The sequence below is a fragment of the Dasypus novemcinctus genome, chromosome 12 (genome assembly GCF_030445035.2).
Source record: "Dasypus novemcinctus isolate mDasNov1 chromosome 12, mDasNov1.1.hap2, whole genome shotgun sequence".
Taxonomy (NCBI): domain Eukaryota; kingdom Metazoa; phylum Chordata; class Mammalia; order Cingulata; family Dasypodidae; genus Dasypus; species Dasypus novemcinctus.
This window is the reverse complement of record NC_080684.1, coordinates 68,182,818-68,254,906: the sequence shown is the minus strand read 5'-3', so window position 1 is coordinate 68,254,906 and position 72,089 is coordinate 68,182,818. Positions and strand designations below refer to the sequence as shown.

Sequence of the window (72,089 nt, the reverse complement as noted above, 5' to 3'; positions counted from 1 at the left end):
GCAGATTCTTATCAATGTAATTGGCCAATAATATACCAACTAAGTAGCCTTGTGTTCATCACAGAGTTTAAACTAGTTCTTTTCCTATGGAATCTTGGGATACTTCAGCTCTTTTACAATTATTAATATAACTTCTTATTAAAAGGTACTTGGTATTATAACAGAATCACTGTGTTTCCTAGGAAGAGTGTCTTCAAAAACACATTCTATTTCTAGTTTCCTAGTCCCAAATTTTTTGTCTTTTTAGTTCCTTGTTCTAGTTAGGGGCAACACCTACTTCTCAATTTTTCAGGCATTGACTAATAGTAAGGCCTTACTGTTTTTCAGAAACAATATATAACAAACCACAAAATCTTTTGGAATTGTCCTTTTCAGCTTTTCTCACAGATGTCCTTTCCTTTCTCAATATTGTGCTTTCCCAGACCTGTCTCAGCACCTCTTCTTAAACCACGGGAAAGACCATTATGGTACTTACAAAAGCTTAGCGCTCAATAAGTGTTTAGTCTGGGGAATGAAAGAATGAATGAGTGGTTACTCCCTCCCCAAAATTCTTACGAGTTCCCATTTTTTTATGGCATTAAGTCCCAAATACTCACATTTTGATCAAACAGATTTCTAGGATGTGGTTAAATTACCGATGCAAACTCATCTCACACTATATGTAACCACCTCGCTCATTTCCCTCTCATAAGAAAAATGCACTCTCAGTAGTCTATACAATTGTAATATCATTAATTGGAGGAATCTGTATTGTTAAAATGCTAATTCGGCCCAAAATGTGCTATAGGTTAGTGCAATTCCAATCAAAATCCCTGCAGGCTTTTTTGCGGGGGATAGAAACTTGCTAAGCCTATTGTAAAATTTACATGGAATTGCAATAAGCCTAGAATAGTTGAAACAAACTTGAATATGATACTATATAAGGACTGACAAATAGATGAATGGAACAGAATTGAGGGGCCAGAAGTAGATGCACATTTACACAGTCACTTGAAAACAAAAAAGAATTTCAACCTTTACCTCACTTATAAACAAAAATTCATTCAAGATCACTCCTAGTCCACACTGGAAAAGCTAAAACTATAAATCTCCTAAAAAAAACTAGGAGAACTTCTTTGTGATGTGGGGGAGGAGTTCGTGGCAGCTAGAAGTGGTAGCTTCTTGGCATTCCCTGTAACCTTGGAAATTTCCATCTTCTATACTGCGTGAGTTTTTAGTAAATATGTTTTTCTGATTCTCTAAACAAAGCATTCAAAATTTTCATTCTCCCAGTTCCTTTCACATTTTATAAGTCCTAGTTCTTTTGATAAAATCTTATTTCTGTAACATTTGTGATGGTTCAGCTTTGCTTTCCAAATCAAGACCAATAAAAATGTTTAAAACAGAACTGTTTTAAACTTTTAAAATGGGAGCACTGAATAAATTCCAGAAGCTGCTTAGGTTTAAAGGATTTAGTGGGAAGCAGACTTGGCCCAGTGGTTAGGGTGTCCATCTACCACATGGGAGGTCCACGGTTCAAACCCCAGGCCTCCTTGACCTGTGTGCAGCTGGCCCATGCGCAGTGCTGATGTGCGCAAGGAGTGCCGTGCCACGCAGGGAGGGGTGTCCCCCGCATAGGGGAGCCCCACGTGCAAGGAGTGCGCCCAGTAAGGAGAGCCACTCAGCGCAAAAGAAAGTGCAACCTGCCCAAGAATGGCGCTGCACACATGGAGAGCTGACACAACAAGATAACGCAACAAAAAGAAACACAGATTCCCGTGCCACTGACAACAACAGAAGCAGACAAAGAACACACAGCAAACTGACACAAAAGCGCAGACAATGGGGGGTTGAGGGGGGAAGGGGAGAGAAATAAATAAGTAAATAAATCTTAAAAAAAAACATAGAAGGATTTAGTGACCACCTCCTTCCCAAGTGGTAAACGATACTCTTATAGTCTATCCAAAATTAAGAAAAAGACTTAAGACCATGGCAAAACTCAGTCTAAGAAGTGTTACAGAAGTATGAGTGGGGAAACAGGACTCAAGCAACAGGGACTAAAAATGTGTAATATTTGTATTTCAAATCTAGATATATGGTCTAGATTTCAATTGTTTTTTGATATACTCATTGTATTAGTCAGGGTTCTCTAGGGCAACAGAACCAATAGAAGATATCTAAATAGTATGAGATATTATAAAATTCTCTCATGCAACCATGGGGAGGCACAAGTCCAAATTCTGCAGGCAGGCTGCAAACCAGGGGTTCCAATGAAGGACCTTGATGAGTTCCCAGGGGATATTGGCTGTCTGAAGTAGATCTGGAAATTCTCTCTGAATGCTGAAATTGCTTCCCATTTTAAGGCATTCAACTGATTGAATAAGATGTCACTCTTACTGAAGGCAATCTCCTTGGTTGATTGTTGATGTAATCAGCCATCTATGCAATAAACTTATTGATGATTAAAGTCCATAAATGTCCTTGTATTACAATTAGCCCAGTGCTTGCTTAACGAAACAATTGGGCACAATTATCTGGCCTAGTTGACACATTAGCCTAACCATCGCATTCCACCCCTTGTCAAATTGGCAGCCATATACATCAACTTAAACCATATTTACTCTTTAAATAAAAACAATAACAGATACACACACACACATATATATTTCTGCATAGTAATATTCAACTATCATGTATACAACCAGAAACACACTAATTCTCACCAGAATAGGGTGCAAGTCCTTGGGTAATATTTACTCTTAAACTTGACATCCTTAAATATTATGACAGGAAACTAATACAACTTATGTCATTTGATAAGGGGAAAAGTTAGGGAAGAAAACAAAGATATTCATTATATGTATATATATAATCATATTCATAACAAAACAAGGAAGGCATATTCGTAACCATTACAGTTCTCATTTCTGTAACTGGTCATGTGGTCAAAGTTCATATTTATCACTACCTTCTTCTGCTACCCATTCCATGTTCCTGTTACCCAAGCAAGTGCCTCAGTTGGCTGTGGTTCTTTCCTGGTGGGGTGACCAAAACTTTCATTCTTAAAGATTCTGGGTCATTGTTAGTCCAGTTTAGACTGAGTTGTTGCAATTATCCATTGACTTTAATCAGAGGGTATGGCAGTACTAAGAGACACCCTAGAGGAGCTCCTATATTCCATGCAAACCTTTCTTTACCTCCATTATGTAAGTGCAGTCCTAACATCCCTTGATAGTCAGGATTAATCACCTCAGCCAGTATAGTAATTCCCTTTTTTCCTGTTGCTTCACAGGTAAGAGGATCCCAAAGTGGCCAGGTGGCAGTCTTAACTTCCAGTTCAATGGAATCATTATTGTGTTCCCTGGTGGCAGCACTCCTCACTGGAAATAAGACCTATAGACCAGAAGAATTTAGGGTTGCAGGGACAGGAAACAAAAAAATTTGCCAGTGGATCACTAGAGGTAATATTGAATGGTGTCACTCCCATTTTCACCCCTTAATTCCTGGACCATTGAATCCTGGATATGGAAGAAACAGTGCCATAGAATGGATGCTGATTTAGAGCATACATATTCTCCTGGAGAATATTGCTCCAGCCCTGCAAGGTATTGCCACCTAGTTTGCACCATAATTGAGCATTCAGAAGGTCATTCCAACATTCCATCAATCCAGCTGCTTCAGGATGATGGGGAACATGGTAAGGCCAGTAAATTCCATGGGCATGGGCCCATTCCTTCACATCTTTGGCTGTGAAGTGGATTCCTTGATTAGTAGATAAGCCATGACAGTAGATAAGACATTTGGTAAGCCCACAGATGGTAGTTTTGAAAGAAGCATTGCATGCAAGGAAGGCAAACTCATATCCAGAATATATGTCTACTCCAGCTAAGACAAATCGCTGCCCCTGCCATGATGGAAATGATCCAATGTAATCAACCTGCCACCAGGTAGCAGGCTGGTCACCTTGAGGAATGGTGTCATATCAGAGGCTGAATGTGGGTCTCTGTTGCTGGTAGATTGGGCACTCAGCAATGGTTGTAGCCAAGTCAGTCTTGGTGAGAGGAAGTCCATGTTGCTGAGCCCATAACTTGCATCCCCACCTCCATGGCCACTTTGTTCATGAGCCCATTGTGCAATGACAGAGTGGCTGGGGAAACAGGCTGAGCATTAACCACAGAGTGGGCCATTTTATGCACTTATTATTTAAAATCTTCCTCTGCTGAAGTCATCCTCTGGTGAGCATTCATTCACATGAGAAACAAATATCTTCATGTTTTTTGCCCACTCAGAAAGGTCTATTCACATATATCTTCCACAGACCTTGGTGACAAAAAGTCACCAATTTTCCAATCTTGTTCTTTTCAAATTCCTGACCATCTAACCAAACAATTGGCAACAGCCCGTTAGTCAGTGTACAAATGCCCCTCTGGTTATGTCTCCTTCCAAGCAAAATGAACAACCAGGTGCACTGTTTGAAGTTCTGCCCACTGGGAGGATTTGTCCTCACCATTGTCCTTCAGGGACATCTCAAAAAGGGACTGCAGTGCTATAGCTGTCCACTTTTGGGTGGTTCCTGCATGTTGTGTAGAACTATCTGTAAACTAGGCCCAGGTTTTCTCTTCCTCAATCAACTGATTGTAAGGAACTCCCCAAGAGGCCACAGCTATGGGCTGGGAAAGAGAAGGAAACATAGCAGAAGTGGTGACTATGGGTATCTGTGCCTTCAGGACCCACTTGAGCCCTATCTTGTATATAGCATTTCCCCTTTATTATGGAGTGCTGCTGTGCTCACTCAACTTTGTAGTTTGGTGGGTCAGACAATAAAAGCTCATGATAGGGAATTCAGGTCTCATGGTCACTTGGTGGTCCATGGTTAAGCTTTCAGTCTCTACTAAGGCTGGTAGCAGTAGCAGGCCAAAAGCAATTTCTTAAAAGGAGTAGTTATCTGCAAAGGATGTCGGGGCTTTGCTCCAAAATCATTAGGGTCTGTGTTGTGATTCTTTTATAGGAACCTGCCAAAGTCTCCATATAGCCTCTCTATTTGCCACTGACACGTCCAGCACCATTGGATCTGCTGGATCATATGTCCCAAGTGGTAGTGCAGTTTGCAGAGCAGCCTGGACCTCTCACAGAGTCTCATCCTGTTCTAGCCCCCCAGTCAAAACTAGGAGCTTTTCTGGTCACTTGGTAAATGGGCCAATGTAGTACACCCAAATGAGGAATGTATTGTCTCCAAAATCCAAACAGACCAACCAAGTGTTGCATTTCTTTTTTAAAGTGAAGATCTTCATTTTAGAAGGAATATCTTTACATGCCTCACACAACTGGATACCGAGAAATTTGGCCAAGGTGGAAAGCTCCTGTATTTTTGTTGGATTTACCTCCCATCCTCTCTCACACTAGTGCCTTACCAATAAATCCAGAATCATTGTTACTTCTTGCTCATTAGTTTCTATCAACATGATATCATCAGTATAACGAACCAGTGTAATGTCTTGTCAGAAGGAGAAATGATCAAGGTCCTTGTGGACAATATTATGACAGGGTTGGAGAGTTGATATGTCCCTGAGGCAGGATAGTGAAGGTATATTGCCTGCCTTGCCAGCTGAAACTGTTTCTGGTGGTCCTTACTAATGGCAATTGGTAAAAAAGCATTTGTCAGATCAATAGCTCCATACCAGGTACCAGGGGATGAGTTGATTTGCTCAGTCAATGATACCAGATTTGGGACAGCACATGCAACTGGAGTCACTACCTGGTTAAGTTTACAATAATTCACTATCATTCTCCAAGATACATCTGTTTTCTGCACAGGCCAAATAGGAGAGTTGAATAGGGATGTGGTGGGAATCACCACTCATGCATCCTTCAAAACTTTAATGGTGGCACTGATCTCTGCAATCCCTTCAGGAATCTGATATTGCTTTTTTTTTCTTTTTTCTCATTTCTTATTGTCTTTTTAAGATATAGAGATCACAAAAAATATTACATTAAAAAATACAAGAGATTCCCATATACCCCACACCCCACTTCCCCCAGTCCTCCCACATCAACAACCTCTTTCATCATTGTGGCATATTCATTGCATTTGGCAAATACATTTTGGAGCACTGCTGCACTGCATGGATTATAGTTTACATTGTAGTTTACACTCTTCCCCAGTCTATTCAGTGGCTTATGGCCAGGATATATAATATCCAGCATCTGTCCCTGCAATATCATTAGGATAGCTCCAAGTCCTGAAAATGCCCCCACATCACATCAATTCCTTCTTCTCCCTGCCCTCAGTAAGTACTGTGGCCACTGTCACCACATCAATGATACAATTTTTTCCATTGCTAGAGTCACAATAGTTCTATAGTAGAATATCAGTAAGTCCACTCTAATCCATATTTTTATTCCTCCATCCTATGGACCCTAGGATGGTAATGTCCACTCCTCCTCTAAATTGAGAGAGGGCTTAGATCCCACATGGCTCATGGATGCAGTTCTCCAGCTTGCAGTTGTAGGCATGCTTGGTTCCTTGGTGTGGTGGCTGATCATCTTCACTTCCCTGTTAGCTGACCTGGGTAAGTCCAATGAACCAGAGAGTAGGTGTTGCAACTCTGCTGAGGCTCAGGGACCAGTATATTGATTTTGATTTACTATTTTGCTACATAGGGGCACTTATTTTGGCTTCCACTTGGCCTTTCCTACCATAATAGCCCTCACTCCACAAGTCATGGATCCTATGTGAGGATTCTGTCAGTTACTGAGTATGTTTATTCTAATTATGCATTCTGAAACTGTGGAAATTACCACAGAATAGGTCTAGGGACCCACTGGAATTACCATGAGATGGACCTCAGCTAAAACTCCTTCAGTCACCTTACCTACTACTCTGATTGATGGTGCACAGTTATGTTTTGTATCTACTGGAATTAATGTCACTTTGGAGCCAGTTTCTAATAATCCCCCAAATGTCTGATCATTTCCTTTTCCCCAATGCACAGTTACTCTTGTAAAAAGACCATGGATCTTCTTGGGGAAAGCTAGGAGGAAGACTAGCAGTATAAATTTTTGGCAGTGTAACAGAATTGTTCCCCAAGAGGAACTGACCTCCTCATTCAAGGGGCTCTGGATCTATAAACTGTCCAAATCTGGGAATTAATTAAGGGGCTGTGGTTCTTTGTGTTTGTAATTCGAGTTAGGTTTTTATTCACTCAACCTAGAACTCTTCTGCTTATACAGATCAAGTAGGTATTTAGTAAACTCTTCATGTATTTCACTTCTAGGTAACTCATGATGTATTAGCCAATGCCAAAGCTCTGTGTGACTCAGACTCTTTTGACTGCTGCTTTGAGTTTGCCTTTCATTGCAATAACCATGCCCACCTTGTCTTTGGTGATTAACTGTTGATACTTGGATTTACCACCTGGAGATCCAATCATCCCCATAATATTTAAGGATTCTATATCTATGAGAGCAATTTCCACAGTAGTATCTGGACTACAGAGAAGAGCAACCACAGAGCTCTTCAGGATAGATGGAGTTAGTCTAACAAATTTATTCCTCACAGTCCTGGCTAAATTGAATTAGTTTTCAAAAGCCTCCCAACTAAGAAAAGCCCAGGACTAGATGGCTTCACAGGTGAATTCTACCAAACATTCAGGAAAGAACTAACACCAATCCTGCTTAAACTCTTCCAAAAAAAAAAAAAAAAAAAAAATAGAAGTGGAGTGAACATTGCCTAACTCATTCTATGATGACAACATCACCCTAATCCCAAAGCCAAACAAAGAGGCCATGAGAAAGGAAAACTATAGACCAATCAATACACTTTATTATTATTATTTTTTGGCTGTTCTATTTCTATTTTTTGTCTTTATTTTTTCAATGTTACATTAAAAAAATATGAAGTCCCCATATACCCCCCACCCTCCTCACCCCACTCCTCCCATAACAACAACCTTCCCCATCATCATGGGACATTCATTGCACTTGGTGAATACATCTCTGAGCACTGCTGCACCACATGGTCAGTGGTCCACATTACAGTTTACACTCCCCTAATCCACCCAGTGGGCCATGGCAGGACATATGATGTCCAGTAACTGTCCCTGCAGTACCACCAGGACAACTCCAAGTCCTGAAAATGCCCCCACATCACATCTCTTCTTCCACTCCCTACTCTCAGCAGCTACCATGGCCACTTTCTCCACATTCTCCCATGTTCCACCCAGTGAGCCATGGGAGAACATACAGTGTCTGGTAACTGTCCCTGCAGCATCATCCAGGACAACTCCAAGTTCTGAAAACGCCTCCACATCTCATCTCTTCCTCCCATTCCCTACCCCCAGCAGCCACCATGGCCACTTTCTCCACACCAATGCCACATTTTCTTCGATTACTAATCACAATAGTTCATGAATGGAATGTCAGTAAGTCCACTCTAATCCATACTCTATTCCTCCATCCTGTGGACCCTGGAATGGTTATGTTCACTCCACATCAAGAGGGGGCTTAGATTCCACATGGATGATGATGCAATTCTCTTACTTGCAGTTGTAGGCACTCTTGGCTCCCTGGTGTGGTGGTTGACCTTCTTCACCTGCCTGTTAGCTGGCCAGGGGAAGTCCAATAAACCAGAGGGTAGGAGTTGAGGTTCAGGGCCTGGCTATCACATGGACAGTCCAGAGATTCAGGTCCCCTTAGTATACACTAAACCCCAGCACCAAACACAGGTCCAGTAAAAGTGACAGGAGAGTGACGGCAAGCATGCAAAAGTTTGGCTCTCAGAACTGGCCGCCTCCGAGGTCTGAGGCACGAAATACGCCTCCTTTGGTTGGCCCCTCCGGACAAGGTATGCACCTACGCCTCCCCGCAGGGGAAACTCACGCAAGCCCCCTCACACCACCTCCGTCTGGGTCGATCTCAGGGCCTCCTACCTTGTAAAGACACGCCTGCTCTCTTCCACCTATCAGCGAGCTATCCCGCTCAGCCCTCTCAAATTTAAGCTCTCCCTAGTAACTACTGACCAGCCTAGTAGACGAGTTCTGCTTCTATGCCCTTATAAGGTAACAACAGCTAATCTAGCCTATCAGAACCCAATCACCCTCCACCAATCCCCTCTCTTCATACTCTATAAAACTGCTTGTACTTCCTCAATAAAGTAGACCTGCGCCATCTGCCTCGTCTCCGCAGTTGTCCTTCGAGTCACTGTGCGTCCTCTCACGCCTGCGCCTCCCCACCCCGAGCCCCCTGTCTAGAGAAGCGGGGGCTCCTCACCTCAGGAGAGGCTTGTGAACAAACATCACATCTGAGTCCAACTCCATCACACTCAGGAACACAAACTCCAAAGTAGGGCCAACTGACATGGCACTGAACTCCATCTGCCATGACCATAGAACCTGTGGGTCTCTGTAGCCCTCAGAAGAACCAATACCAGGGGTTGTATCTACTTTGGCTGTCTCTGGGACTCTGCTGAGGTGTGTATAAGGGCAACCCCTCTGATGACCTCCTGGCTCTTTCTTGGAGAGTCATAGCCATATAAACTCATTTGTCCTTTCCATTTCCCCCTTTTATTCAGGGTCAAAAAGCATTTTTAACTCCTGATATTACCTGTAGGCTGAGATATTCTGCTGGTCTGAGTTGACCCTTTTGTTCAAGGTTGTTTTCTAATTAAATCATCAGATGGTACTTGGTAGCCCATCCCCAGGAGTCATGCCCCATGCTGGGGGGAAGGTAATGTATTTACATGATGAGTTTGGCTTCGAGACTGGCCACATTTGAGCAACATGGAGGCACTCAGGAGGTAATTCCTAGGCACCCTGTAGCTCTAGGCCTAGTTCTTATGTCAGGTGCACAGTATGCTTTCACTTTAACAGCAGATACCCTGCATGGTTGAGATTTTAGTTTCCTTTGTAACTGCTACTCATACAATAAGACTCTGAGTCTGTTTTTCAGAGATCTTAAGTCTGTGGCTGCATGAAACAAGGTTTTCTTTCAGAGCAATATAGAAACTTTCACATCTTTCACGTGTCATTTTAGTTGTAAATTTTAAGACTTTTGCTCATCCCTTTCTTTTGTAAGTGTATCCAGAGTATTTAGGAAGAGCCAGTCAACATCATTGTAGCTTTTGATGCCACAAAACTCTGTTAAAGTGTTGACAACACACTCAGCCAAATTCTTACCTCTTATAATTATGGAATTAGGGGAATCCACTGGTGAAATTTTGCATATCTCCTTTGCCAAATCAAGCCATGAACTGTCAGTGGTCTCTTGATTATTGGAAAGGAGTCATTAGTACTCTTGAGTCCAATTAGAGTAGTGGGTCAATTGTAAAACTCCCAGATCCACTTCAGAAATCCCATTTTTAAGATCCTGTTTCTCAAGAACCACCTCTGGTACCAAGCTATATTAGTCAGCATTCTCTAAGGAAACAGAACCTACAGGAGATATCCATAAGTAGTTTGAGATTTTATAAAATTCTCTCATATGATCATGGGGATGCACAAGTCCACAGGCAGGCTGCAAACCAGGGGCTCCAATGAATGTCCTTGGTGAGCTTCAGGAAGATGTTGGCTGTCTGAAGTGGAGATGGAAATTCTCTCTGAATGTTGATCACTTCTCCTTTTAAGGCATTCAGCTAATTGGATAAGACATCATTTATTGCTGGTGGCAATCTCCTTGGTTAATTGTAGATATAATCAGCCATCTATGCAATCAACTTATTGATGATTAAAGTCCATAAGAGTCCTTGTATTGCAATTTGCCCAGTATTTGCTTGACCAAACACTGGGCACAATTACCTGCTAAGTTGAACACATTGGCTTACCCATGAATGAAGTAACCCCTTTCTCACCACAACAAGCGTCTCCTCTTTTACTCTCATATCTCTTTTAGTGAATAATTTTGCTTATTTTGGAGTTCCTCATACAACAGAGATGGTATAGATATTTTATTAATTTCCAATGATGTCAACTTGGTGTTTGAACTATTCTCTGTAAGTTATTGCTATAATGTAATTTCACCTACTTACCCTTCCTATTAGGGATAATTAGGGGCATCAAGGAATCTCTCCTAGTTGTTTAATTCTCTGAGTGTCATAGTTTGATAAGTGTTTTCCAATGAAGGAGAAGGGAGCACCATATGATAACATATGAGGTATGTGAAGGACTAAACATAGGTGTTTATTTGATAGCAATCAAACTACCCATGTGTATTAGTCACCCAAAGGGGTGCTGACTCAACATACCAGAAATTGGTTGGTTTATATGAAGAGTATTTATTTGGGGTAGGAGCCTACAGTTACTAGGCCATAAAGTATAAGTTACTTCCCTCACCAAAGTCTATTTTCACATGTTGGAACAAGATGGCTGCTGATGGCTGTGAGGGTTCAGGCTTCCTGGATTCCTCCCTTCCAGGGTCTTTCTTCTCTCTGGGTTCAAGGATTCTTTCATCCTGGGGCTGGCTTCTCTTTCTTCTGTGAGCTTACTTCCCAGGGCTCCAGCTTAAGTCTTCAGCATCAAACTCCAACATCAAAACTCCAACATCAGAAATCCTCAACTCTGTTCTTTGTATGACATTTATCTATGAGTCCCCATCCACCAAGGGTGGGAACTCAATGCCCTAATCATAACTCATTCATGCCAAGGTACAGATCAGATTAGAAACATAATCCAATATCTATTTTTGGAATTCATACCATATCAAAATGCTACACCATGTAAAATACTCTTATGAGCTTTTGACTTGGTATTAGCATATGTTGCTTAAGAGGCAATGAGGAATCAGAAAAAATTCACTGTGAAGTTGGGGAAACCTAGGTACAAAATTCTCTGTCTTTGTAAATCCCTATGTCCCAAACTTGAAGTGAGGAGAACAGTGGCCCATAAATCCTGACATATTATTGATTACTTCTAAAGACAAACATATAACTCAATAATCAGAGGGTATCATCTCTTATGCCTCAGCACTATAGGAAATCCCCAAATCCCTGATAAAAAATCAGAAATTTGTTGAGGGTACAAAGAATGCATGGGGATTATAAGGAAGTTCCAAGAATGCCTGAATGTTATAATTTTATTTTAATTTTACCTGCTGAATTGTATGTGAGCTCAGAGTAAGAGCTTAGAAATCAAGTTAATTTATAAAAAACAGAGATGTGGCCACAACCAAATGTATTCTGATAAACAATTGGGTCATTTACCTGGTTAGGTTGTAAGCACATTCCAATTTTGGATTTTCCAGGAATGACATGAAGAGGAAATATTTACAACTGGTATAAAAATATTCATGCTGAATCCATACATGAGAGAAGGACTAGGACTTCAAATTTTTCAGGCCTAAACTATCTTCTGAATAAGTAAACTAGTGACCTGCAAGTCCACCCATAAAATTCTACTTGAGGAGAGGGGAAAACAATAGAGATTAACAAATGATACTGGGGTTCCAGAATTTTCTGCTATTTAAGAATGATATTTTTCCTTCATTTTTAGGCCCTTGCAAGTCACAACCATACTATCAGCTGAGAAGCCAGACCTAGAGACTTCTAACTATTGCCATTAGGGTCTTTCATAAGACCCTTACAATTTTTCTGAATGATCTGAAGCTTCCAGTTCCTAGAACTGTATGAAACTATGTGAATTATGTAAGGTATTTTCATACCATGAGGGGCATTTACAGCATTTACATTTACAGCTACCTAAAATTTTTTCCCTATTTTCCCTTATCTGCTGATAGTGTCTTCTTTCATTAAGAGAGCTTTCTTCCATTCCTTGTAAATCATTATGGAACTCTGAATTTCACTTTAGTTGATTCAGAGGTGAACACATGATCCAGCATAGCCATACAGAATTTTCCCTGGGAGGTAAAGAAATTTAAAAAAAAACTCTACATTTAAATTTTTGAAATCTAGTGCTAATAGTTATCTGACTAACCTGTCAATAAAAAAATCAGCAGTAAAAATAAAGTTAAAAATATGTTTATAAACTATGCAAGGAAAACTGAAATTATTTAAAAGAACCACTTCGTTATTTAAAGTGATATATAACCAAAATCTGCAATTTTCAGCTAAAGCAGTACTTGTGTGAATAATAGCCATAGAGGCAATTTAAAAATGAAAATATAATATTAAGTGCTTAAGTCCAAAAACTTGAAGATGACATATTAACTTATAAAAAATAGAATATATAACTAAGATGAGGAAAGAAATTCACAAAAAAAGCAAAATATACCTGAAAACAATAGCAAATGTTGGTTCTTTGAAAAGACAAGTGTTTCTAAAGACTGATTAGAATAAAACAGGAGAGTAGATTGAAATATCAACGTTTTGAATGAAAAAGTGCATGAATCTACAAGTATAATACAGGATTTGAAACTCTACAGAGAATAACACAATCAAATTCATAGCAAAACATTAAAAATAAAATGAAATAAATAAATTACCAAAATTTACTCAAGAAACAGTTAATGTAAATTGAACAATGAAAGTTTGAATCAATAATAAAGTATTTATATCTACCTCTCCTGACTTTGCATGATTTTCAAAGCAAGTAATATACAATCTCTATTTTATGAAAAGGTATTTGAGAATCTAGACTAGAGCGTCTAGAGCTTTCCATCTCCTTTTAGGAGACTAGAATAACCTTGATATTAAACATGTAAACCTTGCATGCATAAACAAATCAAAGATCATTTTCATCTTTATCTATAAAGAAGAAAAAACTCTAAATTCTAAATCTGAAGAAGTTGGATCCATCAATTTATATGAAGGATAATAGTATATCATGATTGTAGCAGTTTGATATGGTTATGAATTCCAAAAATAAATACTGGATTATGTTTGTAATCTGATCTGTACTAGGACATGATTAAGTTATGATTAGGGCTTTGATTGGGCCTCGTCATTAGGGCTTTGAGTCCCCAACCCTTGGTGGGTGGGGATTCACAGATAAAAGGCATGATAAAGGACAGAGTTGAGGATTTCTGATGTTGGAGTTTTGATGTTGGAGTTTGATCCTGAAGTCTTAAGCTGGAGCCCCAGAAAGTCAGCTCGTAGAGGAAAGAGAAGCAAGCCCTGAGAAGAGAGGACCTGAGCTAGAAGAACACAGAGGAATAGAGCCAGCTCCTTAGACATGGCAGAAACCCCAGGGAGAGAGACAAAGCCGTTCACCTGATAGTCTACAGCTGACCTGGTAGAGAGAGGCAAAGTCTAGAGAGCCTCATAGTGTACAGATGACTTTTTAGAGAAAATAGAGGAGCTAAGCACAGAGGAACCCAGGAAGCTTGAACCCTGGCAGACTTTGGCAGCCATCTTCCTCCAACACATGAAAATAGACGTTGGTGAGGAAAGTAACTTATGTTTTATGGCCTGGTGTCTCTAAGCTCCTACCCTAAATAAATACCCTTTACAAAAACCAACCATTTTCTGGTATTTTGCATCAACACCCCTTTGGATAACCAATACAATGAACAAGTATAATAGTATACCAAGATCAGGAAGGAAGCATAGTTCAACAATAAAAAACCCTATGAATATAACTTTTATATAACAAGTTAAATGTTAAAAACCTTAAGCTCTTCTCCATGACAAAGACAAGCATTTGCTAAATGTGGGACTCCATTGTTTTCCTGACGGTCTTTGGTCTTTGGTCTTTCATTGACTGACCCGCCTTCCTGGAACAAACCCCCAACCCCCAGCATCCACAAGACTGACTCCCTGTCTCTCAAGACTTTGCTTCAATACAATCTCAATGAGACCTATTCTGGCCACCTGTTTTTGTTTCCCAGGCTCCTACGACAAATACCACACAATGTGTTAGCTTAAACAAGGGGAATTTATTGTCTCATTGTTTTGGGGACTGGAAGGTTTGCTTCTATTTGGGTCAGTAACCTTCTGGCTGGCTGATAATTCTTGGCTTTCCCATTACATGGCAATGTCCTTTCCTTTCTCTTTCAGATTCTGTTGACTTCTGGCTTTCTCTTTTTTAAAGTGCGTTCTCTTTTATAAGGTCTCCAGTAAGAGGATTAAGATCATTTTGATTCACTTGGCCACACCATAACCAAAAACAACAACTTCCGAGGGTCCAATTTACAATGGTTTCACATCCACAGAATGGGATTAAAATTAAGAACATTTTTTTCCCCCTAGGAACACAATTCAATTTACCACACCAACTCTATTTAATTTTGGACTTTCTCTGACCCTCCCAATTCCCTTTAGCCTACTCTATTTTATCTTTCTTCTATAGCACTTATCATTTTCTGATATACTATTAATTTATTTATTGTGTTTTTTGTGAATTGTCTGCCTCCCCTTGTTCCATCCCACTAAAATATAAACTGTAAAATATATATATAAAATATAAATTGTTTGAGGATCCTCTTTCTTCCTTTTGGAATTCAGTTTGGTAGGAAATGAGGACACACATCATTTTCTTTAACTGCTAATGAGTTACCCAAGCATTGTTTAGGAAAAAATTCTTCCTTTTTTGCTGATTTGGGATGTCTCCTTTGTTTTGTTAAATTTACTACCAATGTTTTGGAAGGTTATACTATTGGGTCTCCAGAGTCCTTGAACATGTGAATGTTATTACAGTGTAGAAAATTATAATAGAAATTTTTGAGCACTCTTTGAGCCCTGAGTAATAATTACAATTTAGATATATAAAGTGATAATTGATAGAATATGATAAAAAGTAGATTAAAACAAGTAAAAATGTATTCATTCATATATTTATTTTTTTCAAATTAGTGCTAACAAATGATATCAACTCCTCTAAGCTATTGAGGGTATTTTGTAAATTTTTATAAAATGATCTCAAAATGTGGTCCCTGTATCACAAGCATTAGTATCACTAAGGAATTTATTAGAAATGCAAATTGTTAAGCTTCAGTAAGAAAAGCAATAATTTGTCACATTAAAAATAAAAAATAAAAACAAAATTGCATTGGCATATCTGTGGTATTTTATACATACATATGGAGTGAGAGAGAATGAATGCATTTTGGACAGTAAACAATGTTTATTCTAGGCTGTAGGATTGGCAGGGAGGCAAGGGAAACAGGGGACTTTAATTTTTTTAAATGTAGAAGTTCATTGTTTAGGAAATTTATTCAGTAAGCAGGTACCACTTTTGCAGTAAAATAATGATTTTAGAAGTAAATTTAAAAGTCGCGGAGCCTATAGAATTTTAATAAATCCATAATGAGATTTCCCAATGAAGCAAAGAAAAAACAGTTCACATATTGTATGCAAAACAAATACTATAAAATATTTTTGTTTTAGGACCTCTAAGAAGCTGTAAAATATGATTGATGATTAGCACAGTTCATGAAACATATTAAGGCTTTTACAGATATTATCATGTAAAACAAATTTAAAGAGTAACTTAAAAATTTAGTGATCCAACAATGTGATTATAGCAAATACCATTAATCGTATACTTTGGATGAAGTGTATGGTTATTAATAGGTATCATTAAAATTGATTTGTTAAAAAAAATTGAGTGATCATGATCAGAACATCGGGCAAGGAAGTGCATTTCCTATGTCAACAAAGTGATGGCTTTAGTTGTTATAATTTACCTGCAAGAGCCATTTAGACTATCTATACAATACAGAGACACTAGCAAAATTAATCTTTGTCTATTCTCTTTTGAATGCTTTGCCATTTTAGCCAATTGGTTAAAAATCTGATTTGATTGCTTTGACATTTCTCAGTTTAGTTTACCTATCCTTCTACCTCTCAGCCCTTCACAGTCATGGAAATATATCATGAGTAGAACATCTAGATATTTTAGGATTGCACAAATTCTGAGACTACAGAAACAAAATTTGTTTGAGAGGATAGTACAATAAAATGTTTTTCAAAATGAAAAAAAAATCCACACAATATACTACACAAACAACAATATAGGAAAATGTATTTATATAATCTCATGATGTGAATATGTGAATTGATTTCAATATTTCCCATTAGTATTGCAGTTTTCAAATCTTTTTCTTTTGGTAAACCTATGAATTCATTTTCTGAACTTTGTTGCTTTATCTTTTTGAGTTTTTACAGGATATTTCTATTCTGAGGGATTTGGTTTAAGAAAAACTAGGCTAGAAAGCCACGGTGAGTTACAGTCTACATTTACTAATATTATTAAGTCCAGCATGTTCAAAACGACTAGTCTCTCACTTGTAGGCTGAAATCTTCCAAGTTCTGCTATTCCTTTTCTTCATGCTGCCTTTTCCTCTCACACAAACACCATATTGTCATTTCTTTCAAGTATGATAGGAAAAGTATTCAATAATTGTTCGTTAAAAGATATTAGAAATTGAACTTTAAATCTTTGAAGGGTCTATCTTGTTAACATTTAAAAATGGGGACTTTACACTTCTGTAACTGGAGTTTCCAGTCTCTCTTTTTGGGGTCTTCCCAGCCTCTTTCCACTTCTCTTCAAAGGCGCCTATCTCTCTGTCAATTCTACCTTTTCCTCCTGTAAAACCTGCAAATTCATTAAAGGCTCACAAGATAGGACCAAGAAACAAAAATTCTGAAGCTATCCACACCAATACTTAAATTTCTACTCTGCCTTGGAATTAGCTGTGCGAAGTTTTGCATTTTTTTCCCCTGAGTACCACCTGTTTTCTAATCTTGAAACTAGGAAAAAATCCTTCCTTAATTAGTTGAGAAGATAAAATAAGATAAAATCCAGGTTCTTCATTTCCCACAGATAAATCTAACCCCGAAATGGAGCACCTAGGTCTAGTTATTTTCTTAAGTTCTTCCAAGATGTTTCTGGTAATATTTCTATTGCATCTCTGTTTCAAGATATATAAAATTATATTTATCAACATAAATATTTGCCTGTCACCAATACGTGAAGGAAAAAAACAATTACACAAGATGTTCTAGAACAGCTTTTTGTTATTTGTTTTTTTCCCGTGGGGCATCTTTCAAAGCACACTTATTTACCCATGGCAGAGGAGGGGCATCCAAGGAATCAAATCTAATTTTATTTATTCATTTTTTAAGGTGGTATTGGAGGAGAAGCTGAAGGAAAAAACAAACAAAATGTCTCTTGGCTACTTTAAAAGCTAAGGATTAGTAGTAATGTTCTGACCTGAAATTTAGGTCTTGTGATTTCTTCCCAGGAGATTTTTCAGTGCATGAAAACCTGCCTCCAATAGCCTTATTATTTAATTCAATCTTATTGGATATAAACCGTCAAAATCTGACATTGGGAAGGCCTAAAATTGCACAAAAGTATTTTTGTAAAGTAGGAATATTAATCAGCTTGAAGTGAAAAATGTGCTTCTCCAGGTCACTGAACTGCTTTGTTATATTTGTATTAGGTTCATTTTGCATTTCTTTCAAATTTTTAAACTTTTGAGCACCACAGATTTATTCCTTAGAACATTTGCCCTGTTTAGAGGAAGATTCAGCCATTTTCAAAAGGAGAGTAGCTTTGTGCTCAGTGACGTATATTTTAGGAATTCTCCACGTGGTTTAATTATGAGCCCCTCTTACTTATTACACATCAGCCTTTCATCTTGTAAAGAGACCGCTGGGGAGTCAGATTCTGAGGGACCAACATAGAGTGAGGACCGGCTCCCTAAAACAGAGCAAAACCTGTCCTGAATCACTGAGTGCCACTAGGCCATCCCTTGGTGGAGAATCAAAGGTTTACAGGGCCTTTCTTTTGCAAGCCGTGGGGAGGAAGCTGAGAAAAAGGGTTCTTTGGGTCACCCTCTTTTTCCTAGTCCCGTTACAGACTCTCTGGCAACATTCAAGAGGGTGCGTGGGCGGATCATTTCTATTGTTAGCCTCTCCGAGACAAAGGCGGGGGGCTGGCGATAGGTGCCCGTCCTTTTGGCTGAGTAGGCTGAGCGAAAACGGTAGTGGCGGGGAGAATTTTTTTTTTTTTTGCAACTGGCTTCCCCGGTTTCATCCAGCGCCCCGTGGGCCCATCCCCGGCTCTGAGAGGACGCTGCGGAGCAGCAGTAGCGGCCTATGCGTCAAGGCGCGGTGGGGCAGAGGTGCGGCATCCTGCCCCGCCGCTCCGCACCCCCGCCCGCAGCCTTCCCCCGCCTCTTGGTAGTCGGCCCTCCCCCCGCAGCCTGTCGGCGGCCGCAGCACAAGCGGGCCGGGCACGTGGGCGCCTCCGTCACACACACACACACGAGCACGCTCGCACCGGCGTGCTTGCACCCCGTGCTCCTTCCCTAGCAGACGCACAGAAGCTCTGGAGTCTCCTCGCCTGCCTGCAGGGCAGCGACCCTCTAAACCCAGCCCCAGGGCCCGCCGTTCAGAAGCCGCTGCTTCTCTCTGCGGCCTGCGTCAGTCACCACCTGGACCCAACCCTTTCGCGACTGCTGCTACTGCCTGGACGCGGAAGCAGCCAAGAAACACCCAGACAAGACACTCTAACGGTAAAGACACACTCCTAAAGCTAAGGGCATCGGGAGCGGGGTGGGGCTCGCCACCAGCCACTCGGGACCCTGGGGGTCCGGGAAGACAGTGGAATTTACGGAATGGTCCCGGGAAGGGCTCCGGCTGTGTCCCGGAGATTGGAATGGGGGAAGAGTGCGGCTCAAAAACCTAGGAGGGCGAGGCTGGCTGCCCTCCAGGCTCTGCGTCCTCCACCTGTGCAGAATCGGGGGGTGATAAGTGGCGTGTGGAGGCTAGCACATGGGGCGAAACGTGCTGCCATCCTTCCTCACAGCGTGGAAATTGCCTACGGCATCCCCGGGAGACTTACTCGTTTCTTAATCAAGTTGGGTTGGATGAAGGGCGGGGTCGGACGGGGGAATCCGGGGGTAAAGCTGGGAGGGTCCGGCGGAGAGAGGAGCTTCCGAAAGTTCGCAGTGAATTGGAAGCCTTGCAGGTGGGCGGTGGCGCAGGGAGAGGAGCAAGCCTCTTTCCTTATTCGTTTCACGGGCTTTTGCAACTCCTGAAGGGGACTACCGAAGACATAGTGTTTTCATGTCACCTGGTTCTCATCTACGACGCTGAGATGGTCCCAAAGTGGGCCTATCACAGCGGACAAGGCATGTGACTACTAAAGAAGCACAGCTTGCGCATCCTGGAATTTGAGTGTGTGGAGGTGATGGTGGTGGAGCTGGGAGTTTTAAGGAGAGGATGGGAGTGAATTGAGTACACCGGTCGTTTCTACGTTTCATTCATATGGATTGTTCGTGGCCCAGGGAGAGAATGCTTTTGAGTACAGGGAGAGCCTTCCAGTGTTTTCTTGCGCGCCAGCCTTGTAAAATGAATGAATCGACGCCCGAGCCGTCCAGGCGGCAGGAGACCCACCAGCTCGCAGGCTGCAGGGGCGGGCATTCTTTTCTGTGGGTCGGAGCAGCAGGCTTAACTGGCGTTGTAGGAGAGCGACGCTCCGGTTCGCGCTAGCAGGTGTCTCGCGTCCCCTTCTCTCCTTCTGGATGGAAAAAGCCTGGAGTGAGACGGGGCGGGGTCCGGACCAGGACGCGATGACGCAGCAGTGTTTGGGTGCTTATGCAAATGAGACTGCGACCATTTCTTCTGGTTGGGGCTGATTCCCTTCCAGATCTTAAAGGTAGACCTGTCTTGGACTGAACCATTTGTGCGGTTCGTTGCCCAGAAGCACTGGAGGAGTAAGGAGTTCGGTTTTTATTTTTTGGTGAATTCAGGCTAGTATGAGGTTGCCTTTGAGGGCTTCATCGCCCATTATTTAAAGCGATTTTCTGACAGTGCCTGACTGCTTTTCCTGGAAACAACGTTTGCTTTAAGGAGTAGCATTCTCTAAGCACGCACTCTTATCAAGATCCGCACCCCTCCAGCCCTAGCTTCTGCTCCTTGCGCTGAGAGAGAGCCACTTACATCTTTGACGCCTAGTAGTGGGTTTGAATTGTAATAAATACTTGGCAATACTTGAGGATGGACTGACATTTCTTTCCTGAGTGTACCACTGCCTTTTCTATCTGTATAATCAATGATCCAGTGTACATGTTGGAGTGAAATATATTATCTAAATAAATTTAGAACAGAATGCATTGGCCATTTCCTCCAAGTGAAACATTCAGTATGTTCTTATTTTTTTTTCCAGTAAGCTGTGTTTACAGGAAGACAGTAATAGTGTTTTTGAAAGGAGATGATCTTACTGTTCATAAGCTTTTCTTTTTCTGATTGCACCTATAGAACTTGATTCTTCTAGTATATGCAACTTGTACTTCCAATATATGTAACTCAAGATGAAGTATTTGAAGGTAATTTATAAAGACATTTATATATGTTTCTAGGAAATAAGTGCTCTATCACCCAATTAAAATCGTAAATAAAATATAGTCGAGAATTTTTGAGTTGGGTAACTTAGCTATTTGAAATATCAGTAATCAGATGAGAAGCCTTACTTTTTGGTTAGTGACACGTTTAAAATTAACCAAATTAATTACTGAAAGCTAAACTCCATATTTTTAATCATTAATTTATATAGAGATCACAGTTCAAATTTTCCGGGGTGCGTGGTAAAAAAATATGCTTGAACTGTCATAAAATAAATCTGTTTGAATAGGTAAGAAATTTGCATTCCTTTAAACAGTGAAGTTATGATGCAGATAGTGAGATTGTACCTGAACGAGACTTTGGTGATTGTTAAAAGCTCCAAAAATTTTCTTTTACCTCTTAATTTTTTTTCATTGTCTTTTGGACAGTATGTTAATTCTTTATTAATACCTACATACACATGCTTTGATCTATTAATATAGGCCTATGCATGTATAAAATGGTTTTATACATGGTTTAAAAGGTTTCTGAGCAATGACATTATTAACAGAAATTCACTGGCATGGCCTGCTGTGTGAAAAACATTCAAGCTTACATGGCAGGAATCTTTAGATTTGTTTCCACTTTGCCTTATAACTTAAAACAAGGCCTAATCAATTTTGATCAACCAAAATATATCTGCTCAAATATTAACTTTGATCAATAATTACCTTCCCTTTCTATTTTTAGTGAATAAGAAGAGGTAAGGATAGACTGAAATACAAGGTAGTTTTAGATATACAGTATCACTTGATACAGGATAGAGCCATTTCAATCTTGAAGGTCACTTTATTTCCTTGTGACTAATGTGCTAAAGTATCCTTTTGCTAGAAGATTGATTGTTATCTTTGAGTAGATTGCTTACCCTGGGAACTTTTTCACCTATTGGATTGGTAAAGTTTTAAAAGATTATTCATTGTACTGAAGTGGGCAGGGGGAAACAAGTATTCTCATACATTGCTGATGGTAGCACAAATTAGGACAACTCCTGTGAAAGGCCATTTGGCAATATTTATCAAAATTATAAAATCACATTCCTTTTGATCAAGCAGTTCCACTTCTAGGATTTTGTTCTACAGATATGCAGGTACCCGATGTACAAAGTTATTTGTTGGAACATCGTACTGGCAAATTATCACAAGTGACTTAAATATATGACGCACCCATACATGGAATACCATACAGTTATTTTTAAAAACGAGGAAGCTGTTTTATCAAGATCAAAGTTTTTTTTTAGATTAAGTGAAAAACAAAGAAACAGAACTATATGTATAGTAAAATTTGTGACACATGCTTGGGGTGTGGAGAAAAAATCATACTAGCTTGAATGCATACAAAATATCCAAAAGGACTTTTCTTCTCCTAGGGAGGCAGAGGTGAAACTGGATATAATGGGGGGAAAGAAGTGAAAGATATATTATTGTATTTACTCAAAATATAAACTAAAAATATCATAAAGCAAAAACAACAACAACTAAAATCCCCTGGGAGAGCAGTATTCAGGCATCAGGTGCTGTCAGAGTTGAAGGTAAAAAATTACAGTGAATGTAACTAACAGGGCTGGTTTATAAATGTGATTGTGGCTGAAAGGGGTAGTCTAGGGATATAAATGTCAACTGAAGAAAGCTAGAGAATAAACTAGGGACTGAATAACAGCAAACCCAGTGGTGGATGAAGATTGTGGTTCATAGTACAAAATACAATAAAGTTTTTCTATGAACTAGAATACATAAATGTCACTAATACAAGGTGGTAAGTATATGGTGATGCATGGGAGAGATACAATTAACGTAACTAACGAACTATAGTTAACAGCGATATTGTAATATTCTTGCATCAGTATCAAAGAAGGTAAAAGGGTCAGTAATAGTGTATGGGATATTTTCTTTTGGACTAAGGAAAATGTTAAAAAAATTTATGTCAATTGTGGTGACTGCACCATTCTGTGATGAAAGTGAGAGCCACTGAATGTACACTTTGAATAGGTTGTACAAGTCATCAGACTATATAACACAGTGAACCATATGGTGGATGTTGGACTGTGGGTAACAGTACAAATATAAGAGCATTTTCTCTTGAACAAATGTACAATACTAATAAATGGTGTTAATAATAGGGGGTATATGGAAAAATATATCCATTGTATGTTATGGACTATAGTAATATGATGGTCTTTCATACGCTAACAAATGTTCCACAGCAATGCAAGGTATTGGTGGAGGGGTGATGTATAGGAATTCTGCATGTGACACATGATTGTTTTGTAAGCTCAGGACTTCAACAAAAAACAATATATATAAGTCAAATGTAAATTTTAAAAGACCTAAATAAATAAAAAGATATTTCATGGGAAAAAAATGGCAATGTGTATTTCATCTCACTGATTTTTGTTGGTGTTTTATTTTCAAGAAAATATCCTCCTTCAACATTCTTAGTAATGAAAATGATATTTGAATAGTAGATGATAATTAGTGGACACAGTAAAATGTAAAATGTGTAGATTTATTTTTAGTGAATGAAATGAAGCTTTTAAAAGTTTTATTTTGGGATAATTGTAGATTAATGTGCACTTTTAAGAAATAATAGAGATCCTGTGTGCTCTTTACCCAGTTTTTTGAAAATGGGAAATCTTGTACTGCAATATCATAATCAGAATATTGGCATTGGTGGAATCAATTATGGCACAGTTCCATCATTGCCAGGATCACTGTGTTGGCCTTTAATAATTGCAAGCACTTAACTTCTATCTGCATCTCCTCCTTAACTCCTGGCAACCACTAAGCTGTTTTCTACGATTGCTAGTTTGTCATTTCCAGAATGTTATATAAATGGAATGATACAGTGTGCAACCTTTTGGGATTGGCTGTTTTTACTCAGCATAATTCTCTGTAATTTATCCAAGTTGTGTGTAGCGGTAATTTATTCCTTTTTATTGCTGAGTAGTACTCTGTGTTATGGTTGTAACATTTGTTTATTTAAACATTCACCCATTGAATGACATCTGGATTGCTTCAGTTAAGGGTTATTATGAAAAAGAATAAAGTTGCAATGAAAATTGGTATGTGGGGTTACTTTCTTTCTTTTTTTTTTCTTGCTGACTTAAGTTTTCATTTCTCTGAGTGAAATGCCCAGATGTATAATTTCTTGATTTTATGGCTGTCTCATGTTTGGAACTACCCAACTTTTTCCAGAGTGGCTATACCATTTTGCATACTCAAAAATAATGTTTGACTGAACCGCTTTCTCTGCAATCTTGCCAGCATTTGATGGTGTTACTATTTTTTTTTCAATTCTGATAGATGTGTATGACATCTCATTGTGGTTTTAATTTATATTTCCCTAATGGCTAATGATGTGCAACCTCTTTTCATGTGCCTGTTTGTATCTGTATATACTTTTCAGTGAAATGTCCCTTTATGTCCTTTGTCTATTCTCTATTTTTTGCTTTGTTTTTCACTATTGAGTATTAAGAGTTATTTATATATCTTAGACACTAGTCCTTTGTTGGCTATGTGTCTTGGAAATATTTTTTCTTAGTCTTTAGCTTGTCTTTTCCTCCTCTTAACAGGTTTATTCATGGAGAAAACTTTTTAAAAAATTGAGGCTGCCCAATTTATCAAATTTCCCTTTTATGAAACTGCTTTTGTTGTCTCCTGTTTGACAACTCCTAGCCTAGTCCTGGATATAGATTTACTCTGATAGTTTTTTCCAAAGAGTTTTATAGATTTATGTTTCACATTTTAAGTTCATGGTACGTTTTGAGTTAATGTTAATGAGTGAAGCTTAGGTTGAAGTTTATTTTTATTTTTTGCCTGTGAATGTCTCGTTGCTCCATAACCATTTGTTGAAAGGGCTATCCTTTCTTCATTGAATTACTTTTGTACCTTTGTCAAAAATAAATTAGGCGTGTTTGTGTGGTTCTATTTCTGGGTGCTTTTCTCTGTCCCATTGATCTATGTGTCTGTCCTTCCACTACCACCACACGGTCTTCATTACTGAAGTTATATAATGTCTTCAAATTGGTTAGAATGATTCCTCTTATTATTCTTTTTCAAAATTGTCTTAGCTATTCTAGTTTTCACTTACTCATATAAATTTTAGAATAATCTTGTCTATATCTACAAATTTTTAAAAATATAGAAATGGCATTAAAGCCATATATCAATTTGGGGAGAATTAACGTATTTACTATGTTGAATCTTCCAATCCATGACCAAGATATGTTTGTCCATATATTTAGATCTTTGATTTCTTTCACCAGCATTTTGTAGTTTTCAGCATGTAAGTATTTCTCATCTAAAAGACCCCCTCTTGAAAGTGCTACTGACCTGGGGCACACTGGGGCTAGTCCACCTTGGCCCCTTTAGTTCCTGTGTCTAGGCCACCAAGGTAGAGGATGAAGGTTAGGGGAGAGCAATGGTACCATGGGAAGAGTGGCTGGCTTCCTCCAATGGCACAACCTCTGTCGAGGGACACACTGCATTATATCTTTGAATGTGGCTCAAAGGAGAAATTGGTATGTTATTTGGTAAAGAAAGTAGTGCCATATAGATGTAATGATCTGGAACACTCCAAATCTTCAATTCATTTGTATTCTCTTGACAAGGGTTGGCAAACTTTCTCTGTGAAAAACAGAGAGTATGTATATTAGGCTTTGCAGTTCATGTGAAATGTGCCAAATACTCAACTTTGCTGTTGGAGCATAAAAGCAACCATAGTTAGTATGTAAATACATGGGGTAACTATGTTCTAATGAAACTTTATTTACAAAATCAGGCAGTTTGTTTTGTTTGTTTTGAATGTCTATGGGGTAATCGTGGACAGGAGGCTCTCATTAATGGCTAGGACAGCAAATGCAACTCTTAGGTGCAGATGAAGTGCAGTGGATGATAGGTTGGCTCTCAGGTGGCTTTTGGTCATAGGAGTGGGTGATGCTAACTTGGCAGAGGCAAGACAGTTCCTTGATATTGATTCTACTGCTTTCCATGTGACCTGTCAATGAGTGATACTTCATTACTCTCTACCTCACTTCCTTCCTGAATCCTGTATCATTTCTCCCTCTATTCTCAGTTATAGCAATAGTAATTTACTTTTAGAATAGTCAACCTCTCTTTTATTCTCTTTCAAATCTATATTTATAGCCTACATTTATGAATCAATTTCCTTGGATTAGCTTTTGGAGTTCATAAAAATTTTTATCCTTCCCTTTCAAATTGTCTCAACACTTAATTTTTTTCACATATTCATTCAGAGCCTTAATATATATATTTACTTTGGCTAAGTACAACCTCTGCACAAGAAATAAATGCCTCTGACTCAGCAGCTGAAGGGCCTCTGGGTAAAACACAACAAACATGTATTAAGGCAAAATACTTGTAGTTATCATGCAGAACTATTCTGTCACATTTCTTCCAGTTCATTCTTCTAAAGACAAGTTTAAACAGCGAGAATATGAGGGTAGGACAAATACAGTCATTCTCCAGGTAAAGCTTATGGTAGAGTGAAGAAGAGATACTTTTTTTCCAGACTTTGATGTTATTGTGGAGATTTCAGTGTTAACTGCCATCCTTCCCTGCCCCCTCCTTTCAGCCACCTCAGGAAAGAGCACTGAGAAGGAAAGAGTAAGAAAAAATATAAGGATAGAGAGCCTAAATTTTTATTATCCTTTTAATATCATTATATTCCACCTGGATTTTTTCTTAGAGTAAAAGGGGCTTTAAATGCATACAAATACATATTAAGTGTTTCATTTTTATATGTCTACTTTGGTTTTATAGAGTACTTAGTGTTATTGTATTATACTTTATGTATATGAATTTATGGATATTTAGGTATTTATAAAATTATAAATTTTGTGTTTAAATAATGCATTTAAGTTTTGCTTGCATTAGACTCTGAAATTTTTAATACAAAATATGACCTTCAGATAGTATGATCAGAATTTTTGTTATAAACTTTCTGAAAAGGTATCCTATGGGAATTGGCAATATTATTAACTGGATGTGTAAAAAAACATGCAGTAGGGTTCAAAGGTGTTATTTTTCATTTTTATTTTTTTGTTTGTGTTTTTCCTTTTCTGCAAAGAGTATTGTCTCAAAGAAATACAACAGTTATTGAGATAATTGGGGAAGGTTCATTGAGTAACACTGTCTTTGAAATTTTCTTTATAAGATTGGTAGTTTTATTGTAATAGTATCTCTAAACTTGGATACATCTCTTACCTTTCTAGTAGTATGGAAAAAAACGAAAACAATTGGAAAGGTAAATCAATTGTTTATTGAGAAAAGTGAAGAGAGCTATAACTACCAGAAAATACAAAATAAGCAATAGAACTAGGACATGAACCAAAGTTTGCTACACTCTAAAATCAATGTTCTTATGCATGTGTTAGTCAAGCTTATCCATGTATAAGTCAACAGCTTCTCTTTAGATAATATAAAAATATCGACCTTTAATCTGGATAATTCATGTCTTACAAATAACACTTCCTTATATGCCAGGTTGTTTTCTTCCAGCAGAAATGATTTGGAAAATTTTTTCCACTTTCAAATGTTTGCGTTCATTCATTCATTTACTTAGCTATTAACTGAGTAATATTTACTGAGCTCTAGATGGAAATGTTACAAACTAGATGGACAAAATCCCTAACCTCATGTAACTATTTCTATATCAGAACCTTGTTATGCCCTTTAAAATAGTCACTGTGAGAAGAATTTTCAGGTATTCTAGAGATGTATCTATCACTCAAAATATTTAGTGAATGTTTCTTTTTCAGAATTGCCTGCACAGTCTCTTTTAATCTTCAGCAAATCCTAAATGATTAAGTGTTTGCTCTATAAGTTTTAATTTTTTAAAAAACTAAACATCAACCTCAACTTAAAGGCAATGAATAAGTTAAATAATTCTTCCCTTTAATTATGTTACACAACATCTTGTCCTGCTCATTAAGATTATAAATTGAAGTGGAAAGGGCTATTTTCTCTGACTTGCTATAAAAATCTAATGGCAGTTCCATCAAGGAATTCCATTTTTTTCTGGCAATGGCAGAATGCTTAGAATATACTTTCCAAAGCTTCCTAATCCAGCTTTAAGGAGAGGCACTCATATATTTAGTCACCTTTTAAAATAGACAATCTTTTTGGTCTATAAGCTTGCCTTGTACAGTTGGTCTGTGTTTGAATCAAAAGATTGATACGGGAGATAACAAAAAATAAAAAAAGAGAAAAATGCCAAAGTAATGACAGTCATTTTCTTGAATTGAGTTGAGAGAATGTTCACACAGGTACCATGTGTGCTTCTGTTTATGTTATTACTTATGTTTGAAGTGGTCTCTCTTCATTTCTGTTCAACTACTGTTACTTTTACTCAGGATTCCTAATCCTTATTATAATTATTTTGAGTTATTTAAATTATGCTATGTTGTATGGTTGTGTGAGGTGTGCCTTTCTCTCTAGTAGATAGAAGCTCCTTAAAGGCAGATACTGTGTTTTGTTAATGTTTGTATCCCTTTTTTTGTCTTTAATTATTTTTTTAATATTACATTAAAAAAATATTAGGTCCCCATATACCCCTCACCCTCTTCACCCCACTCCTCCCCCCATAACAACAATCTCCTCCATCATCATGAGACCTTCATTGGATTTGGTGAAATTGTTTGTATCCCTTAAGATTCCATCACGGTTAATATCAAATGAGTAAATGGATGAATATGTGAACAAAAGATGGTCTGTGTAAGACAAGATTACTGGATCTGTATGCATTTGTGTATATAATTCCAGAAGGAACAAAATAATGTATACGAAAAGACCTACTTAGTCAAAGAAGAAAAAGAAAGGATTAATAAAAAGAGTTTCAAAAATTTAACTACTAATTAGCAGAGTGTATGTTATGCATTGATGTTTATGTGAGATCAAAGCACATTTTGCAAGAAGAATGTTATCTAAAAGAAAATGTGTGAGAAGATCATATGTGCTTTACACTTCTTGCACTTTGCAACCTAGTAAGCTCTGAAAAGCAATAATCATGTGTATTATACCTTATAGAGGGAAATTCCTTCATAAAAATGAGTGAGAAAAGTTAATTCAGTATTTTTAATATATTTCATTAGTAGACATTTATTATATGTCAACTTATACTTTTACAGGTACCTACAGAATATTGGACTTACAGATCTAGAATCTTTAAGACATCATCACCTTGAATTAAGGCTTTATTTGATATCCTCCTTGACATTTACTTCATATCAAGTTACATTTTTAAATAAAGAAGTTAACCTGTTTGCCTCGAGAGAATTAAAAAAAATAAAACCACCCAGACTTTCCAATGCCTAAGAATAGCAAGGTCGTCAAAAGAGAGTTAGATGATGAGGTTACTGAATCAGTCAAAGACCTTCTTGCGAATGAAGATTCAGCTGATGATGCTTTCAAGAAGAGTGAACTAATTGTTGATATTCACGAAGAGAAAGATATAGATGTTGAAGAGGGATCGGAAGTCAAAGATGAAAGACCAGCTTGGAACAGTAAATTACAATACATCCTGGCCCAAGTTGGATTTTCTGTAGGTCTAGGGAATGTGTGGCGATTCCCATACCTATGTCAGAAGAATGGGGGTGGTAAGTTTTGATTTTTTTAAGAGACTCTTTACTTAAAATACTAAATAACAATGGAATACCTCAAATAGCTGCTTTCATTGCTAGTCTTATTAGTTTAGAAACCATGAATCCCATTGTTGGCTAGGTAGACCCTTTTGTGGGTAATGAGTCCAACTTTGTTTTCAGATTAGGTATTCTTAGGAGTATCTGACTTGCTACAGATACTCAAGGGTTGCTTAAGAGTCATAAATTCCCATATTCTTCCTGTGGACACTATTAACATCTCTAAATTACTGACATGCACTTTTCTAAGAAGTGTGTTGTCCATTGTGACTGCACTTACACTCTTTGAAGACTAAAGTTTCTGGTATAAGACAAAATTGGGGAAGGAAGACAGAAAATTTTCTCCCAGTTGCTTATCTGTGAATTTTAAATTGCCTTAGTCTTCAAAAATGCAAAGATGACAAATAATTTGGAATGGTCATGATCTTCAAATGCTGATCAGAACTTTGTAGATCTCATTAGAAGAAATATAAACAAATAATATAATATCATACATTCTTCATCCTTATATATCTGCCAAATTCGGTTCCCTATTCTGTAATATCTAGGACAGTGTGCAATTTCAAAGAAAACTAAAGAAATTAGCATCCTAATTTTTAAAAAACTACATCAGCAATTATATACTTTCTTGTATTTTTGGCATATAATTATCAAGAGAAATTTTAAAATTGTATCTGAGGTCAAGAAAACAGTCTATATAAAAAGAAGTGATTGGTTACGTAGAATGCTAACTCTATAGTACAACAAAATCAAACTGAATACTGAATTAACATGTAGGTTGAGAATTAATTATATTTGTGCATGAAAGCTGTTAAAGTATGTATGGTTAAAAACTAAATATTCCATAACCCATGCATTTCAGCACACAGAATAAAAAGAATATTTTGGTATTTGATTCCAGTTTGTGATAGTTTTATTAACTGGACAAGAGTTTGGCTTCATTTTTAATATAGCTTTAATCTACAAACATCTTCAAATGTGAATTTTTTTCTGTGCCACTAAAAGAGATAAAAAACTAAGGTATGACAGTGAAAAAATATGTTTAAGATATTACTTAGTTAATTTAGCCAGGCACTAATAAGAAGTTTGAAAAAAGTAACCTATTTGACAAATCTGCCTTAGAATTAAGAATCAATACATAATTCTCACACCATTTCAGTTGAAATTATGAGCTCCTCAACTAGTCAGTAACATTACATATGAATTATTTATCAAATCAGCTATAAACCACTGAGCACTACCATGCCTTTTTTTGCATCTCACAAAACATTCTATTTGCCAAGACTAACAGAAGTTGGATTCTGATTTTGCCACCTTTCAGCTTGTAAGCCTTACTGGTGATGCTGTTAAGGAGAGAAGGCTGTCTTGGTTGAAAAGTCAGCTTGTTTTCTATTTAGTAAAACTTCTGTCTTTGTGGAGATCTCTAAAATATTTCGTATTTAATAATTAGTTATTAACAAAACTGGCTCTTCCATCTTATTTCCATATGTCAAAAGTGTCAAAATATTCTTCCTAGTATTGTTTCCTTTCTTCTCTACACAAATACTGGAGAGATGTATTGTATCTATTATTGCATAACAGTGAACTTTATCATTTCAAGATGGCTGTTACGAGTACAAAGTCATACTCATGCTATAGAATATTGAGCCTTCTAGTTTTTTGAGTTGTAGCTTCAGTTAGTTTAGTCAGACTGCCTCACGTACCTAAATCTTATTCATTAATTCATTCGATGTACTTTATGAACAATAAAACGAAAAGGTAATAGCTACATTATAATTTGATTTGTCTAAAGTTATTATCCTTAACTCACAGTGGTTAATCTTAATACATGGTATAGTACACAGGCTAAGAGTTCCGGTTTTGATGTCTATTTAACTCTGGTTGAAGTCTGGTTCTTTTTCACATTAGCTATGTGAACTTTCAACATTACCTCAATTTGTTAGTCATAATTCCCACACCTGTAAAATGGAGATAATAGTAGTACTTAACCCATTGGATTCTTGTGAGGAAAAAATGAGTAACTACTAATGACTAAGTGACTAATGTGCCTGACAAATAGTAAATGCTCTATTTTTTTTAGCTATGAATATGTTTAATATGGGGGTAATGTAGGAGTAATTTGTGTCAGAATACAAGGCTAAGTATCTAGTAACATTCCATGCACACATCACTGAGGAAAGGTTCCCCATGAGTCCAATCTTACTTCTTTTTTTTTTCTTCTCATAGCCATGCACTGACACATATGACCAACTCACACTCCAGGATTGGATGCACTGTTAAAATGCGCTTTCATTCCTCTGGGAACTCTTTCAGGTCAATAGTCCCGGAATGTTACTAATCATTTCAAAATTAGGATTTAGGTAGCTCTGTTTTATAAGCTCATATATTGATATTTTGTGTACCCTTTTGTAGAATCAACTAAGTTAAAAAAAACTGAAAATTAGCCATAGGAAGGTAGAGTTAATGTCTCAAACCATTATTTGGGCAACACTCATTTATATAGTTTTCACTTCAGAGATTTTAGATACTGAGATAATTTTTAAAATCCATTAACTATTACTTCTTTAGCACAAAAACCACCAGAACAATTTTAATATTTTCAAAATATATTCAATCACAACTAAGCACATTTTAAAATGGGAAAAACACAATAAATGGCCTTTTACAAAAAAGGGAATTAGTGCCAAGATTCACTTACTTGACATTATCTTGGATACATCTCCAGATAAGGTACTTGGATGTAGAAAGTTCCCTTTTGAAGTTCCTTAATGAATCAGTTGCACATGTATTCTTATGTAGAAATAAGTTCAAGTCTTACATTTAACTTTTTTATCCAGTTAGTGGAGTCTAATATTAATACCGTCCAGCTATTCACTACATTTTAAAAAGCATTCAGTTATATATCTTATTTTTAAATATGGTAACCTTACTATGATAATAGTGCATGCATTTTTACAACAGATATTACCTGTCCCATGAATAAGCTAAAGTTCTAAATTGTTTTGCCAAAACCAGCTAACTTTATTATGTTTCTCAACTATTTCTTGCACCCTTTCTGGAAAACAAAAATTTATTAGTGTATGGGAGAAAATGAGATTTATTTTTCTGGAATAGATTTTTTTTTTCTTTTTCAGTCTAAGTAGTCATTTATTCTTCCATGCTGTTATTTTATTTAGGGGAAAAAAGTAAGTTTTAATGCCATAAAATCTCAATAATTCATAATTATAATAGTTTGGAATGCATGATGCTTTAGCTGTGTTGGGATAAAATTTAAAATGACTTGATAAACATTGTATGCATAAGATTTCCAGAAGTTTGTGAAACCTACTCAAGAAAATAATTTTAAAGAACCAGTTATTTTTGTGCAAAATGAAAATTCTTTTACCCTTTTCATAAAATGAAACAAAAACAATTTGTTATATTTTTACTTTTATCACAATTGTTATTCTTTTTATCAAAAACACTTGGTAGCAGTCAAATTCAGGTTTCTAATTTTAGAGAGTTTGAAATAATGAAATTATATTTCATTTTTATGTCCTATATAAATGTACAGCATCCAAGCTTAAATACTGTCATTCATGAGATAATCAGAATTAGTGTTTTCTCTATTACAAAAATATTGAAAATATAATCAGTTTTCTTTGTTTTTGTCCCTTTAGGTGCATATCTTTTGCCATATTTAATACTGCTTCTGGTAATAGGTATTCCTCTTTTTTTCCTGGAACTTTCTGTGGGTCAAAGAATCCGGCGCGGCAGCATTGGCGTGTGGAATTACATAAGCCCTAAACTGGGTGGGATTGGATTTGCAAGTTGTGTAGTAAGTTTCCTGGTATGGTATATGGTATAATCGCTACAGTGCTTGGATTTATATTGTTTACATTTAATTGAAAACTCTAAGTGTGTTACTACTCATGTCTTTAATCATCTTTTAGTAAATATTGACGTGTGGGCTAATACACAAAATGAGCTGTAAATATTATATTTTAATCTTGTTTATGTATGTTCTTAAGACCTATGAAAGAGATTAACTTTTCAAAAAAGATAAATTGTTTCTAATAAAAAATAAAATGAGGAGAGCTTAAGTGGAATTTTATGCATTTCGTTTCATTGGTTCAAAGGAAGGGATATGAGAGATTCGATGTAATCACATTTTTTGTTTTGCAGGTGTGTTTTTTTGTGGCTCTCTACTACAATGTCATCATTGGCTGGAGTTTGTTTTATTTTTCTCAGTCTTTTCAGCAACCTCTACCTTGGGATCAGTGTCCTTTGATGAAAAATTCTTCACATACTCGTAAGACATTAAATAGAAGTGTTTTTCCATTTAAAGAACATAAGATTGGTAAAGCTATGTGCTTTCAAAAGAGTTTTTCTTTTTAAAATAATATAGGAAAAATATTTTCAAAATTATCATCACTATAAAATGTCCTTACATTTTGTGCCATACTCAAAGACCTTTCACATGATCTAATTGCATTGTCTCTTCTTAAGTAATTTTATTGTGCCCCATTCCATTAGGGTAAAAATTGTAAGCCTTCAGCTATTAATTTTATACATCATTTCTATTGTACACCTTCATGCTACCTTATGTGTTTACTAAAAAAATAAAATAAAAAGGGGAAAAAGAGAATTTGGATTGACTGAATTACTTTTATGTCTTTGTTTTTGTTGTGTCATGGTTTTCCCATCATTTATTTTTATATCTAGGATAAAGAACTCCCAATAGTAGAAATTTCCAATAGACAAATAATGCAAGGCACACAATTAATTTTAAACTTTCTAATAGTAGTATTTTTAAAAGTAAAAGTAAAAATAAAAACATTAACTATTTTACTTAACCTAGTATATACAAAGAATTATAATTTCAACATGTAATGGGTATAAAATTATTAATGTAGTAAGATTATTTTTCTCCTCTAAGTCTTAGAAATCTGGTATATAGTTTGGATTCACAATGTATGTCACTTCTGACTAGCCTATTTCAAAAGCTGCATGTGGCCAGCCACTATTGCATTTGACATCACTCCCTTACAGTCAATCAGATAATTCCAGAAGTGGGAGGATTGTTAAACCTGATTTTGTTTTTTAATTACTTTGATAATAAGTACACATATTCTTCTTTTAAGAATGCATCATAAGAATTAGCAAAGGAGATATATGTTGGTTTTTCAAATTTTTGCACAGTTGAATTTTTTGTTCCTCATGAAATTAAATGCTGTTGTAGAATAGTGGTACTTTTCTAGCTAATGTTAAGAATTGATTTATAAGCTTACTGAAGTTAATTTTTCTTATTATTCTCTTTCTGCGTCCAAAATGATTGTGTGTTATGTTTTTTTCTGTAGTCATAGAACCGGAGTGTGAAAAAAGTTCCGCTACCACCTATTACTGGTACAGAGAAGCACTGAATATTTCTAATTCCATCTCTGAAAGTGGGGGCCTAAACTGGAAGATGACGGTCTGCTTGCTCGCTGCCTGGGTCATGGTTTGCTTGGCTATGATCAAAGGCATTCAGTCTTCTGGGAAAGTTAGTATGCTAGAACTCTCCACACTCCCCGATTCTGCTCCTTACCACACCCCTTTCAAAATTTTTGTGGGCACACTTGCAAGTAACTATTTATCTTAAGTGGTTAATTAAAAAGATACACAAAGATTGGTAAAAAGTGGTGATTATTAAAATATGTTTAAATTAAAGAAAAGATGTAAAGATATAAGAGTTTTAAGAGTTTAATAGTGAAATATCTTGTCCTTTATAATCGTTCCTTATTTCATCAAGATATTCTTTAAAATTTTGTAAATACCTCAAAATCATTTATCTTGGCTATTTGTTTAGTTGATCCTAATATTTTAATCCTCTGATTATATCAATTATTTCCAATCATATAAACTGGGAAAAATGGTAGAATGATGAATTTGTCGTTTCATTTATTTTGTATCATTGATTTCTTGCTATGGTTGGTATGACAAGGCATCATTTGAACATTATTCTGTAGTTATTACAGTCCTAATAAGGACTTCAGAGAGATGTAAAAGACAAAAGCGCATTCCTGCCAGGACAAATGGGAAATTTTAAAGAGGCTGTGTTTGAAAAAGAGATTAAGTCATTAATTAATGTCTTAATTAAGAGAATTCTGTATATCTTGTTTATTTCTTTAATTTGTGCATTAGGAATTAAATAGCTTGTCACTATTCTGTAATATTTACTTATTCATTTATCTGTTTATTTAAATCACTGTCATTGTTCGAACGCTCTCAACATATCTTGTCTGGGCTACAGTAGGTTTCCTGTTCGTTGTGTCTCTCTCTGCTCCTTAACTCTCCATCTCTATATGGCTATTAATTTTCTTTCTAAAGCACAGATCTGATCATATATTCTTCCAGACTAGTTTATTACCAGTCTCCATCATACACTAGTAAGAATGAAGTAGTAGTAGTAGTAATAATAATAAATAAATGATGGTGAAGATGTTTCTGACAGTGATCAAAGCAAGAACAATAATAGAAGCCACTACTTATTGCATATTTACTTTGTACTAGCATTGTGATAAGTAATTACTTAATATATATTATCCCATTTATTTCCAAAAGAAAGAAGTAATTGCTATATTCAGGCCTATTTTTCAGATAAAGAAACAAGTTTGAGAAAGCAGGTAACTCATCTAAAGTTTAGTGCCTACTGTCAAGCCCATATTTATCTAAATCAGTCTGGAGTCCATGTTTGATAATTGTCATACTCTAATTTCTCTTACTGTCAGAGAAATGGATTCTATTTCTTTTCACATTTATATGCTTACATGGGTAAAGGTCATTTGATAGAAGGAGAACTAACTCTGGTCAGCTAGGGAAGTCCAAAATTTCTCGTGTTTTACTCCTGTTATTTTTGTTTCTTCTTAATCTATGAATATGTTTTGCTTCCAGTTGAAGAAATAGTCATCCTTTTCTTATTGCGTTTTATGCTTGTTTTTTTCTGATACCATGTAATGTAACATTATCTAGATAAAATTTAATACAACTTATATAAGTACCTACAACTTATTATTTCAATGAGAAGGCTCAAGAACAGAGTGGCTTGTGAGCAGAGCTTTGGGGAAAGAATTTAGTAGATACAATGGGGGAAAGCAGTAAGTAATGTCAGTAAAGATAGAAGTCTAAATTGTCGCATTTCGTTCATCTGAAATAATGAGCTAAATCTAACATGAGAAAATTTGTTTGGAATAAATGCAAAGTTCTGTGTTTACCTGCCAAACAAAAAATAAACAACTGCACCAGTATAGGATAGGAGGAATTCGGTATAAGTAACTTAGACGATTTAGCTGCTAAAAGAAGAATATAAGTCAACTTGTCATGTGCTTGGCCAAACAAGCAAACAGACAAAACAACTACAAAATGATTACTCTAAACTGCATGAATTAGAAGAGGAATAGGATAGCATCACTCTTCTCAGGGCCAGGTAGATGTACTTGAGTTGGGACACATTTATTATACCAGATTATACTGAAATCTTTATTCCCCCATTATTATGGAGAAGACACATCTTAGATATGTGGTCGCAATCTTCAAAGATATGAATCAAAACAAAGCGGCTAGAAATAGGGGTTTATGGAGGTTAGATAGGTAGTGATACAGGTTCAAAGACAGTAAGACCTTTCAGGAATCAAGCCTTGTAACAAGGAAATTAATTGCTGCAGTGATAGAGAGCTCAGCATCATTGGAGATTTCCAATGGAGGTTTCATGTCCATATGGTCAGCCTTTATACAAGGGGATGCCTGCCAGAAGATGAAGGATGGAAATGAAAAGCTCTCAGCTTTCTCTTAACTATACGGTTATGTTTTCTACTAGTACTAGTACTAGAACTGCTTTGCTATTCTTATTTCTAATGTGCTAAGTACTTTGCATACATTAGCTTGTTTCAACTTTCTGTCAGCCCCAAAATTTGCATATTATCTTCATTTTACTGCAGGGTTAACAAGCTTAAAAAGAAAAAATAATTGGACAGAAGCAAACAACTGATAAGTGAATTGATAAAACTAGAACTGGCTACAAAGTCCTCAGAATGACTCTGAATGTGTGTTTATTTTTTAAAATATTTTCTACCTTTATTATGCAGTTGTTTTTCTGTTGGGTTCCTCTGTTTTTGTTTTTTTTTGTTGTTTTGCTTGTTTATTTTTTAGGTACGTGGGCTGTGGATTGAACCTGGGACCTTGTATGTGAGAAGCCAGTACTCAACCACTGAGCCACGTTTGCTCCCCTGAGTTGGTTTTTTTGTCAGTTTTTTCGTTGGTTTTGCTTGTTGTTTGTGTTTTAGGAGGCATGGGGGAACCAAACCAGAGACCTCCCGCGTGGGAAGTAGGCACTCAGCAGCTTGAGCCATATCCATTCCCTGAAGGTGTATTTGTAATAAGCCTTTTAATATGTAAGAAAATGGCTTGACATATATTTTGTATTTTTAATAATTGAGTAGAATGAAAATATTTTCATGCAACATTTTGATCAATAAAGACTTAATCTCTCTTAATTTGGTTGCTGTTAAAGGCATTTCAGTTGTCCAAGTTGTCTTTAAATTAGTCAGAGAAACATATTTCGTTGTTTCATTTCCTAGTTCTAAGAATGTGTACTTTTTGACAATGTAAGGGTTATACAGCCATTCACTTACAGATTTAACAAATACTTATTAAGCACCCACTAAGTACTGGGTGCCGATCTAGTTCTGTAGATATAGCAGTGGACAAGGTAGACAAATTGCCTGTCTTTATGGCGTTTTCATTCTAGAGGCAGAGGCAGACAATAAACAAACTCCTAAGATACCTTCAGATAGCAACACATAAATACTGTGTGGTAAGCAGATAATGATAGGGGAGTAGCAGTTTAAATATAGTAAGGTAAGTAGAATTTAAGCTATTTTTAATAACATTTTTCACATTTTTCACATGATTATTTTTGTATAATGAGAGCAGTATAATTAAATGCAAATAATCTGCATTTAAAAGTACAAAGCAAACACCTGTAAAGTGTTGGCTTAAGCTGCACCTTTAAATTTCAGAATTTAATAGTTACATATTTGTTCTTTTACCTGTCACAAAGAAGAAAATTGGGGTGTGACCTACTTAATACTAATTAAGTATTTAAAAATATTGACTTCTATTTTTCTCCATGTTATATGATGAAAAATCCCTCATTCTTTCTTGGGAAGCTGTGTTTAGAGTCTCATGAATCCAGATTACTATCTAGTATCTACTATCTTTCAAAAACTGAAATATTTCTTCAATGAATGGATGAAAATGGAAATGATTCCTGTCACATAATTAGCGTACAATTAAAAAAACAACTGCAGAGTAAAGGTAAATTCTTGTTGCTTTTGTTTAGGAAATGTGTACAGAGAGGAAATCTTTACCTATAAATTCTCTCTGAATTTGGTATTTTTGAGTATCAAACATAGGGCTAGTGCTGATGGATATACAAAGATTTATAGGCCATAATGTCTTTGTCTTCAAGGAACCCATAATGTAATAGAAATGATTATAGAGGCATATAAAAAGGGCTTGAGAGCATTATACCACTGAATAAGCCTGGATTTGCAGGAAGTATCCTAGAGTAGGTAATATTTGGGTTACAGTTTGATGGTCAAAGAGAATAAACCTGGATTTGTAGGAAGCATCCTAGAGTAGTAACATTTGGGTACAGTTTGATGGTCAAAGAGGAGTCCATCAGAAAGTTCAGAGAGAGAACATTTTAGGCAGAGAAAACAGTGTGTACAGGACCCAAAGATGACTGAGTACACCTATGTGCCTTTTGCATAGTCTGTAGCTTGTGGGAGATGAAGCCTGAAATCTAAGTTGATTGCAGATATTAAGGGATTTCATGGACACTGCTACATTTATTGGCCATTACCTAGCAAACAGTGTGGAACATTTGAGGATTGTCATCAGTTCAGTAATACTATTAGAATCTTAGTTTAGAAAGATTACTCTCTCAGTAGTGTGGATGGTAGATTTCAGGGATGTTGGAGAGAGCTGCCAGGGAGAATCTGGAGGCAGTAGGAGCAGGAAGCAATTTTAATATGAAATGTGATGAGCCATTGCGGATGAAAATGAAGAGATGTGAGATTTATGTTGTAAAATCAATCAGACTTGGTGATAAGTTGTTTGGACACGAGAAAGAAAGACATATTAAAGATGTGTTAGATATATTTAACCTGAACAGATATAAGTACAGGAAGAACCTTTTCTTAGTCCTTAATTTGAAATTGTATCTCAAGTATACTGTGCTTGTGCAATCTTTATTGGAAAAAACTCATGATCAACCTGTCCAGATTATTTTTGTGTGTAATCTGCCTTTTTGCTTTTAAATAGGATTAATGGAAATCATTTAAGACATTCAGAATGTGGTAAATTTGATTGCCTTTTTTTTTTAATAAAAAAGGTAAATCATTGTGCAAAGCAAATCCATGCTGCTCGTTGGCAACAATGTTAGTGATTCAAATGTGATCAAGGCCATTTGGACAGTTATGTAGTAGACTGACAGATTGAAAGAATGATAAAAGTAGGTAGGCAGGAAGAATGGAAAAAGTACTCCATGGAAAAAAGAAATCAAGAAGCATGGGTAAAGTGATGTAATCAAAGAAGCAAGCAGTTAAAAATTATTGAAAATTATGTTTCATTACAACTAAACTAAGATACCATTTTTATTAAAATATTATATCTTAAGTATGCTGAAATTTTATCCATAATACTAATTTTTTCTTAGGGTACTCCCCATTTGTTACATGTGCAAAGCAAATAAAACTGTAGCATGCATACAAGCTACCTTATTTCATTGTTTAATGTTGTTTGTGGTTATTGGATTCAGTATCTCTTACCTGCCCTGATCTATCCTTGGCTATGGCAGTTTTTCCTGTATTCTTGCCACCCTCTTGCCAAGTTCTTCCTTCAGTGGATATGTATTAAAGTATATATCTAGTATGCGCCAGGGCCTATGTGAGTTACTTGGAATATAATAGTGAACAAGAGAGAAAAGGCCCTTGGCCTCACAGCTTATTTTCTAGTAGGACAGAAAATACGCAAGCAAACAACTAAGATAATTTCAACAGTGCTAGTTGCTATAAAGCAAACAAAATAAGGCAATATCATTGAGGGATATATCATAGGGGTTGAAGGGGTGGCAGACGGGGGATGTGGGGTAGGAAAAGCACAACTTGAGATTGGGTAGTCAGGGACGTCCCTGGGACGTAACATAGTCAGGTTATGTTGAATGAAAGAAGTCAAACACAAAGGGATAAATATTGTATGATTCCACTTTGTGAAATATCTAGAATAAGCAAGTTTGCAGAGACAGAAGTAGATGAGAGGTTTAAAGAAGGCAGGGTAAAAGGGAAAAGGGAGTTTACTGCTTACTAGGTACAGAGCTTCTGTTCTGGGGATAATGGAAAAGTCTTGGTAATGGATGGTGGTAATAGTCGCACAATATTTTGAATGTAATTAATACCAGTGTGTACATTTAAAAATTATTAAAATGGGCAAGTTTTATGTATGGTGTGTATGTGTGTGTGTGTGTGTGTGTGTGTGTGTGTGTGTGTGTATAATTGCAATTGAAAAACGAGAGGCAAGTTGCACAAAGGTGAGGAAGGAGTGTTCCAGACTCAGGACATAGCCCTTGCTCTGACCCTGAGGCAGGACAGAGTTAGGTCTGTTCAAGGCAGCAAGGGGCAGAGAGTGGTGGGTGGTCCTGCGGAGACTCAACCATGTAAGACTTTGCAGGGAGAGATTTACATTTTATTCTAAATATATTAGAAACCCATAGAGTATTTTAAGCAGGGGATGATATGACTTGAGTAACAGTTGCAAAAACCATTTAGAGGTCTTTACAAAATAGCTCAAGTCTACTTCTAGGTGTTTGCGTAAAACAACTAGGTGGTTGGTGGTGCCATGTACTGAGATGGAAATGGCTGGGAACAGCTTTGGGGGGAGTTCAGAAATTCTCTTCAGCACTTAATAAGTTTGAGAGACCTATTGGGCCTCCACATGGAGATGTCAAGGACAGAGTGAACATCTGGTTAGGATAATCCCTTTTCTATGATAAATATTTGCTCACCTGCTTAATTTAATAGAGGAAATGATAAAATTTTTACATGATTAATTGTTCAACTTCTGTCAGAGACTTATCAGAGGGTCTACCCTCTATTCTCAAGGAGCTTTTTCAAAAGTCGGAATGGAACTTTGGTTAAAAAGAAAAAAAGGGGTTTTTTTTTTTGTTACCTAAAGCAATAAAAGTGATAGTATTCATTCATTTCTGTTTTAAATATTGTGTTATAAACTATAAAAAATCAACTATTCAGGCTATACCATACTATGTACTATTTTAAAGGAAATTAAATAAGGGAGTTTCCTGGTATTTCATTATATCCTAAATAGGATCGTAAATTAGTCATACTGAATCAAGACTAGTAATCCATTCTAATGTGATGGCTTTAGGTATTATTAATAGGATTAGACCAAAAAACCAGTGTCTGCCAAAAATATAGAATAGAACCCATAAACTCTTACTTATTGAAAAAGAATATAGTTATTAGTGTGTCTCACCTATTTTTATTTTCCTTTCTTTTCAGATCATGTATTTTAGTTCTCTTTTCCCATATGTGGTACTTATATGCTTCCTAATCAGAGCCCTCCTTTTAAATGGTTCAGTAGATGGCATTCGCCACATGTTTACCCCGAAGGTAGGTGCTGTGTTTCTATTTCAGACTTATGCTCATGAAAGCATTATGTTTATTGTTAAAATATTCCCACAGTCAGATTAGGAGATAATTATTCTAATGCATGTATATTTAAATTATAGTTATGTTGATTAGCCTAGAAAAAGTTTTTATATACTATCCATACCTAAACTATTTTCTGTTTTAAATGTCCCATTTTGGTTCTAGAGCAAGACTATCAACATGTAAACTTCAAAATACCCTCTTTTATTAGAAACCGACTTCTGTACACTGATGAATTTTAGAACATTTCAATTTTCTTTTATCCTTCTCCCTATTTCAGTGGTTCTTAATCTTTTTTGTGTTATGGATCTCTTTGAGAAATTTGTAATAACTATGGATGTTGTTACTAGAAAATGTATGAAAAATGATCATATTCATTTGCTTAGAGTCTCAGGTGGTTGGCAGATCCCCTAAAAATCTGTGAACCCAGATTATGAACCATACTGCATTCTAACATGCTATCTCATAGAAAGTCAGTGTTTTCTTGTTTTTGTTTGTTTTTGAGGTTTTATACCTTCTAGAGGATGTTTATTGTGGTAACTTTGGGAAGTTCTGCAGCTTTTATAAATGCACATACATTTCAAGAAAATCTCATTAGGCTTTCTAGAGAGCTCAGAATCTCTGAACTCAGCGCTAGTACACTGAACATGATTAATCAATACTTGTGGGCTTGCTATATTAACTTTTGCCAGGAAACAAAAATAAGTATGGAGTCTATATATTTTTTGTTAAGCATCAAAATGAAGTTGCACCTTATGATATTTTGATAACACTGTCATAGGCAGACACTAAGTTATAAAAAGACAATTTCAATGTTACTTCAGAAATTGTAAATAATTTGCAGGATGAATGGACAGCCAGAATTGTGCTGTGATATTTAGACAGAGGGGATTAGCTTTTCTGGGATTCTTTGTCACTCCTTGCAGCTGCCTTGAGATTATGTAAGGGAAGCTGTGTTCTTTAGATGTCCGGTCTGACTTGGTATTCATTCTCTGATGGCAAAAATGCTGACGTGGTGTCTGGTTCCCTTGGAGGATTCACAAAATCCTGTTTAACATTTAGAATTATTGGAACTTCTCAGTGAATTACTAGTTAGGGCATGTATATTTCAACCTCATTACAGATTAAATTGGCTTCAAGTAGACCATACTTAGGACCAAAAGTTTACAAGTATAATATTGAGCAAAAAAATGTTTCAGTTCAAACCGTATGGATTTACTGGAATATGGTCTCTTTCTAAGTTGGCAATTGCTTATGATATAATTTTAAACATTTAATTTGTTTGATCATTTATACACTTTGATATTTACATTGCTCCAACATTTAAAACTGGAGTTAACAATTTTAATCAGTACTAGAGGTCACTATTTAAATATAGTTAATTTCTTCTTTAGTTCTTTTCAGATTTAAGATTAGGTCACTGTAGGGTAGGATATTTAATGACATAAGTAGTTGTCAAAAATTTTTTAATTTGCATTGTTTATGCAAGGAAGAAATTACCTAAGTACATGAAATACTAGGGTAAAAGTGATTGGAAAATTGGAAGTAAACTGAGTAGTCTTTAGTAAAGAGGTGTCTTCTGCCATCTAGTGGCCAAAGTAGAGCTATACAATTGCGCATATATGGTAGATAAGCCATAGAAAGGTTATGTACCAGTGGTCACTAATCATGGTTATAATTCAGTAGCATTTTTCATAAATTTCAATAATAATAATAAAACTAATTAAAGTTAATTAAAACAATATATCGTAATAGTTCAGATGTTCAGATCTCAACTCTATCCCAGATTTGCTGTGTGACCTTAGTCAGGTTACTTAACTTCTCTAAGATTCAGGTAATAGGGGAAACAGCCTCATGAGAGGTTAAATGAAACAGTCCATAAAAGCGTTTAGTGGTGTGTCTGCCACTATGGTCCATGTCGTGTTAACAGTTCTTGAGCACTTACAGCATGTTAGGCGCTGTGATAATTTATTTGTGTCTTCGTTGCTCCCGTCTTTCAGTTGAGGAAACTGAAGCTAAGCGAGGACAGTCTACTTGCCCCTAGGTTGTATTATTATAAATTATGAAATGGCAGAATCAGGATCTGAAACCGTCAAACGCGTGTTCTTAACCACAGTCAGGATGGCTTCACAATAAAGGCAAATTCATTGCAGTGGTAACAAAAAGTACAACACAAACTTAATACTGCTATTACTGAAATCAGACTTGACTGTCAGATTATATGTCAGATTATGGCTAATCTTAATGATTTCATCTAAAAGATCTGCTTTAATACAATGATAATTATCTAAGAAATAAAGCGCAGTAACTTGAAATATGCGTTTAGAACAGATTCAGAATATTAGGACTTTGAACCTGAAAGAGTTTTTTAGAGATCATATAGTTGAATTTCTTCATTGTTCAGATAAAAGGCTTTCAGGAAACTTTTGAATGAACAAATAATATGTAAATGATCATGAAAGGTATACATAGTTCAATTCTACCACGTTTATAATTGTTTTTGCTTTAACTACTAGACCTCTACCAGAAAATACAAAACATAGAGTATTAAATAAGTAATTATTTTACTTTAATTGGTAATTGATTTATTTTTGATTGGAAAGAGAAAAGGTAAAATGGGGAAATAACTGGGGATAATTTTTTCTTTTACATATTCTTTTGATGCTTTGTCTTAAAATATTTTTGAATTCCCCTAGAAGTAGAAAATCTCCACGTGAGTAAAATCTTTATATGAGAGATTTGGTGGTCCTTTTTCCTTTTTATATTCCTTGCTTTTCTAAATGAAAAATTATTTTTGGTTAAGTACAGTTTATCCCCCAGATTTAAATATACTTCAGGTGCCTAAATATCACTATGATATACTTAAACAATAGAACTAATTCCTTTTAGACTAATTATTGCCAAAATATTATCCTTCAGCTGACTTCTATTATGTTTAATTTTAAACAGCTTGAAATGATGCTGGAGCCCAAGGTCTGGAGAGAAGCTGCTACTCAGGTGTTCTTTGCCTTAGGGCTGGGATTTGGTGGCGTCATTGCTTTTTCAAGCTACAACAAGAGAGACAACAACTGCCACTTTGATGCTGTCCTGGTGTCCTTCATCAACTTTTTCACTTCAGTCCTGGCAACATTAGTGGTGTTTGCAGTTCTAGGCTTCAAAGCAAATGTCATAAATGAGAAATGCATTGCACAGTATGGATATTAATTTCCTTAAATTTTGACTGCAAAATTGTGTACAAAATAGACTCCAAATAGCCATAAGTGTTCATTAATATGCTATTCTGTTTGCAGAAATTTGGAGATGATTGTAAAATATCTGAAAATGGGCAACATTAGTCAGGACATTATTCCCCGTCATATCAACTTTTCAGTTGCTGCTGCAGAGGATTATCATTTAGTTTATGACATCATTCAAAAAGTGAAAGAAGAAGAGTTTCCTGCTCTTCATCTCAATTCCTGTCAAATTGAAGATGAGCTGGATAAAGTTAGTATTGCATATTTAATTATTAAAATAATTATTCAATTTTAAGGTAGGCATTATCTAGAAACCGTCTTTATGGAAAATGGTCTTCAGAATTCCTGTGAAGATATGGTGTTTTAAAATTCACATTATGTATTTCAGAGAACATTCTTTCATAAATCATTTAAGGTTTGCTTTATTAAAAACAAAAAACAATTTCATTGATTTGTCCACAGTAATTTAAAATATGAATGTAAGTAAAGTGAATAATTATCATCAAAGAAGATGAAGATTAGCCTGGTATCTTTCTTGGTGTAATATTTAATACAAAATTTGAATTATGATCATGATTTATATTATCATTCATTTACTTATATTACATTTAGATTTATTTACATTTACTCAGACATGATTATTTTGAGGCTTAACTGATATTCGAAATGCCCATTTTAATAGTAGTAAGTCCTTTTTCTTAGTCACTATATTATATACATATTGATAAACAAGAAATAGGTTAACAGTAATAAATATCCTTGTGTTGGCTGCCACTTCTCCTATATTGTCAAAAAGGAAAACATAATGGAAAAACTTGCCACTAATTCCTTGCTTTAAGGCAGTTAACTAGAGCCAAGAAGAAACACAGACTCGTGTATTTTTAGTGAAGAATTATGGATCTTCACTATCTCTAATATAAACACCCTGTGTTCTGTAAGGAAAGAATTACTGACCTTTCAAAGTTTTTAAAAAAATTCATCCATTCATGGTCTTTTTGAGATGAAAGGAAGAATTTGAAGTTTGGCTCAGAAGTCAGTTACTTAGAACTCAGTATTTGTGATATTCATAAAAATAAACTCATGTCAATGTTTCCTGGCACTCCCACCATATTCTGCCTGATTGTAGTGTTTGCTTTTTTATTCATTTTGTTATTAATTTTGACTAGAAGTTCACTGTCCCCTGAATTGTGAAAACTAGCATATCAGTCTAATTTTTAGCAGGGAAATAGGAATAGAAGAGGTAGAAGAGATGAAGATGCTAATTTTCTTTAAGATAGAAAATAATTGAATTCTTTTCTTCTACAGATTCTGTGTACCTCCTTCTATTTAGCACTTATATTTGTCATTTAAATTAAAATAAGTTTCTTACTCACAGACTATATTTTCTTTATACTGATTGATTAAACTACTTTAAGGTAAAGGTAAACCTAAATAGTCTTCATCTTGATATGTAGGCCCAGAAAAAAAAGGTATATACTTGTATTTATATATCTGCAGTAATAAATCATATTCATACTCATGAGCCTTACCAGTAATAAAAATATACTCTGTTTTCTTTCAGGTAATGTTTTAATTATTCCCATGAAATATTTAGTATACAACACAATATGATTGTGTACTTGGTTTAGTAATTCCAAACAGTTTTATTATTTGGTTTTATTCGGTCAAATTGAATTGAAGCTCTGAAAGTGAGAAAATGACCTAACAGGCTTAGGGCTGATGGCTGTACGTTTATTTCCAGCAGTCCCAGCCCCTAATTCAAAGAGTTCAAGTGGCCGCACCTCCCGTTGCTGTTGATTGCATATTAATATTGCTCATTCGGCTTACTTTACAGGCTGTGCAGGGAACCGGTTTGGCTTTTATTGCCTTTACGGAAGCAATGACCCACTTCCCTGCGTCTCCCTTCTGGTCAGTGATGTTCTTCCTCATGCTGGTGAACCTCGGGCTTGGCAGCATGTTCGGGACCATTGAAGGGATCATCACGCCTGTTGTGGACACGTTCAAAGTGAGGAAGGAGATTCTTACTGGTGAGCGTTCCGTGTTGGGTTTTATCAGTATGTCAGAGTCATGAATTCCCGGCACTAGAGTCAATTAATGGAATGTTCATGTACGAAACAAAGTAATCATAAATAAAGCAGTTCAGATCCACTAGCCCTCCTCCAAGAAGCGCACTGCTGATTTGGTAAACCTAAATCCAGTTCTCACATGCAGTAGCAATTGTGGCTTGAGAGATTTGGCTTTTTTAAGGACCCATGTGGGGATACTAGTCTTTAATGTCTCTAGGTAGGTAAGAAAATAAAATAATTAATCCTTGTCAGTTGTTAAGTCCAATCTGCAAGCAATTTGTAAAGTGCCAGTTTTGTACTGCATCATCCTTACAGTTGTGGATTATAAAGTATGAAAGAGGAATTAAAAGAAAGACACATAAGAGAGACACGAGGATCTCTTCTCCCAAACTATTAGTACTAATAAGTTATTATTATATATAATATAGATGAAATAATCAGTTATTAATGTACTTATAGATAGAATAATGGAAGTTTTACATGTTGCATTAGAATTCAGAATAAGCAAAATTCAATAATACATATTTGAATTGTTAGAGAAAGAGATAGGAGTTGAATTGGAAAGGGTAAGGGTCTTCTCAGGGGTTAGAAGATAGTTTTAGTCAACATGTGTGAAGGGAGGTAGTGGGAGCAGGAAGGAAGCCAGCCAGGAGTCCAGGAACAGTGTTGGTTAGCAATAGGAAATATGGTTTGGTAAAAAAAAATCACTTTCTTTATATTTGCCATATTCTGTAGTAAAATAGGTTGAGAGTGAGAGTGACACAGGCCATGGAGTCAGATAGACTTGGGTTCCAATCCCAGGTCTGACACTTCTAGTCTGAGACTTTGGGTATGATCCTTAAATTTTTCAAACATATTACTTTCATCTGCAAAATAAGGAAAAATAATGCACACTTCTATTGGGATATTTTAAGAATTAGTTGAGATAATTCAAGTTTAATGTATACTGTGCTAAGCATTACAATCTTTTAATATGTAGTAAATGCTATTCTCCTTTTTCCACATTTTATTTACATACGAAATATATTTATGTAAGATGCATCTCCTGGTTTCTTGCATAGTTCCTAAGAGATGGGAGTAATGGCTTAATTTAACTCATGGTTATTGAATTTAGGGGACCTCCATGTGACTGAAGCCATGGATATCTAGTTTCTCCTCTCCAGAATTGTCATTATCTGCAGTTTTTTCTTTCAGTTTAATGAGCAGTTGAGAAATAGAATGTACTCGTATTTTACTTTTGAGGGCTTCTTTACTAATAAGTATGAGAGAATAAAGTCTGACAAAATAATGGGAATCCTAAAAGGCTCTTTAAGTTTTTTAATGAATGGCACCTGGTCTGAAGATTCTTCATGCTCTTAGATATTCCTGGTGGAAACTCCTTTTACATGAGTCTTCTTAGTTAATTACTTGGATTATCAGATTGCCCAACCCTGTAATAATTCCTAATTAAACTGATGATGATAAAGAAACAGATGTGGGTCATTGCTGAGGCTAGGCCTGATCATATTTTATTAGTTACACTTTAATAATAATCACATTTCAACCAAATGTAAAAATATCCATCTATTATAAGTCACTTTTGTCACATTATTAATTTAAAAATTCACGGTATATTCCGAGACTGGAAAACAAAGTACAAATGACCTATGAACACATACTTCCTTAAAAGGTCACTTTACTTGCTATTAAGGGAACTAGGGTATGGTGACATATTTTTTAATGTCTTCTTTTAGTTTTTACCTCATTTATTATTTCTCCTTGGTAAATAACTTTTCACAGGATCATGGAATTAGGTTGACATAATGTGCTTTTTTAAAAAGATTTATTTATTTATTTTATTCCCCCCCACCCAACCCCACAACATAATGTCTTAAAATGAGTTTATATTAAAACTAGTGCTAAAACAAGGTACTGTAACTCCCAATATGTTATATTCCATAGTGGCAGGAAAAATATGGCCAATACAAATAACAAGTTCTAAAAGTTAATCTATGTCTGTTGTTTGAATATAATAATTTGTAATGAAATTTAAAAGACTCGACTTTAAATAAAGGTTACTTTCTCACTATTTCTTTTGTCCAGTTATCTGTTGTCTTCTGGCATTTTGTATCGGTCTGATATTTGTACAACGCTCTGGAAATTACTTTGTTACAATGTTTGATGATTATTCTGCTACACTGCCTCTGCTAATTGTAGTCATTTTGGAGAATATTGCTGTATCCTTTGTTTATGGCATAGATAAGTAAGTACACTTGCTTTTGTGCATTCATTTTTCAACTGCATTTTGAAAAGACCAGTGTTTATATCTATTTCATTAAAATTATAGGAAAGAAATGAGTAGGGGGAAAATCCTTCACTACAGAATTAAATCTTTTGCAGGTTTTTCTTCATTCAACAATTTAATAACGTATATTCCCCTATTAGATGATCAGCTAGATTTGTGTAGATTAGTATAGTCTAGCATTCTGGAGCTTTGTTTTAATTCTAGAAGCTGATTATCAAATAATACTCCCAACATTCACTCAATATTGATTATATTTCAAGCTCTTTTGAGATGGTATTGTTACCTGCATTTCACAGATAAGGAAACTAGGGCTTAGAGAGAGACCAAGTGACTTTCTCCTCACACCTGGACAATGGCAGACCTGGGATTTGTACCCATTTCAGTTGAATTCTAAAGCCCATGCTTCTAAGTACTTTGCTAGACTGTTGTATAAAGTTAATTTATATGTTATAATGCCTGGTGTAATAGGGCAATTTTTGGAAACAATATATCCTTCTCTGGCTACCTCATTAGAGATATATGTAGCATTTACTATACACAAACTTTATATTTATATGAAATTATTATTTAAATTTACTACATGAATAAATCTCTGCATTATATATTTCACTCACTTGAAGTGAAATAAAGCATCAAGGTAGTCTCAGGGAGAAAAAAGCTCTCTGGGAGCCTTTATCAATCTTTATTAAAAATGTTGTCTCTAGTTCATGAATGTGGATCAAGAGTCGATATGATCGTCAATCCTATTGCAGCTTTTTGTAATGTAGTAATGAGTGCATATTGAGTGAAAACTGGAGTTCTCTTGATGTATAAAGAACATTATTAGTATTGAATGGACTTTGAGACAAAATTAAAGAATGTTTTTGATTACTGGCAAAAGCTCCAGACAAGGAACAATGAAAACTTACATTTATTGATTATGTTCTATACAGCAAGCATATTAATTCCTGTATAATATGTATTAACTTTTCAATCTCATAAAAATACTCCATGATAATGACTATCACACATATCTTAGATAGCAAACCAGTGCTACTTGTACAGGAGGACACAAAGAGTTAGTTGTAGACTCAGGGATTTAACCTAGACATTATTTCAAAGCCGACTTTCTCTCCACTCTACCAAGGTACCACCAACTCCTAATTTGCACCAGACTGGAATTTGATATCATTGGACTTATCTATGGATCAATAGGACCATAATTTAGATTTCCATTTAGAAAGACAGTTCATTATTTACAATATGCTTACTAGAGACTATCTCTTTTTAATAATTCTTAAATAACAGTCATCAGTAGGAGGAATAATTGATATATTGAATTCCTGATGTACATCACATAGTGTGCTCTGCATACATTTTCTATGATCCTACCAATGGCCCTCGAAGATAGGTATTAATATGTCTCTTTGAAAATGTCATAACTGTGAGACTGAAGAAATACATTACAAAGATGACAGAGGTATGATTTGAAATCAACTTTCTAGGTCTCCAAAGTTCATGCTTTGCCTTATGAACAGGTATACAGTTCTCACATCTGAGATGCTCTTATTTCATTACTTTTCCCTTCTTTGAAATTTTGTAGCAACTTTATATTATTCCTGTTTACCTTCAGTAATTTTACAAACTCACTTCTGCTCTATGTCCTCTACAACTTTTGCCTCTATTTCCAGAGACAACTTGAGAGAAAGAAGCAATCAAAAGCTAAGCTTTCGGGGAACGGATGTGGCTTAAGCAGTTAAGCACCTGCTTCCCACACGGGAGGACCCAAGTTCAGTCCCTGGTATCTCCTAAATACAAAAACAGACAACAAGCAAACAAACAAGCAAAAAATAACCCTGAGAGCCAATGTGGCTTTGTTGAGCTTTGTTTTCCCACATTAAATAAAAAACAAAACCCTGACAAAACTTAAACTTTTGAGATAAGAAGTTCAAATGTAGAAAAAGAAAATATCAGAACATAGAAAGTTAGGAATTAGGAAGAAATATGAACCTAAAAATGAGAAGGAGGAGTCTGGGTGGCTGGAAGTGATAGCAGCATAGTTTCTGTACCTCTCCAAATGTTTTCATTAAAAAAGAAAGAAAGTCAAAATTGGAATAGCAAATCCAATGACCCACGCACTTTGGCAACAAGATATTCCCAAGAACCTGTAAAAATGAGATAGTGGGAATAAATCACTGACAGCCCCGGTCCCGTGTGCTTCCAGCATCTGTGTGAGGTGTCGCAGAGGATAGACAGCTGGGCTGTCGGCAGTGCCCTCACCATCCACTCGTCCTCTCTGAGAAGTGCAGCAGGCCAATCTCAAGACCGTGGCCACCACTGGGAGAAGTTCCGCAGGGTCCTTGTCCTTATTTCTTTGAATGCAGAGGAATCATAGTGCAATAATGTCCCCAGTGCTGTAACAATCTGGGCACTAAATCCTTCTGCAAGTAACAAACCAGAATTCTCTTCCAAGACAAACTCTGCACTGAAGAGAAACTGAAGGGAACAAAATCCAAATTGGGCAGGACAGAGATAACAGGGGCAAAGGAAAGATTAAGTCTAGATAAAAGTGAGGAAGGAGAGCTGAGCAGGCAGATATCAGAAACTGTGAGGCCAATATTTGATAACTTTGAAAAAGAAATGAAGAGGAAGTGCCTATTATGCCCTTCTAAAAATACAGGAAAATGCATTTTACTTAAATGTGACTGAATCTGAAGAAAAGTTACTTTAAAAAAAATAGGAAAGGAACAGAATAATCTCCCTGAAGACCAAAAAAGCACACAGGGAAAGAGATGGAAAACTATTTCATGAATGAGCTGAAATAAAATTAAACAAAGACAGAAACTACAAAATAATAGTATAAATAAATGGAATTTTAAAACTCAGAAATGTGATATTTAGAGAAAAGGAAGATTTAAAAAGAGAGTGGTAGAACTCAGAAATTATAAGTAAAAGAAAAATACTGACATGAAGATTGAATCAAAAGGAGTAAAAAGAAAAGAAGCTCAGTGGCTAATTCTTAAGAGAATTAGTAGATAAAAAGAGGGATTTAAGAAAAGAATAGAAACAAATTAGCAAAGATGAGTCAACGTATTTATGAGACTTTATAAAAGCAGTGGCTAGAGCAAATACTAAAAACTATAATTCAAGGGAACTTTTTGATATAAAAGACAACTTGTATGTCAAAAGGTTATACAATATACCTTGAAAAACAGACAAAAATGGCAATGCTTGAACATAGCCTAGAATATTACTTCAAATAAAAAGGAAAAAAAAAAAAAGAACATCCAGACAAAATCTGAAGGACAGAGGACCAAGCTAATTAATCAAAACCTTTGAAGAAACAAAACAGTGATGGAGGAGAAACCTATAGATGACATCTGTGAGACAAATGCATCAGTTGCAATGTGTAGACCTTTCTAGTCAAACAGACTGTAAAAAGTAATGAGAGTTTGGAAAATAAGAATATCAATTGGGTATTTGATAAGATTAAGGAATTATTGCTAAGTAAAAATTGAGAAAAAAATTTTTTAGGTAACAAATATATTCATAGAATGGTGACTGGAGGCGACTTTTCAGTAATTGGTATAAGAGGGCTTTTGCTAAATAAAAATGATAGTACTTAACAGATTTCATTTTACTTTATAAATGTTCTTAATTTATAAGTTGTTTTCAAATGTGACCTTTTTATTCAACTTAAAATGTTTAAGGGTTTGCAAGATTAAGCTCCTGTCAAATTTTGATATAATGCAAATTTTTTAAGGTAAGCAACATTAACTAGAGGAATATTGAAATATTTTCTTTTTATTTAGGTTTATGGAAGACCTAAAAGATATGTTGGGCTTTGCTCCCAACAGATACTACTACTATATGTGGAAATATATTTCTCCTCTAATGCTATTATCATTGCTAATAGCTAGCATTGTGAATATGGGATTAAGTCCTCCTGGTTATAATGCATGGATTGAAGATAAGGTAAAATACATAAATAGGAAGAGTAAATTATATCCTGAGATTTTTGTTTTGTGCTGTAAATAGCTATGATGTTCTTTTATGTTGGAGATTTCTTTAAGATATTGAAACACTAGTCCTGTCCTCATTAATGCAACTCATTTTACAATAGATTATCCAATAATCCTGAGGATTTTGACTCTAGGAAATATGTTAATCAAACTTCAAACTTCCAGAAAAAATTTTCCTATATTAATTTATTAAACTACTTCCTGGATATCCTATAACAATGAAAATACGTATTAGCCATGTCGACATAATTTAAAATAATTAAATATAGAAGTAAAGTTTTTATTATAACTACTTTATATTTGCAAAGAATTTTTAAATTTCTGTTCTTAACCTATGCTAACCCCTTATCAATATATTCATGAGATATATATTAGCCATTATAAAATCAGTTGGTTATTTTTCTTAGATAACCATGACTTTAAGTATCCTATGGCCAAAAAATTCTATATTACAGTTTAACTAAACTCATGACTACGGTATGAACCAATCTTTTATCCTTTATTGAAACCCTTGGGGCCAGCTGTGCTTCAAAATTTAGATTTTCAAATTTTAGAAAGCTGATATGGCACAGGCAACGGGTGTCATTTGCTTAGTAACAAACCCAAAAATTAGTGACTGAAGACAAAGGTGATGTGTCATTTCTCTGGTCTTTGGATGGGCTAGACAGTTCTCTTTCATCTGGTCTATCTCATGCTATTGCATTCTTTTGGGAGCGCTGAGTCTCTTCACAGCATCATGCTCTCAGGGCAACATTCTAGGAGAACAGAAACTAAAACTGCAAGGCCTTTAAGGCCTATCCTTGGAAGTTGCTTAATATCACCTCTGCTGCCTCCCTTTGGTGAAAGCAAGCCAAAAGACCAGCCCAGATTCTTTGCTTAAAAACCCGAGATAAGTACTTGAAGAGAAAGATAGACTCTTAATAATTATTTTTTGGCTTTAACAGGCATCTGAAGAATTTCTGAGCTATCCAGTATGGGGAATGGTGATCTGTGTCTCTCTGATGGTCCTGGCACTCCTCCCTGTCCCAGTGATCTTCATTGTCCGTCGCTGCAATCTCATAGATGATAGTTCTGGTAATTTAGCATCTGTGACCTATAAGAGAGGAAGGGTCCTGAAAGAGCCTGTGAACTTAGAAGGAGATGATGCGAGCCTCATTCATGGGAAAATACCAAGCGAGATGTCATCGCCCAATTTTGGTAAAAATATTTATCGGAAACAGAGTGGTTCCCCAACTCCAGATACTGCTCCCAATGGACGGTATGGAATAGGGTACTTGATGGCAGATATGCCAGATATGCCAGATATGCCAGAATCTGACTTGTAGCTGGGGGTAATGTCAGCGTGTTTTATTTAGTTCATTTTTATCACTGAACATTGGCTCTTCTGAGAGAAGCATTAGGCTTCACTTATCAGGGGGTCATCTCAGGTGTTCCGTGGCTGTGATCGTTAAACCTAACAGAATATATACATTCAGCTAGAGCATTCCTTTGGATTCTTTGGTTTACATTTGCACTGAAAAGATTATGGAAAAATCTTACAATGATTGAGGCCCATGTTTGTCATGATTTTTTAAAGTATTTTTTGTGTACTTTCAAGTTTTTCTATCTGTACAAAACAGGTGTTACCTCAGTTTCTAATAATTTCTGGATTTAATAGTATCAGCAATTCAAAAATGTCTTACCTTAAAATTTATAAGTTTGCCTTCAGGGTAACTCCTAGTATTACAAGAAACAATTCTCTAAGCCGGTGCCTCTCAGCACATTTCAATGAACATATTGTGTAGATAGACTGTACTTATTTTGTTAGCATCAATAACTTCTTAGCTGATTAGTTGAAGAAATCTGCAAACTATTTTCTTATGTAATAGCTGTATAGAGCAATAGTATCAAAGAATAAGAAGGCACTAATGCTGTGATGAAAGTTAGCTTCAGAGGTGACTAGGGATCTTGTAAATGATGGTTGTATATTCTGTGAAAAATATGTGTGAAAATGATCTAAGAGTGAGTCATTCAGCACTCTCAAGAATTATGCAGATTCTGCATTTTTCTATGCCGTGTGCCTAAAACCCTACTTGATATTTATTGTGGTTTCAAGATTATTCATAGTATATTTATATAATATACTTGCAATGTATATAGATGTATATTAATTAGTACTCTAAGTACTGATTTTGAAACTTGAAGCAAGATGGCATTTTATTTCCTATCTTTCTCTTTTGCTTCTGTTTTATGCAAATATAAATCATTTTTAAAGTGATTGTTAAAATTGTATGGCATTACATTTTAATCTCTGAATAAACAAAGTTTAAAATTGATGTTCGTTTTTCACATTTTTTAAAAACAAAATATTTTATTTGGAATTTTCCTAATTAAAAATATTCCTGTTGGTTACTAAAATGCTGACATTTTAAAATATTTACTAGAGCATTTGTGGTTTTATAGAACAATCATGCATAAAATACAGGGTTTCATACACCACCCACCAACAGTACCTTACATTAGTGTGTAACATTTATTACAATTGATAATAGCATTTTAAAAAATTATACTATTTTTAACAGTAGTTACCTTTGTTACAGTTGATAAAATATGATTAAAGTAGTAGTATTAGCTATTGTCCATAACTTTCATTAGGTGTATTTTTCCTATAAACCTCCTTATTATTAACCCCTTTTATTAATGCTGTACATTTAATTCATGAAAGAACATTTTTATATTTGTACTATATAGTCCATCATCTACAATAGGGTTCACTGTGTTATACAGTCCTATGTTTTATCTTTTAATTTTTATTCTAGTAGCATATACAGCTTAAAGTTTCCCTTTTTAACCACATTCAGCTATATAATACAGTGCTGTTAATTACACCAATCATAAGAGCTACTATCATCACTATCCATTTCTAAACCGTTAACAATCAATGTAAATAGAAATTCTTTACAAATTAAGCATCAACTCCCCATTTTCTACTCCCAGTCTATCCTTTGGTGAGGTATATTCTAGATTCTAACTCAATGAGTTTGCTTATTCCAATTAGGTCATATCAGTGAGATCATATAATATTTGCCCTTTTGTCTCTGGCTTATTTCACTCTACATTATGTCCTCAACATTCATCCATGTTGTCTCATGCATCAGGATTTCATTCCTTTTTATGGCTGAATAATATGCCATTGTATGCCATATTTGGTTTATTCATTCATCGATTGATGGTCACTGGGTTGCTTCCATCTTTGGCAATGAAAATCGGTGTGCAAATATCTGATCGAGACCCAGCTTTCAGTTCCTCTGCGTAAATACCTAGTAGCAGGATTACCAGGTCATATGGTAATTCTATATTTATCTTCCTGAGGAACTTCCAAACTTTTCCACAACAGCTGTATCATTTTAGATTCCCACAAGCAATAAATGAGTGTTCCTATTTCTCTATATCCTCTCTCATAGTTTGAAGCTGTTTGTATTCCAGAAGAGTATGTTCTTAAAGTTAATCCATTCCTGCAGGTGTAGACCCATTGTAAGTAGGATTTTTTTGGTGAGTAGGATATTAAGTTGTGGCCCTCCTCATTCAGGGTAGATCTTAATCCTCTTATTGGAGTCCTTTATAGGAGAATGAAATTCAGACAAAGAGAGAGAAAGCCACAGAAATAAGGACCTGAAAGCAATGTAGCTTGAAAAAGAAGGGAGAGACCAGCATTTGCCACCATATGCCTTGCCATGTGACAAAGGAGTCTTGGATCCCCAGCTGCTGTTCTTCAGGAAGAAAGCATCAACTTGCTGATGCCTTGATTTAGACATTTTCCTGGCTTCTAAACTGTAAATTTGTAAGCTCATACATTCCCATAGTTAAAGCCAACACATTTTATGGTATCTGCTTTTGGCAGCTTAACTAAAACACTGACCAACACATTTAGTGCTCTGTTTTTTAAGATAAGCCATTCTAGTGGGTATGAAATGATATCTCATTATGGTTTTGATTTGCATTTCCCTAATAGCTAGTGACGTTGGGCATCTTTTCATGTGTTTTTTAGCCATTTGTCTATTCTCTTTGGAGATGTATTCAAGTCTTTGCCCATTTTTAAAATTAGTTGTGTGGCTTTTTATTGTGGACTTGTAGAATTTCTTTATATAGTCTGGATATTAACCCTTATCAAATATGTGGTTCCCAAACATTTTCTCCCATTGAATGGATTGTCTTTTCACTTTCATAACAAAGTCCTTTGATGCACAAAAGTTTTAATTTTCAGGAGGTCCCATTTATCTGTTTTATTCTTTCATTGCTTGTGTTTGGGTGTAAAGTCTAAGAAACCATTGCCTTTAAAATATCATGAAGATGCTTCCTCACATTTTCTTCTTGGAGTTTTATAGTGCCATCTCTTGTATTTAAGTTTTTATTCCATTTTGCGTTAATTTTTGTATATGGTGTGAGAAAGGAATCCTCTTTCTTTTGCATATGAATATCCAGTTCTCCCAGAACCATTTGATGAAGAGACTATTCTTTCCAAATTGAGTGGACTTGGCAGCCTTGTCAAAAAACACTTGCTTGTAGAATGGGTGTAACTCAGTGGTTGAGCACATACTTCACATGTATGAGGTACTCTGTTCAATCCCTGGTACTGCCTAAAAAAAAATTATTTGCTCATGGATGTGAAGGTATGTTTCTGAACTCTCAATACAATTCAATTGGTTGATATATCTATCCTTGTGTCAATACCATGCTTTTTTGTTGTTGTTGTTTGTTCGTTTTTGTTTTATACCACTGCAGCTTTCAGTATACTTTAAAGTCAGGAAGTATGGAGTAAAATTAATAGATTGATTAATAGAGTTACCACCACTTTAGAGAAAAAGGAAAAATAGAGTAATATGGCTAAATGGTGTTCTAATGAAGTCTTGTGACTATTTAAAAATACTTTTAAATAGTCTCCAAGAAAGCCATGTGTACAGTTGATTGTTTTCTGAGTCAATATTGTCCCTGAAGTTCAAACAATGATGATAATTTTTTATGAAAATGTTGTATATATGAAGTTGGATTAAACAGAGACCTCATTGAATGCTACCTAGTTAAAAGACTTATTGATAACTGTTTTATCACTGTATCATTCACATTTTAAAAATAATGAAGGGTGCAGCAGCAAAATATGGGAGCGAGTATATACCATTTTCATTGGTTTGTTACGACCAAATATTTTTGTTTTGCAGACATATTTTAACAGACATTACATCTCAGCATTTTAAATGTAATTCTACTGGTGACTAAAACTTTTGTTTTTTTATGTTCATGCTCACCATTACTATATTTTTATCACATTAAAAATTTAAATATTAATATTAGGAGCTCTATGCATATTATACATAATTCAAAAATTACAAAAGTTCAGCATGAATTGTTTCCCCTCCAACATTTTCCCTAGCCACCCATTTCCAGGCTTTGAAGTTAACCACCATTACGAGTTTTCTATCTTTCTTTCCAGAGATGCTCTATGTGGTAACTCTATGAACATTACATAAATAACAGCAGCCTGTTTTCTCTTGTCTTCGTCTTACTTATTCCAGTGAGCAATTCATTTTGTGCAATGTAGCATATCAAGACACACAGATATGTTCATTATTTCAGAAGTTGAAGTAATATAAACTTTATTTTTGTTTTGAAGCAATATTTTCTTTTAAAAGTATACTGAGATATTAAAAACATTTGGAGCAACTACTCTCAGCCTTTAATTTATCATGATAATGTGTTACCAAATGGCATAATCCCTCCCCTCTCTCCATCTTGCCAAGAGGACAATTAATCTATATCTGGATACATGATACATGCCTTCTACTTGAGAATAGTTCTCCATCCTTCTATTCAGAGAGTAATGTGATGAAGACAGGATCATGTGTCTAAGATGGAAAAGAATTTAGAATTTAAACCCCTTCTAATGCCCTTATTTGGCAGATGGTAAAACTAAGACATATGGTGCTTCAGAGGCAATCACTGGACATTGTAAATCCTCACAGGGCCCACTGGATGGAATGGAGGAGAGTATGGGCCATGATGTGGACCATTGACTATGAGGTGCAGAGGTGCCCAAAGATGTACTTACCAAATCCAATGGATGTGTCATGATGATGGGAACGAGTGTTTTGGGGGGGAGAGGGGGGGTGGGGGAATGGGGTTGAATGGGACCTCACATATATATTTTTGATGTAATATTATTACAAAGTCAATAAAAAAAAATTAAAAAAATTAAAAAAAAAAGTTAAAATGAAATGAAGCACTTGCTCTTTTTCTCTTCTTTCATGAAGTCATTCATTAGTCATTCATTAATTTATTCACCCTTGCATTCAGCATCTAGTCATAATACATGCACCTACATTATTCTTAGTACCAAACCAAGTCACCTTTGAAATTAGCATATAAATTCTACTCAGCTTTTCTCCCTTTTCTCTCTTTGGTCAGTAAGACCCCTTACTTGCCCTTCCCAAGGCAATGTAGTTTTTAATCTTTAAATAATAGTATGAAGCATCCCTCTCATACCCTACCTTCTCATACTCTTTTTGGTATTCTAAATTTTGAGGCTACTTACCTTTGTATTATTTTCTACTACTGCTGTAAACTCTAGTCTAAACGTACACCTAGATGTGACATAGCCCAGGATTGTCTACCTTTATGTGGAAAGGATACTGAGGAATGTAACAGGAGGATTGATAGAGTGTGTGGAGTGGATAAAAAGGATGAAGGAAAAATAAGCTCATGATATGGTGTTAGAATTATAATAAGGGAATTCAATGTGTTGACACAAAAAGGCTTAGATGGTTTTGATATTTTCCTAGCCCAACAAGGGCACATACTTTGACTTGCAAAGCTAATAGACAGTAGACATGAAATAACTTAGTAAAATTGAATTTGAAAGCATTTGATACTGTGATACTGGCATCACGTTTCATAAGGAACTCTGGTAGACAGGATTAATTTTTTGTTAGTTTTTAAGAACTAAAATCTTGAGGCATGAGTAAGATTTCAACCAGTGGAAAGAGAAAGACAGTGAGAAAATGAGTGAGCAAATATGACTGAGGCAGTCAACCCTACTATGTGTGAAAACGTGGACAAGGATAAAAGAAACATTTGGGATAGATTGAGTATAATAAGATTAGCACAATAATCATGAGCAGTGGATGTAGTTCAGTGGTTGAGCTCCTGCTTCCCATGTACAAGGTCCTGGGTTCAATCTCTGATACCTCCTAAAGGAAAAAAAAAAGCCTAGGACAATCTTGAAAGCCAGTTATCTGCTATGAGTTGTGATGGGCAGAACTGAGGCATGACCATAGTATTACCATGCAGTTACTCTGTGTGTGTGTGTGTATATGTGTATATATATATATGTATATATAAAATATAAAAGGTAAGTTGACCTCAATTTTGTATATGAGAGAACTGAGGCTCAGAAAAATTAAGAAAATGTCATTTGGTCTGTGTGTGGCAGAGACGAGATTCAATTTTGCTTCATCCTCCTTCAAAGTTCTTTCAGTCTTTTCCTATGACATATCTTATTCTAAGGGATGATGAAATAAAAGCATAAGTTCCAGTAAGGGGTCCTTTGATGAGGCGCTGTGTCTATTAAGGGCTGCAGTAACATCAATAGGAGCAGAGAGAAAAGGCTGAACCAAGAGATTTTGCAGGAAGCGGTGGCGGCATGTGTTGCCAATGTAAGGGTAAAGCCAAGAGACTTAGTGAATTTCGTAGAATGCTAAGGCTTCCAAGGATGTAATTTCCTGAAAGTATATTTGGATTTCCATGTGTTTGTGTATGTGCAATTTGGGGGCAGAAATTACTTTTTTCATCAAATCCTCTGTGGGTATGTGATTCCAGAAAATGTAAGAATCAAGATGTAGTGCTTCTTAAGCAGCATTATGCTTTGGAATCACCCATGTTTGTTTTAAAGCCATACATTCCAAATTACTGAATCAAAATTTTTTTGGTTGAGCAGAAGATATGGAGTACATTTTAAAAACCCCAGAGTTCTTTTAATGTACGTAGGAATTATGGGTATGAAGAAGATGAAGGAGAAAGAAAATATGAATCGTTATATTCTTCTCTGAGACAGTATGAAAATGAGGCTTTTATCACTGTGATAATTGGGAACAAAAATTATTCACCTGGGGAGAAATTGGAATTATTTTTTTAAAGGTCTTTGAAAATTAAAATATATTTCTTCTTTGAACTTATCCCATGGTTACTGTGTTCTTTGAACACCCAAAATGAGATCCATATCTATGTTAGTCAAATATGAACAAAGTCAATACCAATTATAACAATTACATAGATTTTTTCCATAACTACCATAAATAGAGTCATAATGTTTAGCCATACATTTTTGTCAAAAAGGGAAAAACCATTAAAGTCCAAAAAACCAATGGCAGTATTAAAGATAACATTTTCCATAAGCCATCTGTTACTGAGGATAGCATATTTTTATTTTTATAACTTGAGATTGAAGTAAAATATTCCACATGTTATTTTGACTCAAATGACTGACTCCAAAATTGGCTGATCTTCTAGTTACTCTGACAAACATTCCTACCTAAAATATCTGCTTAAAAATGCTTATCAGGGAGATAAAAAGGAGACTGGGACATTATGTTTTCCTAAATTCAATGCCCTCTGGATTCTACTATTTCTCTAGTCATTCTCTACACCAATGCACACACACACATACACACCACCACCACGATGACCAAAACAACAACAAAATGCTGGTTTATATGAATAATAAGAAATATGCTATGTGGTGCCTGTGCAATCCCATATGTGGGGCCATGTAAATAAAATAAACCATGCCTCATAGATTGATATCCCAAATGCCATTCTTTTTCCATTGAGTGTCTTTTCAGGGTACATTTAATTGCAAAAGTAAAAAGAAATAAAAGTTCCTTAGGAGAGATGGACATTTATCTTTCTGAGAATAGAATTTTGTCAAGAAAAGCCCATTAAACCAGTTTCAAAAAGTATGTTGTTTCATTGTCCTTTAAAGGAATGCTTACAAAGGGCAAAAAGGCAGAATATGAGACCCCAGTGCAGCCTGATTGGAGATTATGAAGTAAACCTTAAAATTTTCAAGCATTGTAGCAGTGTGACTTCTTTTGGTCTGCTCATCACTGGCGTTTGCCTACATTATTGACAACGTCAACAGAATTCAGAGATGAAGATGCCTGGTCAAAATTCATTCCCTGCAGAGCACTAACAGTTGTCAGGAATAGGCCTTTTACCTTGCATTATTAAACTTTGTTTCAGTTTGAGTAAATTTTGAAAGAATTAATATGGGAACTTTAGAGGTCAGTCAAATCAATATCTGGTGGAATTGGGCAATGAAGATAGCCTCTCTGAGCAAGAGGACCTGGATGGCCCAATCACTTTGCTTAAAAAAAATCCAAATAGAAGTTTAAATTTTCACTGTAAAACTCCTTAATTCATTTTTGGGTAGAATCATTTTATTTTATTTTTTTCTTTTTTTTTAAAGATTTATTTATTTATTTAATTCCCCCCCCCCTCCCCTGGTTGTCTGTTCTTTTTTTTTTTTTATTGACTTTGTAATAATATTACATTAAAAATAGATATATATGTGAGGTCCCATTCAACCCCACCCCCCACCCCCCCTCTCCCCCCCCAACAACACTCGTTCCCATCATCATGACACATCCATTGGATTTGGTAAGTACATCTTTGGGCACCTCTGCACCTCATAGACAATGGTCCACATCATGGCCCATACTCTCCTCCATTCCATCCAGTGGGCCCTGTGAGGATTTACAATATCCGGTGATTACCTCTGAGGCACCATCCAGGGCAGCTCCATGTCCCAAAGATGCCTCCACCTCTCATTTTAATTCAACCTTTGTAAACAATCCTATCAGAGATTTAATTGTCTCAATCCTTTTTTCTATTTGTTACTGTATGAAGAAATCAAATGTTGATGTGAAAACAAGCCAGCCAACTAACATTTCTTTTTTTCCCTTTATTTTCTTTTTAAAAATGTTACATTAAAAAAATTGATTAAAAAAAATTTAAATATCCCATATACCCCCTATCCCTCCTACCCCACTCCTCCCACATCAGTAACATCTTCCACCATTGTGGCACATTCACTGCACCTGGTGAATACATTTTGGAGCACTGCTGCACCACATGGACAGTGGTCTATATTGTAGTCTACACTCTCCCCCAGTCCACCTAGTGGGCCATGGCAGGACACACAATGTCCAGCAACTGTCCCTGCAGCACCACCCAGGACAACTCCAAATCCTATAAATGTACCCATATCATATCTCTTCTTCCCTCTCCCTACCATCAGCAGCTACTGTGGCCACTTTCTCCACATCAGTACTACAATTTCTTCCCTTACTAATCACAATAGTTTCCCAGCAGAATATCAGAGTAAGTCCACTCTAATCCATACTCTATTCCTCCATCCTGTCGATCCTGGGATGGTTATGCCCAGTCCTCCTCTACACCAGGAGGGGCCTTAGATTCCACATGGATGATGGATGCAATTCTCCTGCTTGCAGTTGTAGGCACTCTTGGCTCCCTGGTGTGGGGTTGACCTTATTCACCTCCCTGTTAGCTGGCCGGGGTAAGTCCAATAAACCAGAGGATAGGAGTTGCAAGTCTGCTGAGGCTCAGGGCCTGGCTGTCACATGAACAGTCCAGAGATTCAGGTCTTCTGAGTATACACCAACCCAAACGCCAACCACAGGTCTGATAAAAGTAACAGAAGAGGCATGTGTAGAAAGGTCATATTTGAGTCCAACTCCATCACACTTAAGAACACAAACTCCAAAGTAGGGCCACCAACTAACATTTCTAAAGAGAAAATTTGCATCCCATTTCTTTTGCCAAGTGAGGTCACTGGTCAACTGGCTCTAGAACTTAGTTTCTGTAGAATACACTTAATTATTACATAATATACACTTTATTTATTTATTTTCAGATTTGTAATTTAATGAACATAAAGCTTTGGTACAGACAGGACTTTCCACTGAAGTTTCATTCATATTAAAAAACTTGGGAAACACCATGAAAACTTAACAACACAAGAACAGCAAGAATAACAGGAACAACACAAGAAAGTCACATAATTTGTAGTTTGTTCAGGCAATGCACAATGTCTCTTAATTATTTCAGAATCATCTGAGAGTTCAAAATTTAAATACTGCCATACATTGAATTAAGATGCTTTGTTTTAATAACATATGGAACTTGTTTCTATTTTATTTTTGCTTTACAATTCTTGGTGATAATGCTTGCTATCCATTAAAATATAGAGATCATTTTCTCATCTAAAACTTTCACTTTTATTTTTCCCACCTCTTTATGAAATATTTATATTCAAACAAATCCCAACTCAAACAAGTGGATTAATCCTCCATTCTGTTGCATTTCACAGACGATGTTTCCAATAGCAACAATAATACATCCTTTTCACAGAACTTTGTTAATTTAATTTTTAGTATTTTTTAAAAGAAAATACAGTAGTCCTTCTTCTAAACTTTAATTTTTTGAGGTTTTCAATTTCTCAACTTTCCACCTTGTTCAAATTAGGCTGCTAGAACTGTTTCTCCATTGTCAGACAGAATTAGCCCTCTGGCATAGGGGCGATGGATAGCAACACTCATTTTGTTTGGTATTCTCATCACAAAAGCACATTTTATCAATGCTTATAATGATGACAAGCAATAATACTGAGATTTTGCCTTGATTTTTGCCATTATTAAATTAAAATACCTGAAATTTCACAAGTAGTTCATTTCATAGGAATTCAATAATTGCATACAATTAAGGCATAAGTACTTCTTTACTATGGTCAAATAATTTCAAGTAGTATTGAGTCCATGAAAGAGGTTTTTCAAACAGGAAGGAAATATTTTTGGCATTAAATAATTCCATTTCAGAATGGAAATAATGGTAATGATAGTTATTTGATAATAGTCTGAATAGAGTTCTCTGGCTTTACAAGCATTGTTCTTGGTGACAGAGAGGAAGAATAATTTATATATGAATTAGACTTCATTTTTTAATGGAAAAAAGTCATTGCCTGGATAATGTCATTAAAGAGAGACAGAAAGAGTTGGTCCTAATCTGTTCAATGGAAATAAGGAGATGTTTCCAGCAAAAGACTTTATTGATGTATATGAGACAGAGGAAGACTGTGAGATTTTGCTTTCCTCTCCAGGCTGTGATGTCCTTCACTAATAAGCCAGGCATGGCAACTCTGACTGACTCTTATTGATTGTTTCTCAAGGTGACTTGGATCCTGTGATGTTCAGGTTTGAGATTTGTTCAGTTGTTTCCACAAAAGAAATACTAGGTCTTATCATCTTAGAATGTAGTCCTAACACCAGCCACCATCTTAAAAAACACAAGGGAACTACTTGAGAGAGGGAATTGCTTAGCATAACCTGTGGCAATTCTAGAAAAGGAGCTCCAACACACGTTACTCATGTTTTAATTTATATTTAATATAATATGGATTTGAATATTTAGAGACTAGGCTATTGAAAATCATAAGCCAAACTTTTGAAACAATGGAATGTGTTCACTTCAATTAAGAGCCCTAATATTGATGCTTAGCCTGCTGAGTATAGAGAAGGTAGCTGTCTTAGTTTGCCAGAGCTGCTATGACAAATACTATGTACATGGTGGCTTAAAGGAGAGGAATTTATTGGCTCATACTTTTCAGGACTAGAAGACCAATATCAAGGTATCAACACGCTCTGTTTTCTCTAATGTCTGTAGAATTCTGCTGTTACTTCAATCTCTACCTCTGTCACATGGAAATCTCTCTCTCCTTTGATTTCTACTGACTCCTTGTGTCTAAATTTCTTCTGCTTCTAAGATATTCAGCCACATTTTATTAAGGCCCACCCTGATTCAATTTGGCTTCCTGACAGGTTAGGTGTTAGGACTTGAATATGCCATGGTAGCTGCTATATCTTTAATCTCTATTAACACCTTTACAACTGGATAGATTTTATATGGGTAACCCTAAACAAATATTCACCCTGTTTTTTTCTCAGTCCTTTCCTCCTTCCTTGTCCACTTTCTGGCAGCAATGTACCTTTGTTCCTTCCCTTCCTCTTCCCCTTAATTCATTTCCATTTGTCAAAGCATAAGTGTGTAGTAAAAGTGTCATATTTTAGCTCCACCTGCAGGGCTTCTCTCATTTAACAGGTGTATAGTCTAAATCAATGTAATCCACCTTCAATCCACAGAGCCCACGAAGGAGGTCTGGTCTAGAGTCCTTGTAGGAGGTCTAGGGCACATGGTTCCTACTCCACTCCCTCTTCTATTCAAATAAACCAGCCTCACTTATTTCTGTTTTTAGATTGAGGAACACGTCATTTAAAAATATAATGAATTCCAAGTTAGGATTACCAGTTTCCAAGGAAATTAAAAAACAACAACATTGCCTTAAGCTAAAACAACAGTGGGAGTTCAGACAGAGGCCATATATGTATATTTACATATACATTTATATACACATATACAAATCACAGTGCTGGAGTCAGATTTATTGTTTTCTTAATACCAGCTACACCATATATTACTAAGTAATTCTCGGAAACTTACTGCACCAATCTGAGCCTCAGCCTCCTTATCTGTAAAGGGGGATTTATAATAGTAACTACATCATGTGGCTATTATGAGACTTAAAGGAGATAATGAAGTAAAATGCTTGGCATATTACTTTATACATGTTAAATGGTCAGTATATAAATTATCTTTTTTTTTTAAGATTTATTTATTTCTCCCCACCCCCTCATTTTTTGCACTTGCTGTGTCTGTTCATCTTCCTTGTTTCTTTAGGAGGCACTGGGAACTGAATCTGGGACCTCTGAAATGGGAGGGAGGAGCCTAATGGCTTGAGCCACCTCTGTTCCCTGCTTTGTTGTGTCTCTCATTGTGTTTTTCTTCTTGTGTCTCTTGTTGTATCATCTTTTTGCATCATCTTGCTGTGCCTGCCTGTTTGCACCAGCTCGCTATTTTCCTTCAGAGTCACCAGGAACTGAACCAGGGACCTCCCGTGTGGTAGGCAGGAGCTCAATCATTTTAGCCACATCCACTTCCCTAAATTATCTTGATCATAGAGAAACAATAGAGCTTTGCTGTTAAAAGCATGAACTTGGTTGCCTTGGTTAATATATGTAGAATATTTTGTACCTAGAGCAATGTAGGTCAAATAGTACATGTTATATGTGTTGACTATTATCATCAAAGCTATCTTGTTTTATCCAGTTTTCCCATCTGTGCCAACCAGTCATGACTTAAGCATTAAATGAGTAATTTTACCCACCTTCAAACCTAAACGCTCAACTACTATATTTCAGCTTCATGTTAAATATACTGCTTTAATTCTTACAAGTTCAAAACACATCACTATGTGAAAAGAAATTTGTAGAAATTCTGCACTGATTACCTCAAGGGGGAAATAACATACAAATAAAAAATGAAAGAGCTAGATTTTCATTCAAGAACTTAGCTAATAAAATAAGCAAAGCAATAACTGAACAGAATAGATAATAATTAATTGAGTCATGGTTTTTAAATCTTATTAATGTTTCTCAACATTTCAAAAAAGAATGTGTGAAACTACTGACGGTCATTCAGCTGTCTTCCACAAGAGGGAGGTAGCACATTTCCCATATGAATAGAAAATTTTCAAGAAGGCTTTTCGATCATGGTCTAAGTACATTGACAATCATAATTGGCATTTTGTAAAGTGTATTATTTATGTAACACCTTATTTTTTTCTATATTAGATACTTATTTGTGCACCTTAATTACCATGTAGTTTTAAGAGAAAATACATTTTGATTTCTTTGTATAAATAAAACATTCACAAAAAATATTAAAAGACCAAAATTATTGATTCTTAAAAACAAAATACAGATAAACAATCACCAAAAGTGTTTTCCTAAATGAAAGCAAACATCAAAAAATTGACAGAATGTATTTACATTTCAGCAATAATCACAGCATTAGTAAAATATTTTGAAAACATGTTTCTTTTATTAAAATCTAAATGATTAAAATACAAGTTAGCCAATTTTCCCACCATTTAGGCATTTATCCTGTGCATGCATGCATGTGCACACACATATGTAATGTGAGTCATCTTTGAAAAGAAATACCTCTTTTAAAATAATATAGCAAAATAAATTTCTTCAAATCATTTTGTATAATATGCTCCAACACATGCAGTATTTTTCATTGTTGTAACTTTATCATATTTCTTAAGAAAAAAACTAAGGTAATTCAATAGTAACCACATCATATAAGATTATGATTTGGGAGTACATGAATTCTTATAGAAAATAAATCCAGACAGCACTTACGATAGCATGAATTGAACTTGATAGCAATAACAATAATACTACCCAAAATACATTTCAGAAACAACAACTAACATTTATTAAGTAAATGTGCTTTCTACATGTCAGATAAAGGTCATGGCAAAAAGTTTACCATTATGATCTCATTTATTCTTCACAACAGCCGTATGAGATTGTTATCTCAGTACTATTACCCCATTTTAAACTTGTGAGAAATCTGTTGTTCAAGGTCTGAAGGCAGAATCATGTTTCAAAGAGCCTGAGATCTTAGCCAGTTTGCTGGAATAAAGCATTAAATGTCTGGTGCTTTTTTTTTTTTTTTAAAGAAATAAGGGATTATAAAAATTAGTTGGTTGTCATTCCTATATTTTTCCTTAGGATCTGTGCATGCCTATGTAAGTGTTTGGACCTGATGTGTGTATTTATGTGTGCATATGATTCAATTGGTATCATACATACATCAGTGTATACTGTGGAACTCAGACTTTGTCATGATAGGACGACGATGGTGATATTTTTGAATGAGAAAAACTACCATACTAAAAAGTTAGATGCTATTTAAATTTTTTAGTTTTGCAGTTTTCACTGAAGCTGGTTTCTGTTTGTGAGAGAAAGCCTTTTAATTGTTTTTTTTTCCTTATGTAAATATAATGCAAGTATCCCCACTCTTGCACCTGGAAAGTATATATTAAGATTGATTGTTAGTTTTCCAAAACCAGACAGCATAGATGCAACTGTTGGATGGATTTACTTGTAGTATCCCTCGAATTTGTTTGTGTCCCCTAATTTATATAGGGATAAATCTTGGAAGAAGAGGGGTAAACATAGGACTCGTAAAACCTAGAGAACAAGTTATCTGCTTTCAATATACAATGAATGGACAGGCATAGAATAAACATTCTGATTCCTGTACGCAGAAATTGGAAGGAAACAAGGGTTACAGGTCCCAAACAATTCTGAAACCTGGCAAGTCATGCTCCATTAGATTTCAAGGTCTTTGAGTCATCTGTAGCATGATGTTTAGTCCTCCAGGCCTGATGAAGCAGCAGCCCTACCCTTTCCAAGGCTTGTGCTGTGATAATGCTCTCCTCAGACACTGGGTAGTGAAGGCTCCACTCTCTTTAAGCATTCGGGTGGTGGCCACACTCTACAGTTCTCAGGGCACAGGCTCAACCTTCTCAGAACACTTGGGTGACAGCCAGACTCTCTGCAACTCCCAGGGAATAGGATCTGCCTTATTTTGCCAGAGGGCTGCTGATGCAAAGTATCAGAAATGGGTTGGCTTTTATAACAGGGTTTTCTTTATTACAGTTTCAAGGCCATGAAAAGCACCATCAGAGATGCTTTCTTACCAAAGTCAGCTACTGGTGATCCTGGTGTCCTGCCATGTGGTGAAGCAATATGGCAGCTGATCTCTCTAGGAGGCTCATCATCCCTTCAACCTTGAGCTCCTCTGTGGGCCCAGCTTCTTGGGGGCTTTGTGCTTCAGTTTCAGCTGCTAGTAAATCTTGAGTTTTTTCTCTCATACGGTTGGTTCCAAATGACAGAGCTGCCTTTTCTGTATCTCTCCTCTCTGTGTCTCCATTTATATAATAACCAGCAAGAGGGCAGACACTCACTGGTGTCATGCCTCACTGGTGTACTCCAATCAAAAGCCCTAAATGGTCTAATCAAGTGATAATCAAAGGCCCCTTAACTGAATTTAATGTAATCAAAAGGCCTCACATCCACAGGAATGAATTAGTTCAAAAACAACCTGTTTTGGGGATTCACCAAATTCAAAGTGTCTCAGGCTCCAACCTCTGAGAAAACTGAGGTGGAGGCTGGGGCCCCCACAATTCCCAGGGTGCAGGCTCTAATCTCAGAGAAAAGTCTGGTGGCAGCACTCTTCCTGAATAACAGGACAGAAGGGCTGCCCTCTCCAAGGGTTGGGGTGCTCTCACACTTTTCACACACATGGGTGGGCCAGCTCTCTTGGCCCAAGAAAATGTCTTTGATACAGACCTCAGCTCCCATGGTTCTGCATTTGAAGTGATTTTTCCTTAAATTTGTCCCTTCTCTGTCCCCTTAGTCCAAGCTGTCAGTGGTTTTGTTCAAATAGATCCTGAAAAAACCTTAACAGTTTTGTGTATAGTACAGAGACAAAAGAACTTTCCATAAGTCCTTCCTGGATAACTAGATCAACAATCCTGACTTGCACTGAAATGGCAGACTGGATCCATGTTCAGCTAAACCCTCATGTGGAGCACTATTCCTTGGGGACTCACTTTTAAGAAGCTCAGAATTTTCCAAACCATCAATTTCTGTTTTTTTTGTGTGTGTGTGTGTGCCCAGGAGGTCAGTTCTCAGTTTATCTCTTTCCTCTTACAAGGAGAAATCAGGCTGCATTTTCCACATTTAGCTTGGAAATCTCCTAAACTAAATATCCAAGCTTATCACTCTCAAATTCTACCTTCCACCTGACATCAGAACTCAATTTTGAAGT

At 35.9% G+C, this 72,089-nt stretch overlaps 1 protein-coding gene across 1 annotated transcript; it reads left to right on the top strand.

The window, feature by feature from the left end:
* Positions 1–18,775: 18,775 nt before the first annotated feature.
* Positions 18,776–56,554, top strand: SLC6A15 (solute carrier family 6 member 15). The gene is made up of 12 exons (XM_004469449.5): positions 18,776–19,386; positions 29,400–29,867; positions 33,569–33,726; positions 34,074–34,200; positions 35,249–35,430; positions 42,506–42,616; positions 45,605–45,846; positions 45,946–46,138; positions 47,723–47,915; positions 50,037–50,196; positions 54,030–54,192; positions 55,184–56,554. Exons 2-12 carry the CDS (start codon positions 29,579–29,581, stop codon positions 55,562–55,564), a joined length of 2,199 nt encoding a protein of 732 aa, XP_004469506.2. The 5' UTR covers positions 18,776–19,386; positions 29,400–29,578; the 3' UTR covers positions 55,565–56,554.
* The last annotated feature ends 15,535 nt before the right edge of the window (positions 56,555–72,089 follow it).

Coding starts and splice junctions, on each gene's coding strand:
- SLC6A15 (XM_004469449.5), top strand. CDS start 29,579: ATGCCTAAGAATAGCAAGGTCGTCAAAAGAGAGTTAGATGATGAGGTT. Junction 47,916..50,036: donor GAGGAAGGAGATTCTTACTG/GTGAGCGTTCCG, acceptor TCTTTTGTCCAG/TTATCTGTTGTCTTCTGGCA. Junction 54,193..55,183: donor ATGCATGGATTGAAGATAAG/GTAAAATACATA, acceptor TGGCTTTAACAG/GCATCTGAAGAATTTCTGAG.